The sequence below is a fragment of the Oncorhynchus mykiss genome, chromosome Y (genome assembly GCF_013265735.2).
Source record: "Oncorhynchus mykiss isolate Arlee chromosome Y, USDA_OmykA_1.1, whole genome shotgun sequence".
NCBI classification, from domain to species: Eukaryota; Metazoa; Chordata; class Actinopteri; order Salmoniformes; family Salmonidae; genus Oncorhynchus; species Oncorhynchus mykiss.
The window spans coordinates 1,717,868-1,782,410 of record NC_048593.1 but is presented as its reverse complement, the minus strand read 5'-3'; the positions used below and the strand labels follow the sequence as shown (position 1 = coordinate 1,782,410).

Sequence of the window (64,543 nt, the reverse complement as noted above, 5' to 3'; positions counted from 1 at the left end):
TCCTAAATGTATGATGCAGAGGAGGCTGGTGAGAGGAGCTATAGGAGGACGGGCTCATTGTAATGGCTTGAATTGAATTAATGGAACGGAGTCAAACGTGGTTTCCCTTCTTTTCTTTCAAATGTTTTATTTGAGAAAAGTGTCTCTTTTTAAAGGGAGCCTTGCTTATAGAATTTCATAGAACAAAAACATTAAATAGAACATAAAACAAGTCAAATACAGCACCACACAAATTGCACAGACAAACATAAATACACACAAAACAGGATCAGCTAAACACATTCTTCATTATAGAATTCCTCTGTCCACTCTCTAATCTCCACTAGGGACACTAAGGCTGTACTGTGTACTGTTTTTTGGAAATTATTCCAAATATATGGAGCAGAACAACTAAAGGCTGGTTTACGCCAAAAGGAGTCTCCAGAGTTAACTACCTGTGAACGGATTTGATAACTTGTCATTTTAAATCTTTATAGTGAAAAATCCCACTTTAAATCTTAATTTGTATAATTTTTAAACAATAAATCATTGTCAATCCAAATACCAATGTATTTGTATGCAGAGACTCGCTGGATTCAAGTCAGTTAAGAATAAATTCTTATTTACAATGACGGCCTAGGAACAGTGGGTTAACTGCCTTGTCCAGGGGCAGAACGCCGGATTTTTATCTTGTCAGCTCGGGGATTCGATCCAGCAACCTTTCGGTCACTGGCCCAATGCTCTAACCACGAAAGGGGACATTTGGAGGGGGCATGATTATCTCCAATAGTATTGAATACATTTGAAAAAAAGCTTAAAGCTAAATCAGGTTCAGGGATAGCTGAGATACAATCAAGGTCAATAAAATAAAGATAATGTAAAAAAAGCTTAAAGCTAAATCAGGTTCAGGGATAGCTGAGATACAATCAAGGTCAATAAAATAAAGATAATGTAAAAAAGCTTGTTCACTAAAGTTTTTAAAGTTCCTCTTAGTGACGACACGAGGCTTAGGTTAATGCATTTTCACAGCTCTGACACAGACAATTGGGCAATGGTCACTAAAATCCAGGGGAAAACCCAACTAGCAACCTATTTATCTAAGATCAATCAAAGTAGATTTCCATATAGTATCCAGTTATCAGCTGAGACAGGTTTTAGCTCAGTGCAAATACCTTTCAGTGTATTTCACACTGACATCCTCCAATCAATATTGAAATTGCCCATAATTAATAGTTCAGATTTACCATAGAAATTCAGATAAATTGTTAAGAGCGAACGAGGGAGCCGAGGGAGTACGATTACACTCCTCCTATTAGTGTCAGCTGGTTATTATGACCAAGGCCCACATTAAGAATGAGACAATCAAACTGCATAGGGACAGAGGTAGCAAACATTGAAATTGTAAATATGGCAATACCCCCACCTCTGCCAATTCTGTCTGATCTGTAAACATTAGAACCAGACAGAGACACATCACAGGCCAGCACAGAATTATTCAACCAAGTTTCAGAAATGACCAGAATGTCCACGTTGGACTGAGGAGTCTGAATCTTAATCAAAACCATAATGGGATCTAAACAAATCTAAAACCGCAGCAGCAGTTCTCAGGTCAGGTGGAGTCTCTAATACAAGCATGCTATGATCAGTAGGTAAGCCCTTATTAGAATATACCCTAGGATTGATTTGAATTTCTATAGGATTGTCTAGAACTGAACCACCTATGCCTCAAGCAAGGACGTGTGTTAAAACAAGAGTCAATGAAGTTTACCTGTTGCGGGCCTGCAGTATGATGACAATGCTGATTTATGGATGTGATTACCTGAGCTGGACTTTGGCAACATTTTCACACTGAAGAATCTTGGGTTCGTGGGTAACACCTGAGCGGGGCTAGGTCTGTCTCTGTGTCAATATCTTAAAGCGGCCTTGAAATGTGAAGAGAGGCTCCAGGCTCCGAGATGGTTTCGATGGAGTCCATCATCTCTGTAGAGCATTTTTTCTTTCCAAAAAGTGTTCGAAATTGTCAATAAAAGTTATGCCAACAGAGTGGCAGTAGTCTTTAAGCCGGATGTGAAGTGCTTAAGAGCCTGCTGAACCTTGGGGCCAGAGATAATCAGCTGCGTTTCAGAGCCTTTCAGGGTGTTGATCAGCTCAATAAAATCCTGTTTCATTAGCTCTGATTTACCCTTTTGATATAATTTGATCCTACATTCACTACGACAGCAGCAGCCCTTGGCTGTTGATGTAGGATAGATGGAAAATATCCTGTGATATCCTTCAAATAGCACAGGGTTTTTGCTCCAACAACCGAGATGTGACTCACCATGGAGCTACCAATGATAAAGGCTGGAGGAAGGTGAGTGACCTTCATTGTTCTGTTCATTCTATTCCAGCCGTTACAATGAGCCTGTCCTCCTAGAGCTCCTCCCACCAGCCTCCTCTGGTGGGATGCAAAGGGAAGGAAGCCCCTTGAGAAACCAGAGGCTCTTGATAAAAAAGGGCTGAATCAACGTATTGTTTGTTAATTGTTATTTCAGTTTAGGCTTACTTAATTAGTCAACATAAATGCCTCAACGTGACTATTTGGTTGAATTTATAAAAGGTCATCAATGTCAATGTGGGAAACACAGTTTTGGTCTCAGTTCAATATGTTTCAACAATACAGTAGCTAAAAGTTATTTTCAGATTCAAGCAAACCCGAGGGCAGATCTGGATAATGCTGTGACGTCTGTGCCAAGTGGGGGTGCAGATGGATAGTCAGTCGATGGTCATTCGTGTCACTGAGACAGCTGCGGTCGCTGTCAGTGATGTAACCAATGACTTATATATACACTAAATGACTGACAGGGGGCGCTGTTTTGAAGCCACCGGCGCCTCCATCTTGGTACGCCCCCACCATTGTAAAAACCATTTAGGGAACTATAGAAAGGCATTTATTAATGTCGACATTTGTTTTTGCCACATTTATTATATTACAGACACTTTAATGCATACTTAAAAATTATATTATGTGAGCTAAACCTAATATACCTAATATATGTATCTACACACACACACATATATATATATAATATATAATATGACTCAGCCTCGTTATTGTTTTTCTTATTGTGTTACTTTTTAGTACTTTTTATTTTAGCCTACTTGGTAAATATTTTCTTCTTGAACTGCACTGTTGGTTAAGGGCTTGTAAGAAAGCATTTCACAGTAAAGTCTACACTTGTTGTATTCGGCGCATGTGGCAAATCAAGTTTAATTTGATTTATATGTATAATATATATATATTTATATATAAATAAATGTCTAAAGTTTAATTATTATTTTTTGCTCTTACTGTCCCCACTACAACAAACACATTCTTAAATAAATGTAATTTAGTCCTTGAAGTTTTTTATTGAAATACTGTAGAATTCCCCTCATTCCTATGGAAGACTGCTCCTTTTGGGGGAGTGGCAATGTGTCCGACCGCGCAATAAGGGATTATGCTGTATTCAAAACGACTGGGAACTCGGAACTTGGAAATCTCCAACTTCATTGCGTTCAAAACAACTGGGAACTGGGGAAAAATAGTTTTGAACGGTCATCCAACTCAAAATTCCAACTCGGGAACTCGGGCCGCTTTCCAGAGCTCCGACTTTCCGACCTTAAAGATCTCTGAGGTCATGATTTGACCTCGTGTTTTTCTGAGTTTGCAGTTGTTTGAACGTGGCATTATATCTCAAAGCCTCGAGGTCACTGGAAGTTACTTTTGGTGCTTTCAAGAAAACTGGGAACTCGGAAAAACACTAGGTCAAACCATGACGTCAGTAATCTTCAGTTCTAAAAGTCGAGTTCTAGAAAGATGCCGGAGTTTCCGACTTGGAATTCTGTGTTGGGTGACTGTTCAAAGCCATTTTTCCAGTCTGAGATATTTTTTCCCTGAGTTGCAAATTGTCTTGAGTGCACGGAATTTGGATATTTCTGAGCTCGGAATTCCCAGGTGTTTTGTACATGGCATTTGAGCTGAGGGATCCAACAGAGGGTGGACAACAACAAACTTGTTTCAGTCTTCGCTCCATATGTATTTGAAACAGTCTTTAATATATCCTAAAATGTCGAAATGTAGGCTAATCGACTAGTGTAGTGATTGAAATAATCAAATCTCTTATTAAATGCTTTAGGTCATTCAATTTGTGTGCATACGTTTTAAATATGTCACCGTTGAATATTGAGGGAGGCCTAGATGTGATTTAATTATCTTTAGATCTGTGATTTTTTTTTAAATCCTCTTTGCCGTGACCTAGAGTTACGTAATAATAGCGCTTCATCTCGTCATACTGCAGAAATCCAATCCATGACTGTGGTTTTTATCTCACATTGCCATCTAGTGAACAAAAACGGAATATCCCTGATTGTGCAGCGTTCCTGGAATTGTTGGGTGGATTCGAGGATGAGCTTCATTGTAGAGACTCGAATGCCTTTTCAAATTATGATTTATTCTTTAAAAAATAGCATGATACAAGAACATTTAAAAGTCGAGATAATACAAATTTAGTATATGTACAAAATTCAGATGTCGAACCATCTGAAATTTCAGATTTTCAGGACTCAACTCGCATTTTGAGAATAAATACTTTACTATTATGACATGTAGCTATATTAAAACTCTTCAATTTGTTTTTATCCATTGACAATAAGTGCATCTTAACATTGGATAAGAATAATCTTTATTTATGCTTAAACAACCTATAAAGATATCTAGCCTGTCCATCAGCTGCCATGAATGAAAATGTTAAACAGCTAATGAGAGATATCATCAGTGAAAACACAAAACGATAGCGGGGATATTTATCTCCCACTTTATAATCATTCCTTTATTATATCCCTATTTGCACAATGTGTATATTTACATTGGTCTAATGAAGCCTAAAATACACAGAAGTCACTACAGACACGGGAAAGTACTTTTCTGTGAAAATAAATTATATTACATTCACACAATAGGCTCCAATAAGACAAAGCCATATAGTCCTAACTCAAATTAATTCTGACTCTTGTATGAAATGCTTATGCAAATTATTATTTACAGTGCCTTGCGAAAGTATTCGGCCCCCTTGAACTTTGCGACCTTTTGCCACATTTCAGGCTTCAAACATAAAGATATAAAACTGTATTTTTTTGTGAAGAATCAACAACAAGTGGGACACAATCATGAAGTGGAACGACATTTATTGGATATTTCAAACTTTTTTAACAAATCAAAAACTGAAAAATTGGGCGTGCAAAATTATTCAGCCCCCTTAAGTTAATACTTTGTAGCGCCACCTTTTGCTGCGATTACAGCTGTAAGTCGCTTGGGGTATGTCTATCAGTTTTGCACATCGAGAGACTGACATTTTTTTCCCATTCCTCCTTGCAAAACAGCTCGAGCTCAGTGAGGTTGGATGGAGAGCATTTGTGAACAGCAGTTTTCAGTTCTTTCCACAGATTCTCGATTGGATTCAGGTCTGGACTTTGACTTGGCCATTCTAACACCTGGATATGTTTATTTTTGAACCATTCCATTGTAGATTTTGCTTTATGTTTTGGATCATTGTCTTGTTGGAAGACAAATCTCCGTCCCAGTCTCAGGTCTTTTGCAGACTCCATTAGGGTTTCTTCCAGAATGGTCCTGTATTTGGCTCCATCCATCTTCCCATCAATTGTAACCATCTTCCCTGTCCCTGCTGAAGAAAAGCAGGCCCAAACCATGATGCTGCCACCACCATGTTTGACAGTGGGGATGGTGTGTTCAGGGTGATGAGCTGTGTTGCTTTTACGCCAAACATAACGTTTTGCATTGTTGCCAAAAAGTTCAATTTTGGTTTCATCTGACCAGAGCACCTTCTTCCACATGTTTGGTGTGTCTCCCAGGTGGCTTGTGGCAAACTTTAAACAACACTTTTTATGGATATCTTTAAGAAATGGCTTTCTTCTTGCCACTCTTCCATAAAGGCCAGATTTGTGCAATATACGACTGATTGTTGTCCTATGGACAGAGTCTCCCACCTCAGCTGTAGATCTCTGCAGTTCATCCAGAGTGATCATGGGCCTCTTGGCTGCATCTCTGATCAGTCTTCTCCTTGTATGAGCTGAAAGTTTAGAGGGACGGCCAGGTCTTGGTAGATTTGCAGTGGTCTGATACTCCTTCCATTTCAATATTATCGCTTGCACAGTGCTCCTTGGGATGTTTAAAGCTTGGGAAATCTTTTTGTATCCAAATCCGGCTTTAAACTTCTTCACAACAGTATCTCGGACCTGCCTGGTGTGTTCCTTGTTCTTCATGATGCTCTCTGCGCTTTTGACGGACCTCTGAGACTATCACAGTGCAGGTGCATTTATACGGAGACTTGATTACACACAGGTCGATTGTATTTATCATCATTAGTCATTTAGGTCAACATTGGATCATTCAGAGATCCTCACTGAACTTCTGGAGAGAGTTTGCTGCACTGAAAGTAAAGGGTCTGAATAATTTTGCATGCCCAATTTTTCAGTTTTTGATTTGTTAAAAAAGTTTGAAATATCCAATAAATGTCGTTCCAGTTCACGATTGTGTCCCACTTGTTGTCGATTCTTCACAAAAAAAATACAGTTTTATATCTTTATGTTTGAAGCCTGAAATGTGGCAAAAGGTCGCAAAGTTCAAGGGGGCCGAATACTTTCGCAAGGCACTGTATGTCAACAGAAAATAGGAAAAGTTATAACTGTGGGTTACTAGTCATATCAATGCCCATAACTGAGAACAGTGGTGTTTAAACAGCACTGTATACTGTACATTGCTATCTTCACTATCCAGATCTCATATTTGTGTGTGTGTGTGTGTGTGTGTGTGTTACTCCAGCCATCCATCCCCTCTGTTACTCCTAGGACTCTTGACATGTCCGTCTGGCAGTACAACATCCACAGTATAGCTGATGTTTTTCAACTGGAGTAAGCTGTAGGTGTTGTCAAAATGCAGCACGTCTACACACAGGACACAATACAGAATTAGTCCTGTATATCTGTTCAGCGGTATCTTTGTATGTATGAGAGTATGTGTTATTTGTATGTGCTGGTGTGTATGTGTGTTTGTATGTACGTGTGTATCTGTGAATCATGTGTGTGTGTGTGTGTGTGTGTATCTTTGTGTGTATGTATCTTAACGTGTATCTGTGTGAATGTATGTGTGTGTATGTGTGTGTGCGTGTACTCAACAGGTTCCAGGCTCGGGGCAGGTGAGGAAGCGGTCTTCTGGGACCATGTGTGCATTGTAGCGTTCACTAGGCAACACCTGCAGCATATCCCCCACCTTCTGATGCCCGCCCCCCTCCTGGGTCCGCATGAACACCCCAAAGCAAATGACTGCCCCATCACTGGCAAACCTATAGAGGAGAGGGAGGAGGAAAGGGAGGGAGAGGGGAGAAATTGGGAAGAAGCTGGGGAGATAAAGGGAGGGAGGAAGATGGAGAAGAACAGAGGGGGGAGTTTGTAAAGTGGCTTCTTCTCCTCTCCTTCATCTGCACTGATCTGAAATCATCACTTGGTAGGCGAAATCAATATGGAAAACACCCAATCCAGGGTTAGGAGTCAGGGGTAGCTCTAGAGTGTTGGGTCAGACTTAAAGTTACAATATGTAATTCTTTAGTCGGGATCCGTACTTGGTGAAACTGCCAAATATTACAAAAACAAAGAAGTTACTTCAAACAACCAACCCCGTTGTTTTCCCTTGGACATCATTGCACGTACGATAGGACACCAGAAAATGTACCGCAGATTTCTTTTAACATGCTCCTCCGTTTCATCAACAAAACAAAAGCAATAACAAAGGCGCTGTGGGGGTATCGTCGGACAGGGCCACAGTGTCTCCTGACCCCTCCTGTCTTAGCCTCCAGTAATAATGCTGCAGTAGTTTATGTGTCGGGGGGCCTTATGACTCCTTGCTGTCCCCAGTTCACCTGGCTGTGCTGCTGCTCCAGTTTCAACTGTTCTGCCTGCGGCTGTGGAATCCTGACCTGTTCACCGGACGTGCTACCTGTCCCAGACCTGCTGTTTTCAACTCTCTAGAGACAGCAGGAGAGGTATAGATACTCTAAATGATCAGCTATGAAAAGCCAACTGACATTTACTCCTGAGGCGCTGACCTGTTGCACCCTCGACAACCACTGTGATCATTATTATTTGACCCTGCTGGTCATCTATGAACATTTTGGCCATGTTCTGTTATAATCTCCACCTGGCACAGCCAGAAGAGGACTGGCCAACCCTCATAGCCTGGTTCCTCTCTAGGTTTCTTCCTAGGTTCTGGCCTTTCTAGGGAGTTTTTCCTAGCCACCGTGCTTCTACACCTGCATTGCTTGCTGTTTGGGGATTTAGGCTGGGTTTCTGTACAGCACTTTGTGACATCAGCTGATGTAAGAAGGGCTATATAAATACTGATTGATGATTGATAGTAGAGGGAATTATTTATTTCAGTTTTTCTTTCATTACATTCCCAGTGGGTCAGAAGTTTACATACACTCAATAACTGTTTGGTAGCATTGCCTTTAAATTGTTTAACTTGGGTCAAACGTTTCAGGTAGCCTTCCACAAGCTTCCCACAATAAGGGGTGCATTTTGGCCCATTCCCCCTGACTGAGCTGGTGTAACTGAGTCAGGTATGTAGGCCTCTTTGCTTGCACACGGTTTTTCAGTTCTGCCCACAAATTTTCAATGGGATTGAGGTCAGAGCTTTGTGATGGCCACTCCGATACCTTGACTTTGTTGTCCTTAAGCCATTTTGCCTCAACTTTGGAAGTATGCTTGGGGTCATTTTCCATTTGGAAGACCCATTTGCGACCAAGCTTTAACTTCCTGACTAATGTCTGGAGATGTTGCTTCAATATAACCACATCATTTTACTCCCTCATGATGCCATCTATTTTGTGAAGTGCACCAGTCTCTCCTGCAGCAAAGCACCCCCCACAACATGATGCTACCACCCCCGCGCTTCACGGTTGGGATGGTGTTCTTCGGCTTGCACAGCCTCCCCCTTTTTCCTCCAAACATAACGATGGTCATTATGGCCAAACAGTTCTATTTTTGTTTCCTCAGACCAGAAGACATTTCTCCAAAAAGTATGATCTTTGTCCCCATGTGCAGTTGCAAACCATAGTCTGGCTTTTTTATGGCGGTTTTGAGCAGTGGCTTCTTCCTTGCTGAGCGGCCTTTCAGGTTATGTTGATATAGGACTCGTTTTACTGTGGATATAGATACTTTTGTACCTGTTTCTTCCAGCATCTTCACAAGGTCCTTTGCTGTTGTTCTGGGATTGATTTGCACTTTTCGCCCCAAAGTACGTTAATCTCTAGGAGACAGAAAGCTTCCTGAGCGGTATGACAGCTGCGTGGTCCCATGATGTTTATACTTGCGTACTATTGTTTGTACAGATGAACGTGGTACCTTCAGGCGTTTGAAAAAATTTTTTTGGGGGGGCTGATTTATTTTGATTTTCCCATGATGTCAAGCAAAGAGCACCGAGTTTGAAGGTAGGCCTTTAAGTACATCCACAGGTAGACCTCCAATTGACTCAAATGATGTCAATTAGCCTATCAGAAGCTTTTAAAGCCATGACATCATTTTCTGGACTTTTCCAAGCTGTTTAAAGGCACAGTCAACTTAGTGTATGTAAACTTCTGACCCACTGGAATTGTGATACCGTGAATTATAAGTGAAATAATCTGTCTGTAAACAATTGTTGGAAAAATTACCTGTGTCATGCACAAAGTAGATATCCTAACCGACTTGCCAAAACTATAGTTTGTTAACAAGAAGTAGAGTGGTTGAAAAACGAGTTTTAATGATTCCAACCTAAGTGTATGTAAACTTCCGACTTCAACTGTATGTACAAATCAAGGTCCCGTTTTAAAACGTTATCCTCTTCTCCTTCATGTTGGCAAACCTGCCAACCACTTTGTCAACGTCTATGTCCCGCTCAATACAAAGCAAAGTGAGTTTGGATAGTCATGCGTCATTCATGAATGCAAGCAAGTAGCTCTTGATGAGCTTCAGGAGGCTGGAATTTCACTGGCACTGCTGATGTAAATGGTTTTGTAGATTCTATGTAGAATGGTCAGATTTGGATATGCTCGGTGCCTATCGTTGGAAATTAGTAGAAATATGAGTAGAAATATGCGAGCTCAATCATATTATTTTCTGAACCAGGGCGCTTTCGGTTGAGCACAGAGAATACTCTACCATATCTCTAAAGTCGGTAAATCGATTCTCAAACTGTCCCATAAACACATGAAGTATGTAACCGTATACATCAACTTTAACCTAGGCACCAAGGTAATACTAGGCCTAACTACTAACACATTTCCAATACACATCCAAACCACACAGTATTGACAATCCCGGACATTGCAAGAGCTTTGGAGTGATCGTTGAATAATTGATAGGCTCAATTAGCGCATTACTCACAGTTAAAAGGATACAGACTGGTGTGTAGATGCACAGTGAAAAGTATTAGTACACCAGAAGAGGAATATCACCTCCCCAGATCTGTGCCTTGACACAATCCTGTCTCAGAGCTCTATAGACAATTCCTTCGACTAAACTGTGGGACCTTGTATAGACAGGTGTGTGCCTTTCCAAATCATGTCCAATCAATTGAATTTACCACAGCGGGGCTCCAATCAAGTTGTCGAAACAGCTAAAGGATGATCAATGGAAACAGCACACACCTGAGCTCAAATTCGAGTCTTATAGCAAAGGGTCTGAATGCTTATGTAAATAAGTTATTTCTATTTTTATTTTTTGTTGATGTTTGTAATTGTTGGTCTTGGGGCCTCCGGAGTGGCACAACAGTCTAGGGCACTGCATTGCGGTGCTTGAGGCGTCACTTCAGACCCGGGTTCGATCCCAGGCTGTGTCACAACCAGCCGTGACCAGGAGTCTCATAGGCCAGCGCACAATAGGCCCAGCGTCGTCCTAGTTTGTGGAGGGCTTGGCCAGGGGGCTTCACTTGGCTTATCGTGCTCTAGTGGCTGGCCAGGTAACTGCAGCGGCTGGCTTCTGGGTTAAGTGCCTTCTGCTTTCCTGAATTGGCTCGTCCTGTTCATGAAACCTTTCCCTCTTGCGCGCCCTCTCCTCTGCAAACTCAGTTGTTGCATTGTTTTGTTGGGCCATCGATTTTGCACTGTTCTCCATCTTGTCATGGGGGCATCCGTCAGATCTCAGCCAGATGTCAATTAAAATCAGTTAGATCCACGGCATCTCTCAAATTATTTTGAAGGTAGTTAGAAAGGGTGTTCGTCTTCTTTAAACTTCTTTAAATCATTTAAAACTCAAATGTGCTAATTTTTCAGAGCAGGCCATTGGTTTCAGATGCCGTTTTTGGTGTTGTATGGTGATGGTGCTTTATTCCGTGCAGGGCTTCAAGGATCGCGGACAGGCTCTGTATTACCGCTTCTGTGGCCTGTTTCCTGGAGGACCACCTTGTGGCTGATAGGCTTTTCAGCCTGAGAACGGTTCTCTCCGGCTGCATGTTTTCCTGTTCCTCCTCAAATATTTTAATCCTTGGGAGGCTAGAAGTCAAAAAGCAGTGTACCCCAAAAATCTTTTGCGCTATTCAAGGAACATGCAGCATCCATCAGAACGAATTTGATGTTGTGTGCACAGAAATGCACGTCGAACTCATCATCAAGATTTGATTATTTGAAACAGCTGTGTAGTACTAAGGAAAACAACGAAACGTGCACCACTTGTGTTTCCCAGGACCGGTTTGAAATGCTGTCATAACGGAAAGGAATGAGTGATTTTTCTTTTTGAAGGTTTTAAAATAACGATCTCCAATATATTGCTGTCAATAACGCTTTTATCAATTCATTGTCTCTGTTTCTAAATGGGTATAGTGTGATGACAGGAAAAAACAAATAATCTTGTGATATCTAGCTATATAATATACAGTGGGGCAAAAAAGTATTTAGTCAGCCACCAATTGTGCAGGTAAAACTGCATACAGGCTCCTCTATCAAACAAAGTGGGATATCACAAGCCCAGATTCAAAACAAAAGGCAGGGGTGAAGGCAGGGGTGAAGGCATGGGTGGGCCTGGGTAGACACAGGGTCAAACAGGATCAAAAAACAACAACAAAAATACATAATTATTTAAAAAATACTCCTCAGAAGGCCGACCCACTAACGAATTACTGTCTACACCCCTGCAAAAATGTTGATCATAGTGTAATGAAGGAAGGACCTGCATTGAATAGCAATGGAGAGTGGGCATTCATATCCTGATTCCGCTTTGTTCAAGTTTATTTGCTGCTAGTCTGTGAATCCGGTTATGCAGTAGACTGTTATGCAGTAGACTGAGTTTGAGAATGCGCAGATTGAGAATGGGCCAGCCGGAATACACAGGATACGCTAGTCAAAAGTGTCTAATGAGGGTTACAGTCATGAAAATCCTGGAAAAGTCATGGAATTTTAATATTGTGTTTTCCTTTTTAAATATATTATCAATCACTTAAAAAATGACATATCAGCCATGATCAGAATTAGGCCTTCAGCGCGTCTCTGTGTGTGTGCTGTGCATCATCTGCTTGTGTTCCAGTGCGAGTGGGCTGTTGCCCGAGGAGAGAGGGACATTTCTGCAGCTGGAAGCCTATAAAATAATAATAGACTAACTATATAGCCAATTCAAAACATAACTAGCCATGCTACAAGCTAACTATTTAGCCATAAGCATTAATGTCATTGACTGTTGAGAAATAAATCTGACACCATTATTTGAAAGCTGGGATTTCCCTCTATAAAACAGCAGGCTAGACATGTAATTCCGACAACAAAGCTATAAATGTTAGAGGAATAGCCTAATTGACAAATAACTTCCATGCTGTGCATAGATATCTTCTGAATCATGACTATTTTAGCCTCATAAGGTTATAGATAAACATGTCTACCTTGCTTTGAAGTGACCTACCTGATCCATTTTATCCGTGATTCATTGAATGAGTGAATAATTGTCTAAAGACATAAAAGTATTTGTTTGCATTGTTGATTTAATTTATAGGCAAGTCAGTTAAGAACAAATTCTTATTTTCAATGACGGCCTAGGAACAGTGGGTTAACTGCCTGTTCAGGGGCAGAATGACAGATTTGTATCTTGTCAGCTCGGGGATTTGAACTTGCAACCTTCCAGTTACTAGTCCAACGCTCTAACCACTAGGCTACCCTGCCGCACCAGGGTAGCAGACTCGGTGTGTTTCAGGGCCTGCACACCCAGTATCTCTCCAGATGGGGAGTTGACCACGTGTTTTATACAGTGTAGTTATTCTACTTTGTAGGGGGGAGATAGTAGGCCTACATGGAATCAGAGACTAGCAGCCTTCTAGTGTCAATACTACATTTACTGTATGTTGACTTTTTCATGTAGGCTACATAGAAACGCCACCAATTATAGGTAATGGACATTTGGTTAAAAGTAATGGAGAAGTCATGGAAAAGTCATGAAATTCCATCTGTCAAAATGTGTATGAACCCTTCACAGTGAATAACCAGAGGTCTCTATAGCATAATGTCATTTGGGAATTTCTGTGAACATGGACCAACTTGAAAAAAGACAGCTCCTGCACCTCTTTCATCCCAAGTCAAGCGCTGTTTTGATCCTTTCCTGTTGTTTATTATGTCACTGGACGTGGCTGGCCTCCACGCAGGGAGCCATTACGTCATCTTCTGCCGTCTCACACACTAACCTCACATGGTAACTGAGGTACTCACTACCATCTGCTGGATCACTAGAGGATTGCATCATATATTACGCTCTTCCACAATTTAAGGTGTTTCACCAAGGCTTCATACAGCAGAACTTTGTCGCCTTTAGAACGTGATCCATTAACATGCCCACATTTTTTTTAAATTACGTGCACTGCCCCGCATATGTCCCGCAAAATCGTTGCCTTGTCCCGTATTTAATTCTTATTTTTTAATTATGTGATCAACCTAACCCAGAAGTTGGTCGTGGAATTATTTTAATCAAAAGAAGAGACATTTACATTTCTTCAAAACAAGTCAACTTTATTATTTAATTACTGCAGTAATGGAGCTTGTCAACGAGCCTCCCGTAGATGATTAATTGAGAGCCCAACCAGCAGGATTAAACCACAGAATTGTATAGCAAAGTCCATCCTCCTGGATGTTCATGACAAATCACAGATGAGAGAATTTAAACTAAGGCACATTTTGCTCTCATGCAGCAGACATCAAGATTTATATGGCACCAAATATCTCTAGTTCATTAACTGCTTGCTTGTACAAACATACTAATGCAACCTAGAATTGTAAATCCTTTCTTTAAAGAAACTGGAGATTGGTTCTCCCTGTTACCAACAGACAGGCACACAGACACTAATCATGGAACGGAATGTTGTTTTATCACCAATCCATCGTAAATCTACTGTCAGTGTTAAATCTCTCAGAGGCCCACTTTCTGTCCACACACACAGATTAGTGTAGGTCCCCAAAAATTATTCTGTTGCATAAAACAACCATTTGATGCAATAACAGTATTCCCCCCAAAATTTGGCCAGCAACCCCATTTTTTTTATGACCACACCATGTAAAAAAAAAAAGTTATGTAATCAGCAGGCGATGTTTACTTTCTTAATTTGGTCTACGAAGGTCTATTACAAATCAGTCTGGCAATATATACTGTATATATATATATATATTTTACCCCCTTTTCTCCCCAATTTCATGATATCTAAATGATAGGTACAGTCTTGTCCCATCGCTGCAACTCCCGTATGGACTTGGGAGAGGCGGTGGTTGTGAATCATGCCTCCTCCGAAACACGTCTGGCTGTATTTATGACAGTATTTCATTTTGAAGACAGTTTGGTTTGATGTGACTGAAATCTATTAGAAAGGTATTGGGAGTTCAGAAGATCATCAGGCAATAATGTTGTAAGTTATCTTTCGCCCCCAGTCTAATTTAGTGCCTGGTCTTGTCCAGTTGTTTCTAAAGGCTTGTGGGCATAGTAAAGGGAAAGGAAAGGGGATCTACCCTTACGAAAAAAGATTACAGTCAGAGTGCAGTACAACTGCAGTACAACTGCAGTTAGGTTGCAGTATAACTGCAGTACAACTGCAGTTAGGTTGCAGTATAACTGCAGTACGCCACAAATCCTTCGTCAATAATAACACAATTTTTTTACTGCAGTACTTTTGCAGTGTAACTGCAGTTACAGTGCCATATAAATGCAGTTATTCTGCAATTACTGCCTCCAAAATACCATAGTCGACTGCAGTTACTGCACGGTTATTGCAGTATCAAAAGTGCAATCTTTTTTTGTAAGGGTAGTCCGCTGCACAACTGAATGCATTCAACCGAAATGTGTCTTCCACATTTAACCCAACCCCTCTGAATCAGAGAGGTGCGGAGGGCTGCCTTAAGGCGCCCGGGGAGCAGTTGCTGTTGGGGGTTAACTGTCTTGCTCAAGGGCAGAACGTAGAGGGAAACAGTAGGTAAGGTCCTCCTTGGTTGGGGACAGAAGCACCAGATCATTTGACTTCCAGTAGGGTGAGGCCGGGTGCTGCAGACTGTTCAAGTGCCCTCGCCAATTCAATGATGAACACCGCCATGCAATCTCCATAGACAAACATTGGCAGTAGAAGGGCCCGTATTGAAGAGCTCAGTGACATTCAACGTGGCACCATAATAGGATGCCACCTTTCCAGCAGGTCAGTTCGTCAAATTTCTGCCCTGCTAAAGCTGCCTCGGTCAACTGTAAGTGCTCTTATTGTGAAGTGGAAACGTCTAGGAGCAACAACGGCTCAGTATTGAAGTGGTAGGCCACACAAGCTCACAGAACGGGACTGCCGAGTGCTGAAGCGAAAAGCACATAAAAATCTTTCCTCGGCTGCAACACTTGCTTCCAAGTTCCAAAACGACCTCTGGAAGCAACGTCAGCACAAGAACTGTTCGTCGTGAGCTTCATGAAATGGGTTTCCATGTTGAGCAGCCGCACACAATCCTAAGATTACCATGCGCAATGCCAAAGGTTGGCTGGAGTCATGTAAAGCTCACTGCCATTGGACTCTGGAGCAGTGGAAATGCGTCTGGAGTGATGAATCATGCTTCACCATCTGGTAGTCCGACAGACAAATCTGGGTTTGGCAGATGCCAGGAAAATGCTTCCTGCCCCCAGTGACAACTGTAAAGTTTGGTGGAGGAGGCATAATGATCTGGGGTTGTTTTCCATTGTTCGGGCTAGGCCCCTTAGTTCCAGTGAAGGGAAATCTTAACGTTACAGCATTCTAGACGATTTTGTGCTTCCAGTTTTTTGGCAACAGTTTGGGGAAGGTCCTTTCCTGTTTCAGCAGGACAATGCCCCCGTGCACAAAGCGAGGTCCATACAGAAATGGTTTGTCAAGATCGGTGTGGAAGAACTTGACTGGCCTGCACAGAGCCGTGACCTCAACCCCATCGAACACCTTTGGGATGAATTGGAACGACTGGGAGCCAGGCCTAATCGCCCCAACACCAGTGCCCTAGCTCACAAATACCCATGGCTGAATGGAAGCAAGTCCCCGCAGCAATGTCCCAACATCTAGTGGAAAGCCTTCCCAGAAGAGTGGAGGCTGTTATAGCAGCAAAGGGGGGGACCAACCTCATATTAATGCCCATGATTTTGGAATGAGATGTTTGACGAGCAGGTGTCCACATATTTTTGGCCATTTAGTGTATCACTGTGCTGTGACAATGCACCTTGATATGGCCTATAACATATTGACTGTACTGTCAAGCAAAGCTGCCAGGTCTGATTACAGGGTGTTAAACTTCCTGTGGAATGGTTGAGGCTCCCAGGTACTAATGGTAGAGGTCTGCTGCTTCCAAAGATTCTGGCAGTAGCTCTTCAGAAATGATCTTCTTGCTCGCAACTTGGGCCAGCAGATTTGGAATTCCTTTGCCTTTTAAATAAGTGGTATGAATGAGTAATATGTACCAAAACAATTACAAATGAACCAATATAAGTTACATCCCAGATGATACAGATCCTCTGACGGTCTTGTGAAGTCATACTTAACTGCAACAATCCACATGGTTTTAATAGAGTTAACTAAGTGAATGAACAAAGCTTTCAGTCAGGTTTTAATCCAGAAAGTCTTTAATGATTCAAGTTTGGAGTTCAATACAGACGTTGACCCTAATTCTTTGCTGCTCAGGATGTGTGAGAATAATATTTGTAATTTATTTTTAGACCAAGGTTTAAATTCCGGAGGATTCTGAAAAGAAAACATTTGTCTGGATCAATAATGTAATTGGTCTCTAAGGTCTATAGTGTAGTTGGTCTACAATCTGGTTGGTCTAGAAAGGTTGGAGGGGTGGGTGGAAGTAGGAATCGTATGGTTGAAAAGCTTTTAGAGGATAGAATGTGTGATGTCATTGATCTAACAATGGGAGGTTTAGAATATTGAAGAAATAACCTGAGCTCTGACAGGTGGGCAGGTGTTGAATTTGAGAACTTTTAATGTCAAGCCTCATTTTCATGGGGAGTCAGTGTAAATCACAGAGTACAGGGATGATGGGGTAACAGGTGGGTGTTGATGAGAACCAGCTTTTTGTACATGTCAGTTGATGATGTGAGGGGAGACCACTGAGTAGGGCATTGCAGTAATATATGTGGGAGAACATGAATGTATGCATCTTTAGTTGATTCAAGTATTAAAACCAATGAAACAAATGTTAATAGACATTTTCTAATAGGGCATAGTGCTGATCAACACGCTTGTGAATATGTTTTCAGAAATAATCCAGGAGCCCACACTCTCCACCTGATGCCAGAGCCTCCTGGGGTGCCAGGCCTGTGTGAGTGGGCACAGAACTCATCACAGTGCCTAAAGCGCTGGGCAGAGGGTCCACCAGAAAACCTTTTTCTGCAGCTCTGGCCAGGCAGCTTCATCTTGGAGCAGTTTGAGGGTTTAATATACTTCCACTAGCTCGCATGAGTACAGCCAGTAACCAGGTAGTACTAGCTAGTCAGATAGTGCACGCCAACTTTATTCAGTTGAGTTGGTTCTATTTTTATCTTCCGGTCACACTCAGTCTAATCCCTTCTTTGAGCTGCCAATCTAGTCTGTTAACGTACCCCCTAAAGCAGGTGAATATGCTATGAGGGGGCGTGTACTTCCAAGTATGAACAAAACAAAAATGAGTTTTTATAAAATGTTTTAACAATTTTCTGTTATTTCCATGTCCAATTGACACAATAAATGAAAGTGCATTTCTGATTTTCAAATTCAGAAATGAAAACTAGCTGTTTTCCACTCTTCGTTTTGACATGGACCTACACATAAAATATTTAAGATATTGAAACGTAGTGTATAAAACATTAGGTAGATCTGCTATTCTCCTGACACAGACTGACCAGATGAAAGCTATGATCCCCTATTGATGTCACTTGTTAAATCCACTTCAATCTGAAGGTCAAGAGGAAGAGACAGGTTAAATAAGGATTTTTTTGTAGCAATTGAGACATGGATTGTGTATGTGGCCATTCAGAGGGTGAATGCGCAAGACTGATTGAAGTGCCTTTGAACAGAACTGCAACGCTGCTGGGTTTTTCACGCTCAACAGTTTCCCGTGTGTATCAAGAATGATTCACCACCCAAAGGACATCCAGTCAATTTGACACAACTGCGAGAAACATTGAAGTCAACATGTGCCAGCATATCCCTGTGGAATGCTTTCGAGACCTTGTAGAGTCCATGCCCTGACAAATTGGGGCTGTTATGAGGGCAAAAGGGGGTGCAACTCAATATTAGGAAGGTGTTCCTAATGTTTTGTACACTGTATAAATATTGAATATGCAATTACATTTCAATTGAATTTTAAAACAATGCAGTATTCATTAAATTCCGTTTCAAATCATGAAAGTTACATTTATGAATTCAATGATTCAATTTTGTGGAAGGAAAAAACATCTAATTCAATATCCTAAAACACATCAAAAAAATTACAGAATTCAAATTAAATGTATTTTGGCACGGAAATAACTCCATAACACTAGGTCTTTAAGTTGAGTGGACAAGCCTACCTTGTCCACTGACTGTAGAATGGAAAAAATCCAGTGTGGTCGCACACAGTTACACCACCAGAGAAATCATATCTCCATGAGGGACAGAAGAAACTTGACAGAACCTAAATCAAATACTGGGGGTAAACTCATTGCAACAAAAGCAAATAAAAAGTCCTACAAAATATGACAGGTCTGTTCGGTTTCAGCAGAATTCTCATGTGCACCCAACATGCAGCGAATACAATTACCGTGAAATGTTTACTTACTGCCTGTACTGCACCCTTGCACTGGAGAACACTTCACTTTCTATTTTTAATCACTAGTGCCACTAGAGAGGGTCTACACAAACTAACAATAGTCTTCATCTATGATCCAATCAGATTTGGCGAATACATATACATTTAAAAATAAATTATAAAAATGTTTCAACTACACTTACATTATGAACTCATAAGTCAGCGTTTTCTAAACTAAGGGTCGCCTGATTTGAAAATGGGCAATTTTAGTCACTTCAAACCATACTTCCTTCAAATTGAAATACTGTGAATGTACTGTCAGACTGACTTGTAACAGACTGTCAGGGACACAAATAAAAAATAAAAAAAATTGGCTGTTTGATTACATCGTTTTCTTATGATTATTTTTTTACATGGTGCTGTCGCAATTTTATTATATCAAAATGGGGTCATGGGTCAAACAAAGGTTGGGAACCCCTGTCATAAGTATTATCAGAACTTCATAGATGTATGAGGATGCTGTAGTTCTAACAACATTACTACCATCTCTGATGGCTGTAGCCTACTGCACGGCGAACTTGATTGGTGGGTGAATGAAGTAGAAAGAAACAGCCAAACAGGCAGCAGGGGAAAAGACAATCCAGCAGTCAATAAAACTAAATCAGAAAAACAAAAGCAATTTACATAAAGCTATGATTTTATTTAGTAAAGGTGAAATATTTATAAATGAATATTGTTTGAAGAGCTCAATGAGACCCAGATACCAGGTTTACCAAATAAAGCTGGTGTTAATGAATAAATACGGGTGAATTACATCAAACAATACATTTTAACCTTTTTTTTGAAAGCAAAAATATCATTTGAATTGGATTATTATTATTTGAATTGGAAAGTTTACTAATTGTAAAGTTCTCTTAAATCACTAATAGTGAGAAGAATACATTTTTTACCTCGAAAACAAATGTACTCCTGATACAAATGACAGAAAATCTATCATTTATGTACATTTCTAAAAAACTATTCTCACGCTCTCCATCTCTCATGTGGATGTTCACATCAATGGAGCATTTACTTTAGCTAACAGTTGGAACTCCTAACAAGAACTTAAAGATCTCATTTGATTAATACAAAATCAAAATATGTTGACTAGTCCCGATTCACAGTCAGCTTATAGCACATACATGAGTCACGGCAGCAGTTACCCGTAACCACATATCACCTAACCCAAACCTTAACCACAAGAAGACGAAACATGACCTTAACCTGGTGATTAATGGCAACGTCACTCTCTTAGACAAACTACCCATTTCTACCAGGTCTGGGGCCTAAATACTGTACATACGATTCTGTAAGTGACTGACATTTCAACAAGACAGGGCACAGTCCTCACAATAGAAAATGTAGAATCACTGAGGACAGAAACTATCAGGTAAGCTAAGCAATGTGCTAGTGAGGATACAGCAGCCACCTTTAAATCAGTCATTTATTTATGCAGCACATCCTGTTACTGCTGGACAGGACATGGGAACTAGAACGTATAACACTACCATATATGGAAGCATTGAGGTGACACAATGCGTGTGTGGGGGAGGTGTACAGATACTCTCAAGCTCTCAGGATGGATGGGGAGCGTTGCTGCACAGCTATTTTCAGGTCTCTCCAGAGATGTTAGATCGGGTTCAAGTCCGGGCTCTGGCTGGGCCACTCAAGGACATTCAGAGACTTGTCCCAAAGCCACTCCTGTGTTGTCTTGGCTATGTGCTTAGGGTCATTGTCCTGTTGGAAGGTGAACCTTTGTCCCAGTCTGAGGTCCTGAACACTCTGGAGCAGGTTTTCATCAAGAATCTTTCTGTACTTTGCTCCGTTCATCTTTCCCTCGATCCGGACTAGTCTCAGTCCCTGCCGCTAAAAAACATCCCCACAGCACGATGCTGCCACCACCATGCTTCAACGTAGGGATGGTGCCAGGTTTCCTCCAGACGTGACCCTTGGCATTCAGGCCAGTTTGGCGAGGCGGCCAGCTCTAGGAAGGAAAAGTCTTGGTGGTTCCAAACTTCTTCCATTTAAGAATGATGGAGGCCACTGTGTGTTCTTGGGGAACTTCAATGCTGCCTAAATGTTTTGGTACCCTTCCCCAGATCTGTGCCTCAACACAATCCTGTCCCGGAACTCTACGGATAATTCCTTCGACCTCATGGCTTGGTTTTTGCTCTGACATGCACTGTCAACTGTGGGACCTTATATAGACAGGTGTGTGCCTTTCCAAAATCATGTCCAATCAATTTAATTTAACACAGGTGGACTCCAATCAAGTTGTAGAAACATCTCAAGGATGATCAATAGAAACAGGATGCACCTGAGCTCAATTTCAAGCCTCATCGTAAAGGGTCTGAATACTGTCATTTCTAAAAACCTGTTTTCGTTTTGTCATTATGAGGTGTTGTGTAGATTGATGAGGAACAATTTTTATCGAATCAATTTCAGAATAAGGCTGTAACCTAACTAAATGTGAAAGAAGTCAAGGGGTCTGAATATGATTTTGTTGACTGGTACCAAGTACCTTCAGACAAGTCTTGTGAGGCCTGTGGGCGTACTAGTGGAAAACAACTGACATGTGCGTGGTCGTGAGTCTCACCTTTACACATAGGGGTCATTTTAGTGTGTAGCCCAAACTGTTCGGACGCTACAGACAGAAGTTGGCAATTCGTCTGTACCGACTTCAGGCAAGTCCCAAGACGCTTGTGGGGGACGTAGATCAAAATGGAGAACACCATCGTGTTCGTGAGAGTCTCGTCTTTCCAAATAGGAAAGTGAATCAATGCCTTTTTATTTATCTTTTTTTTTGTTGCAAATGTTCATGTTTTGCAGCAGTATTTGGTTCGACTTGGTGGACTAATCCCACTGGTATGTTACATTTCAGTTGACATCAAGGGGACTAAAGGGAACTCTTCACATATTTTTCTCTGTGCTCCTCTGAATTTATCGGTACTACACCTGCGAAAGTGACTCAGCTAGCCAACATCCTATCGAAAATATAAACTTTGATTCCATTTAAGGAACTGTTTCCAAAAATAGTACTTTAAAGCTTAAAAAAAATCTCAATACAATTTGTATATGCGACATATACTTTCTATACATTTGGACAAGACGGGACAGTGAGTTGTGTCAGGGAACTTCCCACATAACATCCAGATACCACTGGTCTGCCACATGGAAGACGCGGCTGCACACTCTGTTGAAGAGAGAGGAAGTTTGAAACGTCATTCTAGAATGGCAGGCTTACGAGAAGCTACTTCAGAATTACCACATAGGCTATTTCCTCATTCTAAAATAGCATTCACATCCTCAAATGACGATTAACCTTTCACGTCGACAGAGTCTCGTGCTGCTCTTCTCAAGTGTGGTGTACAGCTGTCAATCAAGTAACATCATTATAATTCATAATTTCTTACCATGTGGTCATTCTAAATATACAGTGAACACATCTTTGTTTGTTGGAAACATTCATCAAGGTGCTCCTTGACTGGCTGACAGACCGATACCAGCAAGGAGCCAAGAAGGCAGAACAGGAAGAGATGAGAATAGTCAGTGTCAGGATAGTTTGGGTTGTTTTTTTGGTTGTTGTTATGTGTTTAGTGTTTGGCCTTGTGTGTTAAAGCAGCGTTGGTGACTTTTCTTAGGCAGAAAGTCACGTCCGTGTTCCAGTTTCCCCACTGTCCATCCAGGGACAAAGGCCTACACCTCTGGCCTCCAGTGAGAGGTTATGTGGGAATGTCCTGCCATTGGCGGCGTGTCTTTAGTTCAGTCGTTAGCTACGCCTGATTGGCTGTGCATGTGTCCTCAGCCCGGTCACAAGCCATGTCATAATGGCTGTTTGTGTCCTCAGGTCCTGCCAGCTTGTCCTCTGAGCTCTAGCGTTTTTCTCTGTGCAAAGACATACAGGCTTGCGTGTGTCTAAAAGTTTGTGTGTGTGCAACTGAACTTGCGTGTTTATGTGCGTGTTCGTATTTGCACGTACTGTGTGTGTTTAAAAGTGTGTGTGTTTCCATGTGTGAGACTGTGTGCGTGTGTGTGTTAAATGGTGTGTGTGATGTAGAAGATAAACTCCATGTCCATGGCTGTCTGTGGTACGCTGGCCAAGCCTCCGTGGATGACGGGGATCAGAGCACTGTCCAGCTCATTCATATAGCGCTGGGGTAGGAGCCTGCCTCCCGAACCCGCCTGGTACTCCACCTGGGACGCACACAAACGCAGACAGAGTTATAGTATGACTGTACTGTTCAACGGGCATACAGTCACTATGTTTCAGAGATGGAACAGTAACACCGACTAGTACAATATTTTATTAATACAGCCATCAATAAAATCTAAATTATAGATATTTTCATACACACATTTGTCCGCAAGTGCCTGGTAAGAAGAGGGGCAATACCCAGTCCCTTTCATAGTGTATTGCTTGACACTTTATAGTATGTTATTTACCATGTCTGTTTGTGTGGAGACTCGGAGGGCGAGGGAGTTGATGCCGCTGGCTGACAGGACAGAGAGGTGAGGGGTCAGAGCACTACAGCTGGCCACAGCCATCTCCCTCTGGAACACACAGCAGGACGGCAGCACCGCAGACAGGATCACGTCTGGATTCTTCAACACGTAGAACACCTGGAGGGAGGGACAGGCAGAGTCAGATAGACAGACCAGTGTAAGTGAGACTGAATTGTTTCAGAGAGTTGTGATGTGAGAGAAGGTGAACAGAGCTCGGACTTCACATGTAGGTCAATTGTTATTGTAATACAAATGGGCAATAAAAGTAGTGTATCGTATGAACTGTGTGTTTCCTACCTCAGTACACCTGATGGTGCGTCCGTCCGACTCAAACTCTGTGTCCTGCTGAATCCTCACACTGTGGACCCCCTCCAGAGGCTTCCCGTCCACACCACTGGTCACACTGTAAGGACACAAACTAATTAACCAATCATGCACCTGGGAGAAAATCCCCAGTGTGTGTGTGTAAATGCATGTGCGCGCATGTGTGTATTACCCTTACCCAGCGTTGACAGGAGCACTCCAGTCGACCCAGCGCACGGTGATGTTGTCCCGGAGCTCCCCTCCGTCGGCCTTGCCACAGGGGATGTGGAAGTCCGTCTGCAACCTCAGGGCGGCGCGCAGGGCCTCCATGGTCTCTGGGGGGATCTGCACCATCAGACCGTCCTCCACGATGCTCGACTTGGCGATGAAGCCCGACGAAGCCTTCAGAGCACCGTTGAATACCACGAAGCTGGCCCCCGTAACTAGACAATAAGGTCACAGACTGAGTAACACAGCAGGTATATAAACAGTTCAGTTCTATTCAGGTTACATGGAGGCACTGGCTCGAGTCACTGGCCTGTGACCTATAGGATCTGCTTCTTATCAGAGTCATATTCATTATACACTAAAATGAAGAAAATGGACTAAAACAGGAAGGAACTACCTGAACTTGTCCACAACTAAAAATTTTGTGCCCTCTTGAATCGGGCTTGCGAGTGGCGCAGCGGTCTAAGGCACTGCATCTCAGTACAAGATGCGTCACCACAGTCCCTGGATTGAATCCAGGCTGTATCACATCCGGCCGTGATTGGGAGTCCCGTGGGGCAGTGCACAATTGGCCCAGCGTATTCCGGGTTTGGCCGGGGTAGGCCGTCATTGTAAATAATTGTAAATTTGTTCTTAACTGACTTGCCTAGTTAAATAAAGGCTAATACATTTTTTTTAAATACGACCCTGTTCTTTGAAAACAAAAAACAGTCCTCTGACCTCTAGTACTGACCTGTGCGTGTCTTTCCAGGCTGGCTGTTGGCCTGGCTCTGGTAGTTGCCCTCGTCATTCTGGAAACAGACCAGGTGGGAATCAGCCTCCGAGCTGAAGCCAGCGCCCACACTGATCACATGCTCGTTAGATGCGTTCACCACCTTCAGCATCTAGAAAACACACAAAAAGTTATACATGCATCGAAACACATATCTCCAGCTCTTTCGAACACCTGCAGAAGGCACTCTTCCCCTACTAATGGCAAGTTGGTGGGGTTTTATACACCCACCCCCAAATTCAGGTAGTTAATTTATAATCCAAAGCAAATTGCATATAGCAACCTGGCTTAGCATATTAGCATAGCCAAGCCTTAGCATAATCATGCTAGTTAGCTCTAATGCTACTGGTCCTGATGTTTGCAGACGATTAATAGTCAGTCTCCTGCATGCTGATGAAAGTGCCCTTGTTGTTAATGATTTTGCTAATATTGGTGTGACAGTGAATTCTTACAAATTAATATGACAAAGACCAAAGATATGTGGTGTATGGATTTCAGGCGTCAAACCCCTACCCCTAGAACACTATCGTCAAGGGCCAGGTGGTAGACACTGTAGACAACTACAAGTATCTTGGCACAATGACTGATAATAAACTGAACTTTTAGTAACACTGACATGTTGTGAAAGAAGGGCCAACAATGCCTTTTTGGTCTCAACTCCGTTTCCTGAGTTTCCTGACTTGTCCAGGTAGTCAAGTTGTACATAGTCGGTCTTAACGTTTTCTTTGATTTGCTGGTACTGCAACCTTGGTGTAAAAGCTAAAAAAAAAATGCACTAACTAGAGTAGTGAAAGTGGGCAGTAGGATCTCAGGAGTCCAGCAGACAAGTGGTGAGGAAGGCAGAATCCATCCTGTCTGACTGTGCCCACCCTCTACACCATGAGTTCCAGGTTTCCCGGTTTAGATTAACCAACTGTTAAGATTAACAGGTCTTAACACTCCTTCACCCCAATGGCCATTGCCCTTTTGAATACAGGGAAGAGGGGGTGGTAGGCCAGGGATGATGACGTTGAGGATGGCGATGGTAATATGTTGTTGATGATTAAGGGGATATGTTGATGTTGTTTTCGTCAGCACATTGTTGATATGTTGTTGACGAGATGAACTAAGAATGCACACACTTTGGCTTGCTATACTTGTGCTGCTGCTTCTGTCATCGATCATAGGCCTTCAGAAAGTATTCACACCCATCGACTTGTTCTACATTTTGTTGTTACAGCCTGAATTTAAAGTGGATTACATTGAGATTTTATGTCACTGGCCTACAGACAATAATGTCAAAGTGGAATTATGTTTCTACGATGTATATTTTTATATAATTAATTAGAAAAGTCAATAAATATTCAACCCTTTTGTTGTGGCAAGCCTAAATAAGTTCAGGAGTAACAATTTGAGTAACAAGTCACATAATAAATTGCATGGACTCACGCTGTGAGCAACCTCTTCTCTGTACCCACACATACAATTATCTGTAAAGGTCCCTCAGTCAAGCAGTACATTTTAAAAACAGATCCAACCACAAAGACCAGGCAGGGTTTTAAATGCCTGGTAAAGAATGGCACCTATTGCTAGATTGGTAAAAATAAAAACAATCGGACATTGAATATCCCTTTGAGCATGGTGAAGCTATTAAACTTTGGATGGTGTATCAATACACTCAGTCACTACAAAGATACAGGTATCCAGGCAACTCAGTTGCTGGAGAGGAAGGAAACCACTCAGGGATTTCAACACGAGGCCAACGGTGACTTTAAAACAGTTACAGAGTTGAATGGCTGTGATAGGAGAAAACTGAGGATGTATCAACAACATTGTAGTTACTCCACAATACTAACCTAAATGACAGAGTGAAAAGAAAGCCTGTACAGAATAAAAACATATTCCAAAACATGCATCCTGTTTGCAACAAGGTACTAAAGTAAAACTGTAAAAAATGTGTCCTGAGTACAAAGTGTTATGTGGGGGTAAATCCAATAAAACACATTACTGAGTACCACGCTCTATATCTTCACGCATAGTGGTGGCTGCATCATGTTATGGGTATGCTTGTACCTTTCAGCAGGACAATAACCTAAAATACAATGCCGCATCTACACTGGAGTTGCTTACCAAGCAAGTTCCTGAGTGGCCGAGTTACAGTTTTGACTTACATCTGCTTGAAAATCTATGGCAAGACCTGAAAATGGTTGTCTAGCAATGATCAACAACAAATTTGACAACGCTTGAAGAATTTTGAAAATAATAAATGGGCAAATGTTGCACAATCCAGGTGTGGAAAACTCTTAAGAGACTTGGCAGCTGTAATCGCTGCCAAAGGTGCTTCTACAAAGTATTGACTCAGGGGTGTAGATGCTTATGCAAATGGGATATTTCAGTATTTCATTTTCCAAAAATGTGCAAACATTTCTAAAAATAGGTTTGAATTTTGTCATTATGAGGAATTGTGTGTAGATGGGTGAGAAAAATACATGCATTTAACCCATTTTGAATTCAGGCAGTAACATCAACATGTGGAATAAATCAAGGGGTAGGAATACTTTCTGAAGGAACTGCATATTTGTATTGATGGCTGTCAGCCCTATGACTTGATGTACCCTCTGGGACAATAAAGTTGAAACTTTAACTTGTCCTTCAAACCAGATAGAAACAAAATAGACATACCAACAAACTCAAGTCCTGTAATGCTGTGTCTTACCTCAGTAAAGCTACTCTTGGGAATGTCTATGTAGCTGTGGCCCATCTCCATGTGGATCCTCAGGCCCTCCACGGCAGGCAGACTGTACTGGTAGTTCCTCAGGTCCTGGAAACAAAAACGCAACACAGAACTTACTTGAGGGCATTAATAGCATGTGACCTACTACATTCTCTCAGACATATGACATGCGTCATAGTCTTTTCAAAAATGATTGTCTAACACACACAGTATCTTAAGATGTTTCAGAGCTGTAACAGACAGGGTATGATAACCCAGTTAGACCTGCCCTCACAGGCTCCTCTCTCCCAGCAGTGAAAAGTTGGCAGGGAACCAAACTACTGCAGTGTCTCTCCCACAGGAGTCCTGATCTAGCTCTGTGTGTGTCATCCCGGTCCTCTGTCGGCTGGCCCTCACCTGAACTCAGGAGCACTGCACAGCATATGCTGGCTCAGTGATCATCACAGAGGATCAGGGAGATTTCTCTTAACTCGGCGTTAAATCAGGGCTGGAGACCTACTTTTACTGCGTAGCTTCGGTTTGATGTGAATTGTTATATTCAACGTTTGTATTGATCAAATTGCAAAAAGAAGAAAAGATACTCTGAAGTGTACACTAAAATAATGTGTGTGTGTGTACTTACAGCAAGCAGGTTCATGATGGTGTGTCCGGTCTCTCTGAACACAGTCTCTCTGAAGCGGACGCTGACCAGCGTACTGGGGTACACTGCAACACAACCCACATAGGGTCAAAGGTCACTAGAATCAGGCTCAACATCAGTCTAAACACTTGTTGCAATCATTTCATTATTATTTCATCAGGTCATTACTGTAAACTATGGCCACGTTTGTAAAGTAGAGTCAAAGTAAGAGGATCTCAATAGTCTACAGGCTAAAGCACATATCTAGGTCTTGGCCAAGTTCAAAAGTTTGAAACATCAGAAAAACTAATTTAAAAGAGTAGGAAGTGTACGTTTTTACTCAAAGTAACAATGTGGTCAAAGGCTTAGTAACTTAATTGTAGATTCCCCACACGTGGGGGCCGCATGATATCTGTGAAGTGGGCTACCAGAGTTTTTCAACCTGAGTTTAGTACTAGGGTGCTACAGTAGCTGACTGTCCTGTTGTGATCATTTCCATCTGCCTGGAGCCTTCCCCCGATCGCTATTTTATTGTTGACTCTTTCCCTCGTCTCCTGTGCCCAAACGCCCGCGTCTGGATTATTGACTCTGGAATTGATCTACTTTGGATTTACCTCACTGTATCACAATTGGATTAGCTGACTCTCCCTTGGCTAGTGAAACGGACTCTCCCTCTGAAGCGCCTCTCTCATTGGCAGCTAACTCAGCCGTCAATCAGTAAGTCTCCAACTCTCTCTACTTTAGATAACTGCAAATACCGGTAACATTATTTGATACCTGGTTAGATGGCACTATGTATTTCCAAAACTTTGGTTTACTTTAAAGTAGCTGTAAGTTTGGTGTTGATAGCAACTAGCTGACTCATGCAGTGCTAAAGTAACATTAGCCGGCTGGTAGGGTTAATGTTACCAGGCTAGTTGGCTAGCAAACATGCAAGCTTATTTGTAACAATAAATTCATAGAGAATTTGTTTGCAAATTGGCAAAAAATGACATTGAAACCTGTAGTCACGAGGGCAAATGATTTAATTTGAAGTTCTACATTTTAAATTATTTCTGTTAGAGTTTACATTATAGGGAATAGGCTGGCTTGACTTTGACACTAACTGGATTTATGTAATAACTCGAAAAATAGAAAAGTCTTGTAATTTTGCATTGGTACTTCTGATGCAGATATGTAATGTTTATGAAACTATTTACCATGCATTTATTACCACTGAACCTGGACAAGGCTAGTAACTGTTGGGGGCTCACCACTGTGTTCTGCTCCCAGCCGTAGAAGCAGTCTAAGGGGGAAGACCTTGGCCCAGGGCACCTCTAGCCTCTGGATGAGCAGGCCACAGAGGAAGGGCTGTGGAGGCAGACAGAGGCCCTCCAGGGCCTGAAAGGTAGGGGAGAAGAACAGCACCCCGCCGTGCTCCTTACTACCCAGGAAACTACCTGTGAACGCCACGTTTCCCAGCTCCTCCACAAACTTCCCTAAGGGAGGGGGAGAGACAGAGGTCAGTGTGTGCAGAGTACCACTTCAGCGCGGTGGCAGCACCCCCGGCCCCCACGACGACACGCTATGCAACACCCACACTGCTCAAATTATAGGCAAATGCACCTTTTTTTTGCCTAATGATGTTGGCAGAAGACTGCCTCAGTAGAAATGGTAGGCTATAGACTTATGGGTACTAAACTGGTTGCTATTCAGTAGATTACTAGAAATATGTTTAAATGTACAAATCAGGGCTCCCCCTAGGATTTTGATGTTTGAGTAGGCCTTAGGTTGGGTGGGGGGAGGACCTAAGGGGGTCAGTCAACTCCCACCATTAGGAAACTAGAGCATTTTGCATTTTTGAGGAACCGGTAACTGCGATTTCCTGAAACCTAGGGCTCTATTTTTGGCTGGCGTTAAGGCGGTGATCGTGTCAAACGCACGTTAGTTAGCAATTTCATCATGTAAAAACTAGCGCACTGGCATTTTCCAGCCCTAACGCCAGGTTCGACAATTCACCCGTCTTTTATCTACTCGCTTGCGCTCGCTCAGATGTGCGGGGTGGAAATATTTTAGGCATGTCCTCAAAAACGAGATCAAATTTCAGGCACCGCTGATAAGGATATTTAAGACCCACCAAAAGTTGGTTTTAGAGGTGGTTATGGCATGAACTTTGACAAACGGAACGCAGCCTATCCAGCCATGACGCACACTGCCCATATGCACATGGAACAAGAGTTGGGTAATGGTGCCTGTATACGTCGTATTTAGAAACAGACAAAAAACTTCCCATTGCGTTTGATTTTCTTAAAAACCAAGGATAGCCTCCTCTCAACGGAGGCTTTTTCTTTTGTCTGCCAATGCAATCCCGAAGTAGTCAAGACTGTCGATACATTGTTTTGGCTCCTGAATCCAATTCGAAATACATTTTAAAATCACCAAAGCTTTATTAAAATATCAAGTTTGAGAGGAGTTAAATAGCGAGCTGACATTCCCTTTTTATCTATGCAATTAGGCAGGCCCACATTATTTTAGCCAGGCAGGTCCCGTTCTGGACCTGCATAAAATAACGTCCATGATCTAGGCTGTGTCCATGCCCATCATGAAACGAGCGATGAGAACCTCGTATTTGGAAGTTCTCTTTAACCTGTATTTGTTGTCCGTTTCATCAAAACCCAAGCCCTCGCTTAGGCCAACTACAACGAAGGCTGGATCAACAGCAACGATTGTCTCTCTTATCCTGGTGATTTTACGACGTTACATTGGACATGTATTTATTGTTGTCGCAAAAAATAAAAATGATTGCTTGTTTTTCGTTTTCATTTTGTTACAACCACATGTATTAGAATGATTCAGCTTCCTGGTATTATTGGGACAACTTGCACTGCAACTTCTGGAGATGGAGATCCCCCTCTTTATATAGGATCTTTGTCCAGCTACTGTGAAAAGTGTGGATGTGTGTAAAACCCTCCATTGTCTGCTTGGTTTTAATATTGTATGCCCACGTGGAGAAATTATGGTGCCTGTTAGTGTGTCATAGCCTATTTAAAACAAGTTGTTTCCTTTAGTTTGAATCAAATGATTTGTTCTCTTTTAAGGCCTTATCAATATTGAATTTAATATTGCTTATTGACAATGTTTGGCATGTCCATGCTCAGCTATAATGTAATGTAATGGCCTAGACCCTATGTCAGTGTGAATGCTATTGAAGCCATGCCATTACTTAGAACAATGCGGACTGCAGATGGGTTCAAGTTAACATATTTAGCAAGGATAGTTCTACATTTTGTTATTTCATTTGTGTAAGCCCTTTATGCAAACTATAACATACTAACATTGGAATTGGAGTTGATTCCAAGGCACTACATACAATATTGTAAATACACAACTTGAAGCAACCATATTATTTGACCATGAAGCACGTTCTGATTGGCCAGTGAGGGGCTAAGCCTCGACACACACACAACTTGTTGATTCATCAAAACCCAGCCCTTTCACACCAAAGTCAGCAAGTGCAGCGCTAATTGTGATAGTGACAATATCCAAAATATTTCTGACACACCCCTGAACCTATAGCGCTACCGCCTGTGCTTGGATTGACCATTTCGTTAGGTTTGTTAAAATAGAGCCCCTAGAGTCTTAAGTGATTACAAACAATGTAGCCAACACAGAAGTCTTATGTTTGATCCTAAAGGATATTGCTAGTGGCCTCAATGACACTTTCAAATAAAATGTAGGGGTAATGTAACCCAATGATGGACTAATGGAGCCTAACGTTACTCCTTATAGTCCAAGGACCTTACATGTTCTGTTAGAAAGGTGCATTTGCTCTGGAAACCAAAACAGCCAAATACTCCATCTAAACGTGAATTGATTCTCAATTGCGGTACAGTTCTAGAAACATACAGCCCTCTACTTTCATATCACATCAAAATCAATTGGGGGCTGGTCGGAGCAGAGAATTCTTCTCCTCAGCCAAGTCCTCAGATTGGCTCAGCTCCAATTTCAGACGGCTGAGTCAGAAACCACAGTACCAGTGTACATGGACCTAAAATTGTGTGAATGGTATGCAAAATGCGTGCAGGTCTGTCTGTGTGTGTTTCCGTCTACCTCTGTGAGTCCTGGTAGATGGAGAGGAACAGGCTGTGTGTCTGTGTGTGTTTCCGTCTACCTCTGTGAGTCCTGGTAGATGGAGAGGAACAGGCTGTCTGTGTGTGTGTTTCCGTCTACCTCTGTGAGTCCTGGTAGATGGAGAGGAACAGGCTGTGTGTCTGTGTGTGTTTCCGTCTACCTCTGTGAGTCCTGGTAGATGGAGAGGAACAGGCTGTGTGTCTGTGTGTGTTTCCGTCTACCTCTGTGAGTCCTGGTAGATGGAGAGGAACAGGCTGTGTGTCTGTGTGTGTTTCTGTCTACCTCTGTGAGTCCTGGTAGATGGAGAGGAACAGGCTGTCTGTCTGTGTGTGTCTCCGTCTACCTCTGTGAGTCCTGGTAGATGGAGAGGAACAGGCTGTGTGTCTGTGTGTGTTTCCGTCTACCTCTGTGAGTCCTGGTAGATGGAGAGGAACAGGCTGTGTGTGTGTGTGTGTTTCCGTCTACCTCTGTGAGTCCTGGTAGATGGAGAGGAACAGGCTGTGTGTGTGTGTGTGTTTCCGTCTACCTCTGTGAGTCCTGGTAGATGGAGAGGAACAGGCTGTGTGTGTGTGTGTGTTTCCGTCTACCTCTGTGAGTCCTGGTAGATGGAGAGGAACAGGCTGTGTGTGTGTGTGTGCGCGTGCGCATCTACCCCTCTGTGCGTCCTGGTAGATGGAGAGGTACAGCGTGAACAGGTCTTTGGGCAGAGATCTCTCCTCAGACAGACACTCCAGGATGAACACTACCTCCCTCTGCCCTACTGTCTGTAGACCACTGGAGCCCAGACACCAGCACTTCCTACTGCAGTCTACAGGAGAGTAGAGAGACACAACGTGAGGAAACACATTAGTTTGGGACTGGGACTAGGAATAAGGAGGTTTGCGTTCGATCTCAAAACTCCAAGGTAACACCCTCTCTTTTTCACCTTCCCATCACCTGAACTGATTTGAAGAAAGTGGACAGGGAATGTACCCAGTAGGAATCCACCATATTGCTTTCAACAGTCCCATCTTTTCAGATCAGTGCAGACAAAGGAAGGGAGAGGTGAGGAAGCCACTTTACATGAGGGTAGAGATGGATGTTCTACTCACAGCTGACTAGTTTGACATTGACCAGCAGGTTGGCGTTGAGGACAAAAGTTAAAGGTCGTGGGCCTCCCTCCTCCAATAGGAGCAGGATCTGGCAGGGGGCAGGTCGCTCCTCTACCAATAGATCTCCTCCCTCCTCCTCTTCTCCGGTGGTGATGAGTAGAGGTGGCAGGCCCTCGTCATCCTCTGGCAGCAGACTGGGGCTCCTCTCTACGCAGCTCCCTAGCCCACACAGCAGGCTATAGTCCCAGGGCCCTGACACTGGGGGGCGCACCACCTCCAACTTTGCTGGGACCTCAGGGGCCAACATACCACCCTCAGACACCGCTGCAAAGCCCAGGGATACTCTGCTGCCAGCCTGGAAGAGACGGAGGGATGAGAAATGGATGGGATGAAAGAGAAAATAAATAAACGTGTGCATCTAGGGATTTACAATGTGTGTGTGTGTACAGTACCAATCAAAAGTTTAGACACACCTACTCATTCCAGGGTTTTTCATTATTTCTTTAACACTTTTTCTTGGTTTCTACATGATACCATATGTGGTATTTCATAGTGTTGATGTCTTCACTATTATTCTACAATGTAGGAAATAGTACAAATAAAGAAAAAGCCTTGAATGAGCAGGTGCCTCTTTTACGTGGGTGTGTGTCTATATAGAGCTCCTCCTCTTACCGTAGGGGGGTCTGGTGTGACAGGGCTGGACTCCTGGGAACTCCTCCTGCCAGTCACAGATAGCCTGGTGGTGTCGGCCACCTCTCCGTTGGGCAAGATGCCATCTGCAAACCACACACGCTTCTGCTCACGAGGACAACCTGACACATCCACCACACAGGGACAGGGACTTCTGTCATTTTCCCCATTTCCCTATTTAAAGTGTTGTTTAGAGCGCTAAATTTATACCAGTGTTTCCCTATATTAAATTAGCGGCCGCTGCTAAAACATTGCCTCCACTCACCAAAACAATTTTTTGGGGGAAATAATTTTAAGGGATGGTTAAACGTTGTCAGTGTTAAATTAAACCAAATATAAAGTATGTTGAAAAGATAATGGAGATATATATTTTTAAAATAAGATAATGTCGAACTAACAATCACCAAAATATAGACAGTCTGGGAGAATCTAAAATTCCAAAAATGTCATGGCATGGGGCCCCCATTGATTTTGTTATAATGTTTGAGTCACTCAGATAGCATATCACAGCATACGCCATGGCACAATGCTAGGGGAAACACTGAATACAAATGAGAAACAAGGGAAAATAAAACAGGAAATCTGGTAAAAATGGAAATGATAAAAATGGAAATGTTTCATTATAGCCAAACTGTGGCTGGCTATGCTATCCAATGGAGAGCAAGAAGATGTTGATCACTTTTGGGAACACCATTATACAACAGCAACCCTTGATACTAGTTCAAGGGGTGCATAAGTACCGTCGCTGCAGGGGGTTTTGAGCACGGAGACGGGCACCATGACGGTGGGCGGAGGGGAGTTGAGGGTGCCTGCAGCCCGGGCCTGTTGCAGGGGGGGGATTGTGCTGCAGTACTCTGACGGGACGTTGGGGTTTGGGCTCGGACCTGTCGGACTCATCATACGCTCCAGAGCCTGGGCTAGAGGGGGAGGCGAGATAGAGGGAGAGGTGAGGCAGGTAAAGAGTGAGTGAGGAGGAGAGTTGGCATGCAAACATGGGTATTTTACAAATGTTCCAGTCTTAGAATTAAAATCACTTTTTTCCCGGGTACAAAATGTGGAAAAAGTCAACGGGTAAGGAATACTTAAGGCACTGTACAATCTAGGCCTTCTTTGTTAACATAGGCTATTCATAGGGATGTTATGATAAATAAATAAATAAAATTAACAATACAAATGTGGCTTTTCACAAAATAAATTGCTGGTAAAAACACATAGGCTAGCCTACACGGTATCCAAATATAGCCACAGCATATTGTAAATGAAACGACAGCGTCGTTGAACCAGAAGCACATTCCTTTCCAATGGAGCGCTGCGTTGCGTTGGAGAGGCAGTTGCAGTGCGTTCTGTGTGGTGCATACGTTGGATTTATCGAACCTATACGTCAAACTGTATGTGTAGATGGCTTGACAGAAATGGTAGCAGAAGGTGAATTTTGAACATTTGCTGAAGCCCCCTCTCTGCACTTGGTGGCACACAATTAGCCCAGCGTTGTCCGGGTTAGGGGAGGGTTTGGTCGGCAGTGATGTCCTGGTCCCATCGCGCACTAGTGACTCCTGTGGCGGGCCGGGCGCAATGCACGCTGACACAGTCGCCAGGTGCACGGTGTGTCCTCCGACACATTGGCGCTTCCGGGTTAAGCGGGCATTGTGTCAAGAAGCAGTGTGGCTTGGCTGGGTTGTTTCGGAGGACGCATGGCTCTCGACCTTCGGCTCTTCCGAGTCCGTACGGGAGTTGCAGCGATGGGACAAGACTAACTACCAATTGGATACCACGAAATTGGGGAGAATTTTTAAAATATTTTTTTTTATATGTAAAAACAAAAAATAATGTAGGTATGCCTACCATACCAGTAGCTCAAAGGTTGGAGCCAATTTGGTTAGCGTAGGCCTAATAACTGCATTTTAAGGTCGCGTGTATAGTTTCAACACAATATGCATAAACAATAGGCTATAGTAAATATGATAGAATAATACAACAGCACACACACCCACAAAACACACACACAGAGACATTGCATATAACAGCTGTACACACATCTGGACAGGACATACGCATGTTCTGTGCTGTAGCGAATCAACATTATTTCACGGGATGTTTGCCATGTCCTAACAGCATTTATTGTATGTAGCCTAAGTAAACGTAATGGTGAAAAGTAATCAAAACAACTGTTCCACCACCTCTCTTGGCCAAGCCTCACGTTTAACAGACACTCCTATATCTATACAGCAATCTAACGTGGACAGATGGAAGCCCTGCATCACATTTAAGATGTGAGCTATCCTTCTCACAACACAGAAAAACCACGTTGTACTGCCCTGGTTCTGCATCCACCATAGTTACTGGAACTGTGCTGGAAAAGACCATGTGAAATTAAAAAACAGTCAGCACACTATGGTTAAGTTTGGCTCTGTTATTGTACATCAGAAAAGGGTGAATGAGGAAGTGATGGGAGAGAACAAGAGAGTGAGAGAATGAGAGAGTGGGATATGGATGGAGAGAGAGAGTGGGGGAGTTGATTCCAGGAAAGCGAGTGGTGGCCTAACTCAGATCAGGCCAGGCATGCTAGCAGATACACATATACTTCCAGTCATTGCCCTAGTTAGCATTGGCTTTGCGAAACCCTCTAACTTACTTCATATGGGACACAGTCTCATAAAAATGGTATCCGCGATTTCATCTGACTCTGGGGAAGGAGATAAAAGGGCCTCAATGCCAAAATCCCGAAGTATCCCGTTAAAGCTAAGCACTCAGGGAGTATCGAAAATTCCCAAAACAATGGATAGAGGACTCTCTTTTGTCAAATTTGACAGCATTGAAATATAACACATTTCCAATGCAGCCCTGCGGACATCACTGGAGACCAAATGTGGCCCAAGGGGCAAAATTAGTTTGACACCCCTAACCTAACTGGACACCCGATGCCGTGCTTCGTCCGCTAGCTGCTGTGTGTGTGTGTGTGTGAGAGTATGTGAGAAGTGCTGACTGGGCTCTGGCCTTCATTATATTGATTAAACATCATATCATCTTTAGTGGCCTGGTTGGACAGGCTCGAGCTAACACAGTCCGTCAGACTACCCGCACGACACATACGCACACACTGGCACATACTGGCACACACACACACTGGCGCACACACACACACTGGCGCACACACACAATGTGAATGAAGCCACACAAGCGCAGACACTAGTTAGGCTATTAGCATGGGTTAAGAGCACTACTCACAACAACAGATCAATAGCACAACAAAAGAGAGAGAGACTGAGGAGAGAGTTTAAGAGTTTCACCTTGATCTTTCTGAGAGGAGACAATGACATGGCATAAAAAGCACAGTAGTCTGTGTCCTCTAGGAGCACTCAACAAGCCCATATAGATCAGAGAAATAAACTGAAATGAATCCAGTGTGTGTGTGCACGTTGCGCACCACAACAACATGTACACAGAATCAGATCATAACAGATAAACCAGTGTGAGCTAGAAGCACCAGGCTTCTTGTTCTTCTCTTTTAAAAATTCATAGGGCGTCCCATCTTACCTTGCTTTCACTCCTCCAAACTCGGAGCTCTGTAGGTCCCCTTGGTCACGCTAACCTACTTAGCCTTACCGACGTTAGCCCTTGTTGGCTGAATGTAAATGGGCTGTATTAGCCTAACTGAAGCAAAGTATATTAGCCATATTACAGTAGGTGCTAGCCTATGCTAGCTTGACTGAAGCTAGCGCTGTTCTCCCAGCTGGGCTGTTAGCTGCAGACTCCAGGCAGGCAGGGGAGGTGTACTGTGAGCCTCACAGACTGACTGCTCCCAATACTGATGAGCGCAATGGGGAGAGTAATGGAGGGGGAGGGAAGGATGGAGCATCGCATCACCCTGCTCCTGCCCTCAGTCCCAATCAAAGTGGATGGCCCCTTTTCTTTCTTTGCCAAGGGGACGGAAATAGCCTGTCCCTGGACATGTGTGCCCGTGCCAGAGTCAATGTGCAGTGTGTGTGCGCATGCATCACATGCTCACTGCGTCAGGTGGCTCCCGTCCCACACACACAGTCAAGAACACACACTAACATCCTGACTCCTTCCAGCCATAACTACATACCTCCATCTCCGCCCCTTTCTCATATTGTCCTAACTCTAACCTCAGCTCTGTTTCTGGAGAGGAGAAAGTCATTCACCTGACCAGGGAAGCAGAACCATAGAAATTGAATAAATAGAACAGAAAAGCTTCTCTTTTCCACCTGATTTTTCACCACTCACCAATAACATAGAGTGGCACTACGCGAGACAGGATACCCTGGCCTCCTAGCAACACCACCATCGGTGGGTAAATAAGAAAGCATTATTTTCAAATGGGGATGGATGTTCTAGTCATTGTGTTTCTATGTGCAGCTCAGTGGAAGGCCAAAGTCGTTGTTCAGGAGAGCAGAAGGGCTTTGCACAGACCTTTCAGGTGGCAGGTGCTCCAAATGAAAAAAGGGCACCCCCATGACACACATATTTCACAATATGAGGAGGAAATAAGCTTTCCAATTTCACTGACTCACCCTGTGATGAGGAGCTCACTCGCTGGCGATGGCCGTTGCACCTTCCTTTCTCTTGTAAAACAACGTTCGCTCAATAGGCCTATTTGGAAGTTGATCAAATGTTTTAGTAGTCTACTGCAGACAGATTAGTCTTCTTTTCAGCGGGAGCCATTTGCTCTCCAACTGGTGCGTTACCGTGATTGTATTGCGAAAGGCCTGTTTTGTCTCCATGCTGTTCACTGACAGATTTGCTGCACGTTCCCCACTGTAGGCTATGCCTTGTTATTGGGCTGCACACAATACACAGCTAGGCATTTTTTTTAAAGAAGCTATTGATCCTCTGTGGCTAGATTATAGGCCTACTTATGTTGTAGTAGGCTATTCTGAATTATATAATTACTGCTGCCTGTTCAATAACTTCAGCAAAGTATTTCATTTTACCAGGGGTGCTGCAGCACCTCCAGCACCCTTTCCGCGGCTATGATTCTATAAGGAAATAAATGATGAAGTGCTGCTGTGCGTAGGCTATCAGCCAACCAGACTAAATATTGATGTCAATCAAGTGTTGTGCTGCTGTGGCAGTACTGTTGACATTTAAACTAGGTAGCTTGCTACAGACACTCAACCACTGACCGCATTTCAAGCCATGCATGTTTGAATCCCGGGCACCCTCAATCTCTGTACAGGAAAGGCACAACCGGGCCCACGAGAGGTGTGGGGGGTTGACAAACTTGACGACGTGACGATGACTTGGGGGCAGTGGGTGTAGAACAACAATGAACAATGACAAAAACTGGATACAACAAAAAATACAAATTATATATCACCATCCAAAAGTGCAGTTGGCAACTGGGAGGGCAAAGGTAGACCCCCATCTGTGTCCGTGCCTGGTGAAATATGACAGGAGCATGGGGAAAAGCCCCCGCATAGAGACCGGTGAAACACAGTTACACCAACTGGCCTTACGCTTTTACACAGTCCCACACACACACTGAAACAAAGGAGACACGTTCACACAGGCTGTGAAAGAAAGCACTCAACTCTAACATGAGATAGATCAAGGATAAATTGTGATCGAATCAATGCAATATTAGCCACTTTCAATGCAACGTACCCAAACAAAAACGAACTACGCAAGACTTGGTATCCAAAACTAACTACGCAAAGATTTTGTTGTAGGCAGAAGTGGGTATTTCTCCTTTGCTAAAGATAATCATTCCACCTGACAGGTGTGGCATATCAATAATCTGATTAAAAACATGATCATTACACAGATGCACCTTGAGCCAGGGACAACAAAAGGCCACGCTAAAACACAATGCCACATATGTCTCAAGTTGAGGCAGCGTGTAATTGGCATCCTGACTGCAGAAATGTCCACCAGAGGTGTTGACAGATAATTTCATGTCAATGTAGTTTTAGAGAATTTGCCAGTACGTCCAACCGGCCGCACAACCGCAGACCACGTGTATGGCACCGTGGAGGCGAGCAGTTTACTGAAGTCAACGTTATTTACACAGTGCCGCATGGTGGCGGCGGAGATATAGTATGGGAAGGCATAAGCTATGGACAACTAGAGAGATTCTGTGATGAGATCCTGAGGCTCATTGTCGTGCCATTCATCTGCCGCCATCACTATGAAATAATATATGGAATCATGTAGTAACCAAAAAAAAGTGTTAAATCAAAATAGATTTTTATTTGAGATTCTTCGAAGTAGCCACCCTTTGCCTTGATGACAGCTTTGCACACTCTTTGCATTCTCTGCAAAGCTGTCATCAAGGGGCGGCAGGTAGTCTAGTGGTTATAAGTGTTCGGCCAGTAACCGAAAGGTTGGTGTATCGAATCCCCGAGCTGACAAGGTAAAAATCAGTCGTTCTGCCCCTGAACAAGGCAGTTAACCCACTGTTCTCAGGCCTTCATTGTAAAATATGAATTTGTTCTTAACTGACCTGCCTAGTTAAATAAAGGCGTTAAATAAAATCAAGGCAAAGGGTGGCTACTTTGAAGAATCTAAAATATATTCTGATTTGTTTAACACTTTTTTGGTGTGTTTTGACATCTTTCCTATTATTCTACAATGTATAAATGAGTAAAAATAAAGAAAATCTCTTGAATGAGTAGGTGGCGCCAAAACTTTTGACTGGTACTGTATGCAAATAGACCATTGCCATATATGGATCTGTACCATTTACTTTGAACTGGACTGTTTACAGAATGAGCGGTCGTGAGTAGATTAGCTTGTTTTGAGATCGAAGCGAGAGCTGCATGCAGCCAAGTGTGCATTTTGTTCATATCCTTGGCTAGTTAGTGAGTTATTAGTCCAGTTATAGATTATTTGTAGTCAGCAAGAGGAGTGGTTGCTTTTACAAAAGCGCAAAATGTGTACATTTCTAGACATCTTTCAAAAGCAGTCAGGTAAAGAGCTTTGCCATAAAGTGGGAAGTGTTGTGTTCTGAGACGGGCTTAAATAAATTAAGTAGTTAATAGCCAGAGGGTAGCATCATTTGTCCGATTCTCTGTGGTCTGAGAATAATAATGCATTTTATTTGGTTTCTTGCATCAAACAACATTTTCAGTCACCTCATTGTCTGAAGGTGAAGTGGATAAACACGTTAATGTCAAGCCCGACATGTTTTTTCCAAAGGTCTCATGGAATGTAGGCCTACATTGAACACCACACATTGGCTGCTACTGTAGGCTGAATGATAGAACAGCTATTTCCATGTTAAAATGTTATGGGAGGCATTTTCTCCTTTGTTTTTGATGGTAGGCCACTCTGGCAGGACTACATTATGATCAAATTAGAGGTCGACCGTTTAATCGGAGTGGCCGATTAATTAGTGACGATTTTAAGTTTTCATAACAAATCTGTAATCAGCATTTTTGGACACCGATTGTGGCCAATTACATTGCACTCCACGAAGAGACTGCGTGGCAGGCTGACTACCTGTTATGTGAGTGCAGCAAGGAGCCAAGGTAAGGTGCTAGCTAGCGTTAAACTTATCTTATAAAAAACAATCAATCTTAACATAATCACTAGTTAACAACACAAGGTTGATAATATAACTAGTTTATCTAGCGTGTCCTGCGTTGCATATAATCAATGATTTCTCATCAAATCACAGCCTACTTCGCCAAACAGGTGATGATTTAACAAGCGCATTCGCGAAAAAAGCACTTTCGTTGCACCAATGTACCTAACCATAAAAATCAATGCCTTTCTTTAAAATCAATACACAAGTATATATTTTGAAACCTCAATTAATTTATTTTAACTAGGGAAATTGTGTCACTTGTCTTGCGTTCCGTGCAGGGTATATGCAGCAGTTTGGGCCACCTGGCTCGTTGCGAACTGTGTGAAGACCATTTATTCCTAACAAAGACCGTAATGAATAACAGAATTGTACATAATTATGACATAACATTGAAGGTTGTGCAATGTAACAGCAATATTTAGGATGCCACCCATTAGATAAAATACGGAACGGTTCCGTATTTCACTGAAAGAATAGTTTTGTTTTCGAAATGATAGATTCCGGATTTGACCATATTAATGACCTAAGTTTCGCATTTGTGTGTGTTATTATGTTATAATTAAGTCTATGGTTTGATATTTGATAGAGCAGTCTGACTGAGCGGTGGTAGGCAGCAGCAGGCTCGTAAGCATTCATTCAAACAGCACTTTTGTGCGTTTGCCAGCAGCTCTTCGCTCTGCTTCAAGCATTGAGCTGTTTATGACTTCAAGCCTATCAACTCCCGAGATTAGGCTGGTGTAACCGATGTGAAATGGCTAGCTAGTTAGCACGAATAGCGTTTCAAATGTCACTCGCTCTGAGACCTTGAAGTAGTTGTTCCCCTTGCTCTGCAAGGGCCGCGGCTTTTGTGGAGCGATGGGTAACGATGCTTCAAGGGTGGCTGTTGTCGATGTGTTCCTGGTTCGAGCCCAGGTATGGGCGAGGAGAGAAATGGAAGCTATATTGTTACACTGGCAATACTATAGTGCCTATAAGAACATCCAATAGTCAAAGGTATATGAAATACAAATCGTATAGAGAGAGAAATAGTTCCTATAATAACTACAACCTAAAACTTCTTACCTGGAAATATTGAAGACTCATGTTAAAAGGAACCACCAGCTTTCATATGTTCTCATGTTCTGAGCAAGGAACTTAAACGTTAGCTTTTTTACATGGCACACTTTCTTCTCCAACACTTTGTTTTTGCATTATTTAAACCAAATTGAACATGTTTCATTATTAATTTGAGGCTAAATTGATTGATGTATTATATTAAATTAAACTAAAAGTGTTCATTGTTCATTCAGTATTGTTGTAATTGTCATTATTACAAATAAATAAATGTTAAAAAAGAAAAGAAAATCGGTGTCAGACTTTTTGGGTCCTCCAATAATCGGTATCGGGGTTGAAATATCATAATCGGTCGACCTCTAGATCAAATAGCCACAGTAGCCTACTTGGCCACTTAAAACTAACTTAAAAAGCGGGTACAGCCTCAGTGTTCACAGTAAACGCGACCAGGAAGTTGCACAGAATTTTCACAACATTCAAATTTGCGCTCAGCAGACCTGAAATTTTATCAGTAGCGATTTTTTGGGGGAGGGCACATAAATAGCAACACTTGTAAAACACTGTCTGTTTTGCTTCTTCTTCAGAGTTGTTCTTGGAATGCATATTACTTCGGTTCAGTAAGCACTCCAAGTTGAAATAGTTGAGAGACCTTGTTTGACATTCCTTCTAAGTGACCATAAAGTTCAGAGTGAACATAAACTGGGATACTTTCCTTGAATCATTCACCATAGAGTTCCATATGCCCCAGGGCTGAGTTAGGCTGAGGCCTACCAACTACTCAACAGCGACAAACACCAGGCTGTGAATACTCTAGTGTGTTCTTCAGACATCAAAGGCTCCTTTCATGTTCTTCTGGGAGGAGTCAGACAATGGTGGTTCAGAGCCATACAGAGCAGTCAGCTGAGCTACACACATCTGATGGTGGTCTTGTAGAATAGCAGATAACGTACTCATACGTCTGTGACATGGGTGTATGATATCTTGGAAGAAAACACTCGTAGAAGTTAGAATCTTAATATCACAAACAGGTTTTTCTTTTTCTTGTGCCCCTCATTCACTGCTAGTCAGCCATCGCAGCTGATGGCCCATCAAAACCACACCTAAACTATATCGAAACTAGTTTCATACACAACACAACGCCACAGATGTCTCAAGTTGAGGGAGCGTGCAATTGGCATGCTGACTGCAGGAATTTCCACCAGAGCTGTTGCCAGAGAATTGAATGTTAATTTCTCTACCATAAGCCGGCTCCAACGTTTTAGAGAATTTGGCAGTACGTCCAAATGGCCTCACAATCGCAGACCACGTGTAACCACGCCAGCCCTGGACCTCCACATCCGCCTTCTTCCCCTGCGCGATTGTCTGATACCAGCCACTCGGACAGCTGATGAAACTGAGGAGTATTTGTCTGTAATAAAGCCCCTTTGTTGGGAAAAACTAAATTCTGATTGCCTGGGCCTTGCTCCCCAGTCTCCCAAGTGGTTGGGATTATGCCCTCCCAGGCCCACCCATTGCTGCGCCCTCGCCCAGTCATGTGAAATCCATAAATCAGTACCTAACAAATTTATTTCAATTACTGTAACTAAGTCAAATCTTTTGAATTATTGCATGTTGCATTTATATTTTTGTTCAGAATAGTTAGCCTAGAGACCAGATTAAATTGACAATAGTCTGATGGGTGACAATATTATAAATTGTACATGAAGAGATTGGTGCAGCTTGGAATTGACAGAGGCAGGGAAAGTACCATCACTTTTTCAAATCCTCCTATTCAGACATTTGATGTCAAGAGGTGAGCTTGATTTCAAAATGTTCTCCAAGAATAACCTTTAAGCTTAATAAGCTTTTCCATGCGCACAATGCCTGAGCACTCACAGCAGCATTGCTCAGGCCATTAAACAAAGACTAGTAACACAATACAACTTTAAAAAAATCATGGTTCCATAATGATTCTTAAGACCTGCCAAAATGAAATTATAATGTATATCTTTGAGATGGTTTTAACACAAACTATGGTGGTTTTAGTCTTCTTTTCCCCCCACATTTAGCTACAGTAACAAACTAATGAATAAGCTATCATGTTCTTCTAAATTGTTTTTCGGATTCTAATGTTACGTAAGACCTTCGTAAACACAACTAAAATATTCTTCTTCCGATAGCATATATAATATTGTATTTATTTGACTGTTAGAATTTTGATGACCAGAAGACGTGTCATTGGTATTTGGCTCGAAGGGGAGTACGTAGAGGCCAGGCTTTTCTAGTGTCAAGAAGGCGCGATCTTGAAGCGGTCCTTACTGTTTTAAAGAGAGAATCCCCCCTGGCGGGCACGCTGGACATGGGGTCAATCATTTATTTGACTGTTAGAATGTTGGTATTTGGCTCGAAGGGGAGTACGTAGAGGCCAGGCTTTTCTAGTGTCAAGAAGGCGCGATCTTGAAGCGGTCCTTACTGTTTTAAAGAGAGAATCCCCCCTGGCGGGCACGCTGGACATGGGGAAAATCATTTATTTGACTGTTAGAATGTTGGTATTTGGCTCGAAGGGGAGTACGTAGAGGCCAGGCTTTTCTAGTGTCAAGAAGGCGCGATCTTGAAGCGGTCCTTACTGTTTTAAAGAGAGAATCCCCTCTTGGCGGGCACGCTGGACATGGGGAAAATAATTTATTTGACTGTTAGAATGTTGGTATTTGGCTCGAAGGGGAGTACGTAGAGGCCAGGCTTTTCTAGTGTCAAGAAGGCGCGATCTTGAAGCGGTCCTTACTGTTTTAAAGAGAGAATCCCCCCTGGCGGGCACGCTGGACATGGGGAAAATCATTTATTTGACTGTTAGAATGTTGGTATTTGGCTCGAAGGGGAGTACGTAGAGGCCAGGCTTTTCTAGTGTCAAGAAGGCGCGATCTTGAAGCGGTCCTTACTGTTTTAAAGAGAGAATCCCCCCTGGCGGGCACGCTGGACATGGGGTCAATCATTTATTTGACTGTTAGAATGTTGGTATTTGGCTCGAAGGGGAGTACGTAGAGGCCAGGCTTTTCTAGTGTCAAGAAGGCGCGATCTTGAAGCGGTCCTTACTGTTTTAAAGAGAGAATCCCCCCTGGCGGGCACGCTGGACATGGGGAAAATCATTTATTTGACTGTTAGAATGTTGGTATTTGGCTCGAAGGGGAGTACGTAGAGGCCAGGCTTTTCTAGTGTCAAGAAGGCGCGATCTTGAAGCGGTCCTTACTGTTTTAAAGAGAGAATCCCCTCTTGGCGGGCACGCTGGACATGGGGAAAATCATTTATTTGACTGTTAGAATGTTGGTATTTGGCTCGAAGGGGAGTACGTAGAGGCCAGGCTTTTCTAGTGTCAAGAAGGCGCGATCTTGAAGCGGTCCTTACTGTTTTAAAGAGAGAATTCCCCCTGGCGGGCACGCTGGACATGGGGAAAATCATTTATTTGACTGTTAGAATGTTGGTATTTGGCTCGAAGGGGAGTACGTAGAGGCCAGGCTTTTCTAGTGTCAAGAAGGCGCGATCTTGAAGCAGTCCTTACTGTTTTAAAGAGAGAATCCCCCCTGGCGGGCACGCTGGACATGGGGAAAATCATTTATTTGGCTTTGAAAATGGAGCACATCGACTGGTACAGTATTTCCATCAATGAATAATAAGCCTTACTTTAGCAATGGGATTTTTTTTTCTCCAGGACAATTTGGATAGAAATTGTTTTTATCAGAAACTCTGACTGACACACACACACACACCCCCCCCGGGTCTTACTTCTGTGTATGGTCTCGAAGCAGATGACACACACCCGGGCCTCCTTGTCCAGGTACTTCAGCTTGCATTTCCTGTTGCAGCACATGGCACAGTACACCTGTGCCACAGGTGAGAGGACAACCGTCAGGCAAGAGATAAAACACTATACAACACAGCACTCTACACCATACGTTGTGCATTCGGGAAACTATTCAAGACCCCTTCCCTTTTTGCACATTTGGTTACGTTACAGCCTTATTCTAAAAAATATATATTTTTGTCCTCATCAATCTACACACATTACCACATAGCAAAAACAGGTCATTTTTTCGAAAGATATGAAAAATACAAAATAAACACCTTATTTACATAAGTATTCAGACCTTTTGCTATGAAGCTCGAAATTGAACTCAGGTGCATTCTGTTTCCATTGCCCCTCCTTGAAATGTTTCTACAACATGATTGGAGTCCACCTGTGGTAAATTCAATTGATTGGACATGATTTGGAAAGGCACATACCTGTCTATATAAAAGGTCCCATAGTTGACAGTACATTTTAGAGCAAAAACCAAGCCATGAGGTCGAAGGAATTGTCCATAGAGTTCGAGACAGGATTGTGTCGAGGAACAAATCTGGGGAAGGGTACCAAAACATTTCTGCAGCATTGAAGGTCCCCAAGAACACAGTGGTCTCCATCATTCTTAAATGGAAGAAATTTGGAACCACCAAGACTCTTCCTATACCTGACCGCCTGGCCAAACTGAGCAATCGGGAGAGAAGGGCCTTGGTCAGGGAGGTATCCAAGAACCCAATGGTCACTGACCAGAGTTCCTCTGTGGAGATGGGAGAACCTTCCAAAAGGACAACAATCTCTGCAGCACTCCACCAATCAGGTCTTTATGGTAGTGGCCAGAAGGAAGCCACTCCTCTAGAAAATTCACACAGCGGCAGGGACTAGGAGACTAGTCAGGATCAAGGGAAAGATGAAGAGAGCAAAGTACAGAGAGACTCTTGATGAAAATCTGCTCCAGAGCGCTCAGGTCCTCAGACTTGGAAGGTGAACCTTCACCCCACAGGACAGCGACCCTAAGCACACAGCCAAGACAACTCAGGAGTGGCCTTGGGACAAGTCTCTTAATGTCCTTGAGTGGCCCAGCCAGAGCCCGGAATTAAATCCGATCAGACATCTCTGGAAAGACCTGAAAAATAGCTGTTCAGGGACGCTTCTCATCCAACCTGAGAGCTTGAGAGGATCTGCAGAGAACAAATGTGAGAAACTCCCCAAATACAGGTGTGATAAGCTTGTAGCATCATACCCAAGAAGACTAGAGACTGTAATCGCTGCCAAAGGTACTTCAACAAAGTACTGAGTAAAGAGTCTGAATAGTTACGGAAATGTGATATTTCAGGTTGTTTTTTAAATTTATATTACTGTTTTTACTTTGTCATTATGGGGTATTGTGTGTAGATTGATGAGGGGAAAAACAATTAATTCCATTTTAGATTAAGTCTAACGTTACAACGTTACAAAATGTGGAAAAAGTGAAGGAGTTACTCATCCCTTGTTAAGTGTCTGACCCATAAAGAAAATAAGTAAATTACAGGGGAAATTGCGCTGCAATTACTTGTGTAGAAATAAAAGCAGGTTGTAATGTACGTTACACTACTCTTCTGTATCCCGTTGGGCTCCAGTAAGAAGCCTATAGAGTCAAAGCCCCTGGGACTCTTGTGTAATGCTGATTTAATCACTGGGCTGTTAAGGTCTTAGCTCTGGCTTTAGCCCCGGGCTCATACTTCAGAGAGTTGGAGATCTATAGAGGAGCTGGAACCTGAAACGCTGACTCATAGCTCTTGTTATATATATATATATATATAGCAGCGGGGGAGGGTATACCATATAGGCTATATCATGCCATACTACGTGATCAAGTATGACATACAGTACCAGTCAAAAGGTTGGACACGTACTCATTCAAGGGTTTTTCTTTATTATTACTATTTTCAACATTGTAGAACAATAGAAGACACTAAAACTATGAAATAACACATATGGAATCATGTGGTAACCAAAAATCTAAATATATTTTAGATTCTTCAAAGTAGCCACCCTTTGACAGCTTTGCATACTTTTGGCATTCTCTCAACCAGCTTCTCCTGGAATGCTTTTCCAACAATCTTGAAGGAGTTCCCACATATGCTCAGCACTTGATGGCTGCTTTTCTTTCACTCTGCAGTCCAACTCATCCCAAACCATCTCAATTGGATTGAGGTCAGGTGATTGTGGAGGCCAGGTCATCTGATGCAGCACTCCATCACTCTCCTTATTGGGCAAGTAGCCCTTACACAGCCTGGAGGTGTGTTGGGTCATTGTCCTGTTTAAAAACAAATTACAGTCCCACTAAGCGCAAACCAGATGGGATGGCGTATCGCTGCAGAATGCTGTGGTAGCCATGTTGGTTAAGTGTGCCTTGAATTCTAAATAAATCACTGACAGTGTCACCAACAAAGCACCACCACGCCTCCTCCTCCATGCTTCACGGTGGGAACTACACATGCGGAAATCATCCGTTCACCAAATCTGCGTTTCACAAAGACACGGCAGTTGGAAAATAGTTGAGAGAATGCCACAGTGTGCAAAGCTGTCATCAAGGCAAAGGGTGTTTTAACACTTTTTTGGATACAACATTATTCCATATGTGTTATTTAATAGTTTTGATGTCTTCACTATTATTCTACAATGTAGAAAATAGTAAAAAACGAAGAAAAACCCTTGAATGAGCAGGTGTGTCCAAAGTTTTGGCTGGTACTGTGTGTGAGCGGGGGCTCTCTGTTGCTTTGTAAACAGGAGATATGAACAGAAGGAGTGTTCTCTACAAGTAGACCAATAGGTCGAAGTCAAATGAGAGTCAGTGGATGAGCTGAAACACAGCTAGGTCACAGCTCCACATTTTAATCCACAATTACAATTGAATCCTCTGATTAAGTAAATACAGAAATGTGCTGCATTGGAAACCGCAGTAAGGCTGCTTTATTGAAGTTCACTGAGTAACAGTCAGTCCCCAGAATATGCAATTATGCAGGCAAGTTATTGCCACTTATGATTGCATTTCTTCAGTTTTCATTCATATTCAAGGTCTTTGTGACTGTCACTCATTTAAGTTCAGTTAGAGCTCTTTATTATGTGTTGCAAGGTAAAAGTTATTTATATTTACTTGCACCTAATATAAAAAGTATAGTCAAAACACCAAAAATGTTATCAATAGGGCAAACTATGACCCTAGGAATTAGGGTAAAAGAAAGTCCCTTCAAGGACAGATCTAGCTACGTACCTTCCCACAGGCCCGGCAGTGGTGCCTCCTCCTGGTGAAAGTGAACTTCTGGCAGCAGTTCATACAGTTGGGAGCCTCCGAATCTGGCACCCAGGGGGGTTGCTTGCACCCCAGCCCATTCTCATCCTCCACCTCCCTCCCCTCTGAGGACCCAGACCCCTCCTCAGCAGGCTCACCAGGGTAGGGTGGGGGCTCCGACAGCTCGTTGTACCCCACACTGCTCACGTAGGGCTCTGTTGGGGAGTACCCTGGGCAGGGCACACCCAGTTTAGAGGGGTCCTGAGCAAGATTGGGGCTGGGAGGAGAGGGGCTCTGGTCCACCTCCTCCCCAGCGTCGGTGCTATCTGTGGGGCTACTGGGCCCCTGGTCCTCCCCTACTGCTGGAGGTGCCCTGGTTGCTTGGCAGTGCAGCTGTTTGGGTCGGGCCCCTCCAAAGTAGGGTGGTGGGAGGTTACTGGGACTACTGGGGTCCTGGGAGGGCATGGAGGGGGCTAAGCTCACACTCCCCTCTGCAGACGCGGACGAGGTCCTGTCGCTATCCGGGTAGGCCAACCCCTCCCCTCGGCTCCGGCTGTAGCTCTGCAGCTCCTCCTCCACCAGCCGCTCCTCCATGTCCCCATTGAGCTCGGAGAAGCCCTCGTCCTGGAGGTTCTCCCCGGGCCTCTCGCAGTGAGGGACTCCCTGGTCCTCCTCACCTTGAGCCTCCCCACGGAGGAAAGCATCCAGCTCCTCATCCGTCACCAGCAGCCCAGCCTGGTCACTTTCCGGCAGGTACTCAAAGCCAAACTCAGGGGGGTCCACCGGGCTTAGGCTGGGCTCTGAGGGAGGGGACGCAGGTCGCTCTGGAGACATGGGGGCCGGCTGGACCTCCACTTGAGAGAAGCTGACCTGGGAGACGGGAGGAGCTGAGACAGCCAGGTGGAAAGGCATAGTTGTCATCTCTGGGCTCTCTGTATTAGGGGACTGGACAGAGAGGTCTTCAGGGGCAGAATCAGGGCTGGTACAGTCCTCCACAGTCCCAGGGTTCTCTGGGAGACTGACTTCCCCCTGCACCTCAGATGCAGACAGGGACTCTGCCTCTAAGTTCTCAGTTGGGACAGCCTCAACCACCTCTAACCTTCCTCCCATGGCCTCCTCAGGGTTCTTGGAGGCCACCAGGGCCCTGCACATGGACACGGCCATGGGCAGGCAGGACAGGCCTGAGGGGCTCTCAGACACAAAGCCACTGCAGTCCTCAGAGTTAGGTTCCTGTCCAGTGCAGCTCCCAGAACTCTCTGCTTCAGCCAGCTCAGAGTACCCTTCGCTCTCATCCCTGACATCTGTGGCGATATCACACGTGGGAGTGTCCTCTGTCTTGGTGTCCATGGCAACGGGCAGGACTACAGGCTGGTCCTGGTGGTCAGGTGAGTTCTCCAGTTGACAGTTGATAAGTGACACCTCTATGCCCGCCTCCTCTCCCTCCGTCTCTCCAGACTCAGAGTTTCTCAGCGAGGGGGGATTTGTGGGCTCACAGGCTCTCTCCACAGCAGCTGGCAAAATCACATCGAGCAGACTGAGAGAGGCAGCATAACCACCAGAGTCCAGCCCCAGCAGCACCTGCCCTCCCCCGCCAAGAGCCTCCCTCCCCTCAGTACTCCCTTGTCCGGGACCCAGACCCAGGCCTGCTGAGGCTTCCCTAGGCAAAGCCACCACGGGGCTGGTGAAGTCCACCAGAAGCTCCTCCTCCAGCCGGCTCTCTGCCACATCCAGCTGGCTGTTGGCCTGGAGGAGGTGGGCTGAGCCTGTATCACTGACCAGATCACACACAGGCTTCAGGGCCCGGTCTGGGCAGGGCGGTGCAGAACTCTTAGCTGACCCCCGGCCGTCTACAGAGGAGAGCAGGTCCACCCCAGTGAGGGGCCGGGCCTTGGTCTCACACTCCACAGAACTCGGGCTAGGATGGTCGGGGGAGCTGGAAGCAGAGCCGTAGTGCAGGGAGTTGAGGTCAGGGAGAGAGTGTGGAACTTTGGAGGGTTCCGGAAGGAAACCCTGGGCGCCCAGAGAGTGGCCGGGATATGAGGGAGGCGACAGGGAGACTGACCTGCACTCATGCTCATCTTGTGGGGGAAGGGAAAAGTATCCGTTAATCAGTTCTGTTGTTAGCAAAACAAGTGAGCGACAAGTTGTCAAATAAATTACACCACAAGTTTCACATTTAAAAAAATATATATGTATTTTCACGTAACACTACACCCCTCCGACCTTCCCTCAACATACAGAAATGAAAAACATGCTACCGAATACATTTTTTTCAGACAGTAGTAACCCGGGTCTAACCTGTATTGAGCTCAAAATCATCCAGCAGCTTGTCCAGGTCGCACACAGCAGCCTTAAAGAAGCTGTCCATGCTGGGCTGTCCGTGGGAGACCGGCTCCACTCACGCCTTCACCTCCTGGAGAAGAGAAACAGGAAGTATTATCATCTGTTATCTTTATCTATTGGTCTTATGTGGACAGGATGAATGCATTTTGATCTAAATTTCAGTTTCCACATCAGTGTTAAAATGCTGTAGTTCTTGGCTATGAAGCTAAGCTTTCATCCACAGTCCCCAGACAAGTTGAAAAATGAATAACATATCAATTGTTGACCAAACAGTCAGCAGAGCACCTCAAACGTTCTCCAGCTGATTGTGTACTTCAGACTCTGACCCCTGCTCTCAATGTCTGTGGGGTAATCTAATCAAAATATCTACAAGAGAGAATTTCTCCCGTTTCAGTGTAATGACTTTATTATGACATGTCAACTGGCATCACAATTTATATTGTGAGACTCCACCTGTCTGACCTGAACTCACCTTGCATTGGTTAAAGACTACACAACAGGCCCAGCTAGGTAGCTAGCTTGCCAGGAGCCAGTATTAGCAGCTGGGCTAATAAAACAATAAAATAAATCTGGTCATCTAGCTATGGACCTAACTTATGCCGGTCGTGACAAATTTGACTAGTTGGGCTAGCAGGTAGGGTTAGGAGTTAGGCTAAAGGGTTAAGGTTAGGGGAAGGGTTAGCCAACATGCTAAGTAGTTGCTAATTAGCTAAAATGCTAAAGTTGTCGGTGAAGAGATTCGAACTTGCAAGACGTTCCTGTTGTACTCACACGGACCAACCACTACCTTTAACCAGCTGTCTTATGTAACCATTAAATCCAGTGTCCTGGATTTAACTTTAATATGTTACATCTTGTCTATGAGACCAGGTTGATGTATGATCAGCTATTAGCTAGCATCCATGCTGACTAATATTTCCTAATCAAGGCAATGTTAAGTCTAATACTTGTTAGCTAGCACTAGGCTATAACTAGAAGTGGAATGGATAACATTAGCTATGTATTTGTTCAATTAGGATGAAAGGGTAAATCTCAAACCCAATTTCCTTCAAATTAACAAAATAAATACATTCAGGTGAGAAGTTGTGGGTGGGGAGAATTGCTCATGCATATTCATTTGGTGTGGGAAAACGTAGTTGTACCTGATCCCAACACTTTCTCACTAAAGCATACTTACCAGAAATCAACTGGCACACTCTGAAAATACAATTATGTGCATCGCAAACATATACACTTCTGAACAGTTAGTTCACAGGGGTAAGGCGCCGAGTTCCTGACATCTATCTACTGCCACTTGAGGTGTAAATTCAAATCCCCCAAGTAGCACCAAAATACATATTTGAAATGTGGACTCACATTGAGGTATTGCGTTGGGAAGAAAAGTGTAATCGTCCCTCTGAAATGAAGATTTAGGGGCTCATTTCAATTCAACCCGCATTGCAGTATTTACGCAGTAGCTCTTCTTCCAATGGTGAAATTACTTTTCTTTATCACTTTGGTACTATTTTCCCAAGTAGGTGGTACAATTTCACAACTTAGTACAAAACTCAAAACAGATCATCAAAAAGGCAGTTTTCACAACAAAGTACAACACCCAAAATCACACAGTAGCTTTTTCACCAAACCTGATCCGTGTTTCATCTAGAATTAACTTTCATATAAAGTCATTTCCTTTCACAGTACAAGGCTTGCAATACTTATTTGATTCTCTTCTCAATTGTTTAAAATATATTTGACCATCACTTAATTCAACTGCGCTTAATGGTTAATCACTTAACCGTTTGGTAAACCATATCTTTTAAACTGGTTTGTCCACTATATATGGATTTAGAGAACTACATGAGTAGTGTATTTGTAACATATAAACATCTAAATGACATGTGTGATACATAATGACCACTGGTTATTGCTAATTGATTTCAGAAAATGGTTACCACAATTGGTCACCATATAAAAATTGTGAACACTTTCGGAACCTCATCGGCCAATGGGCGACCGTCCAAATGCCTGGACAAGGTGGGGGGAAACATCGCCATGTGCGCAGCTATTTCAGAAGATGATGTGGGAGGACATCGTCCATTACTTGGATCCTACAATGGCGCACACATTGTGTTTCTCAATTAAATTGAGCAGGCCTGTCAAGGTGAAGGGGGTCACCAATTCATTAAAAATCCTACAATGTGATTTTCTGGATATTTTTTTCTCATTTTGTCTGTCATAGTTGAAGTGTACCTATGATGAAAATTACAGTCCTCTAATCTTTTTAAGTGGGAGAACTTGCACAATTGGTGGCTGACTAAATACTTTTTTGCCCCACTCTATTCTAAATAAAAGGATTTGGGAAAATAATATAGAGTTACCAGTCAAATTTTTGGCAAACCTACTCATTCAAGGGTTTCTTTATTTTTACTAAGACATCAGAACTATGAAATAACATGTAATAATTTTGTAACCAAAAACAGTGTTAAATAAAAATATATTTGATATTCTTCAAAATAGCCACCCTTTGCCTTGATGACAGCTTTCCACACTCTTGGCATTCCCTCAACCAGCTTCACCTGTAATGCTTTTCCAACTGTCTTGAAGGACTTCCCACATACGCTGAGCACTTGTTGGCTGCTTTTCCTTCATTCTGTGTTCCAACTCATCCCAAACCATCTCAATTCCATCACTCTCCTTCTTGGTCAAATAGCCCTTACACAGCCTGGAGGTGTGTTTTGGGTCATTGACCTGTTGAAAAACAAAATGATAGTCCCACCACCATGAAGGCCTGATTCACGCAGTCCCCTCTGAACAGTTAACTGACTTACCTAGTTAAATAAAGGTTTAACAATTATTTTCGTTTAATTGATGTTGAGATGTGTCTGTTACTTGAACTCTGAAGCATTTATTTTGGCTGCAATTTCTGAGGCTGGTAACTCTAATGTAACTCTGGGTCGTCCTTTCCTGTGGCGGTCCTTCTGAGAGCCAGTTTCGTCATAGTGCTTTTTGTGACTGCACTTGAAGAAACGTTCAAAGTTCTTGATATTTTCCAGATTGACTGACCTTCATGTCTTAAAGTAATTATGTTGTTTCTTTTTGCTTGTTTGAGCTGTTCTTGCCATAACAGGGAATATGAAAGAAATTCCACAAATTAACTTTAAACAAAGTACACCTGTTATATGAAATGCATTCCAGGTGACTCATGATTCTGGTTGAGAGAATGCCAAGAGTGTGCAAAGCCATCATCAAGGCAAAGGTGGCTACTATGAAGAATCTCATATATTTTGATTTGTTTACAACATTTTACATATGTTATTTCATAGTTTTGATGTCTTCACTATTATTCTACAAAAACAATTAAAAACCCTGGAATGAGTAGGTGTGTCTAAACTTTTGAATGGTGCTGTAGATCTGCCCCATGTGGCAGCCCCAACTCACAACCATTGAGCTACAAGCCAACTGTTTTCGCAGACTTCGCAACCAATCATAGCAGCTAGAAAAATAATACAACAAGTTGACATGACCACCAAAGTCATCTATTTCTCGTTACGATGATATAGCTAGCTATAATTCTCAAAGCCGACATGTTTATTTTCTTTAGGTAAAAGCACAGCACTTTGAATGTGCCCAATTCCATGTTAAAAACACCTGGAACCTGGAAACACCTGGAAACTAGGAAATCTCCGACTTCAAGACAACTGTGCCCTCTTGACAAAAGAAAACTAGCTCCGACTGGAATTATTTTTTTTAAAAATATCTTCCAACTCAGGATTCCAAGTTGGGAACTCGGGCCTCTTTCTAAAGCTCCGACAGTCTATTTGTCAATAACAGCTGGTGCACAATGTCTAATATTAAAGAAGTCTTGAGGTATTGCTCGCCTGAGGTAGAGTACCTCATGATAAGCTGTAGATAACACGATCTACCAAGAGAGTTCTCATCTAGATTATTCGTAGCCATCTATTTACCACCACAAACCGATGCTGGCACTAAGACCCCGATGCTGGCACTAAGATCAACGAGCTGCAAGCAAACAAGAATATGCTCACCCAGAAGCGGCGCTGCTTGTGGCCGGGGACTTTAATGCAGGCAAACAAAACCCGTTTTACTTCATTTCTATAAGCATGCCACGTGCAACCAGGGGAGATTTTAAAAAAAACATCTAGACCACCTTTACTCCACATACTGAGACGCATACAAAGCTCTCCCTCGCACCCCATTTGGGAAATAATTCCTGCTGACAAGTAAAAATGAAAGCAGGAAGTACCAGTGACTCGCTCAATACGAAAGTGGTCAGTTGATGCGGATGCTACAGGACTTTTGCTAGCACAGACTGGAATATGTTCAGGGATTCATCCAATGGCATTGAGGAGTATACCACCTCAATCGCCAGCTTCATCAATAAGTGCATCGACGACATCGTCCCCACAGTGACCGTACGTACATTCCCCAACCAGAAGCCATGGATTACAGGCAACATCTACTTCAAGCTAAAGGCTAGAACTGCCGGTTTCAAGGAGCAGGACACTAATCCGGACGCATATAAGAAATCCCGCTATGCCCTCAGACAAACCATCAAACAGGCAAAGCACCCATACAGGATTAAGATTGAATCCTACTACACCGGCTCTGACACTCGCCGGATGTGGCAGGGCTTGCAAACTATCACGGACGACAAAGGGAAACCCAGCCGCGAGCTGCCCAGTGACGCGAGCCTAGCAGCTGTTCATTGACTACAGCTCAGCGTTCAACACCATACTGCCCACAAAGCTCATCACTAAGCTAAGGACCCCGGGTCTAAACACCTCCCTCTGCAACTGGATCCTGGACTTCCTGAAGGGTTGCCCCCAGGTGGTAAGGGTAGGCAACAACACATCTTCCACGCTGAACCTCAACACAGGGGCTCCTCAGGGTTGCGTGCTCCTGTATACCTGTCCTGTCCTGTCCTGTATACCCTGTTTACCCACGACTGCGTGGCCAAACACAACTCCAACACCATCATTAAGTTTGCTTACAACACAACAATTGTAGGCCTGATCACTGAAAATGACGAGACAGCCTATAGGGAGATCAGAGACCTGGCAGTGTGGTGCCAGAACAACAACAACCTCTCCCTCGATGTGAGCAAGACAAAGGAGCTGATTGTGGACTACAGGAAAAGACAGGCCGAACAGTCCCCCATTAACAGCAAACCAGGGCTGTAGTAGAGCGAGTTGAGAGCTTCAAGTTCCTATGTGTCCACATCACTAATGAACTATCATGGTCCAAACACAATAAGAAAGTTGTGAAGAGGGCACAACAGAACCTTTTCCCCCTCAGGAGACTGAAAAGATTTGGCATGGGTCCCCAGATCCTCAAAAAGTTCTACAGCTGCACCATCGAGAGCATCCTGACCGTTTGCATCACCGCCTGGTATGGTAACTGCTCTGCATCTTATCCGTAAGGCACTACAGAGGGTAGTGCGAACGACACAGTACATCACTTGGGCCAAGCTTCCTGCCAAGCTTCCTGCCTTATATACTAGGCGGTGTCAGAGGAAGGCCCAATAATATATCAAAGACTCCAGTCACCCAAGTCATAGACTGTGCTCTCTGCTACCGCACGGCAGCTTCTACCCCCAAGTCATAATACTGCTGAATAAATAATTAAATGGCCAACCAGACTATTTACATTGACACCACCACCCCCCATTTGTTTTCTCACTGCAGCCATGCGCTGTCTATGATCTATGCAGTCACTTCACACATACCTACATGCACAAATGACCTTGACTAACCTGTACCCCCAAACATTGACTCGGTACTGGTACCCCGTGTATATAGCCTCGTTATCGTTATTTATTGTGTTTATTTTTTATAATGTTTTAGTTTATTTTCTAAATATTTCCTTAACTCTATTTCTTGAACTGCATTGTTGGTTAAGGGTTTGTAAGTAAGCGTTTCACGGTAAGGTCTACTACACCTGTTGTATTCAGCGCATGTGACAAATAAAATATGATTTGAAGAATAGGTATCGTTAGTCGCTGTGACATGAAATACGAGTTAAAGTGTAACCAATGTGTAATAACTACATAATAAAATTATTGTCATTGGTCAACAAGCTTATTTAACGCGTCAGAGTGTTATTTTCAGGTGGTCATTGGCCAACTATGGAACGCCGTTTGGGTCTTTGCATGTCAAAAAATATACACATCAAATAAGCTTGCTGACCAATCAGGACCTGAATATGACTGTAGTTCACATAATAATTTAACGCGTATATAACATTTTTACGTAGTTATTACACAATGATTAGACTATCGCTCATATTCCATGTCATAACGATTCATCCATACGTATGCTATGATGCTGGTAAAGTTGTCTCGCGCATCTACAGTGCTGGTCATAAAAAAAGCTAGCTAGCTGATGGATGCAAACAATGTTCTTCCCCAAAAACATAGCAAAACGACAATCTGTTTCAGTAGCTATAGTTACCTAGCTATATAGCTAGGTGTCATCATCTAAAATAACCCTAATTTATAAGACAATTCGTATTTGATTAATGTCGGGGGTCGAACCCATCTATGTGAAGCAGGCCACAATAAGGATTAGCATAAGGGTGGACTTTGTGGTTAGCCTTCAAAATAAAAAACTGTAATTGACAGTGATGCAAATGAATACAAATAGTAGAAGTACGCCATAATTGAATAGATCATGCTAAACGAGGTTGGAATGTTATATAAAAATCAACAAAATACAATAATTTGTAAATGACAAAAATCTGTTATTAATCACACTGGATGTATTATACTTTAGAATTGCATTGGGGGCATACTTATTTCACTGTACAGCCTTACCTATGGATTGTGGATCAATGACATATCAGTCTATTCAATGACACCAAGAGAACATTAGCATCGTAGCTCTTATTGCGGGACTCTGAAACAACTGAATTGAGCCACATTTGCCAACTTATGTGTATTGAACACTATTCACGAGGAAAAACAATACTGCGTGGATGTTTTGGAGTCTGATAACTCTGAGGAGGACGTTGGGCAAAAATATATTGGGTATTGATCCCCAATCTTGAGGTAAAGATGTGCAGTGCAATATGAATGTCAATACACACAATAGGCTGACTGGGGAGGTGATTTCACAGTCCCGCGGTAAGAACTACAACGCTAATATTGGCGTAAACTCTTCACAGTTGTGTTCTGTGGGTGTCACCGAGTGGACTGATACCCCATTTCATTGCTTCACATTCCAACCTTGTTTAACATTATCTAGTCTAAGGGCCTCCCGGGTGGCGCAGTGGTTAAGGGCGCTGTACTGCAGCGCCACCAGAGACTCCGCACAATCGGCCTAGTGTCGTCCGGGTTAGGGAGGGCTTGGCCGGAAGGGATAGCCTTGTCTCATCACGCACCAGTGACTCCTGTGGCGGGCCGGGCGCAGTGCACGCTAACCAAGGTTCCGGGTTGGATGTGCGCTGTGTTAAGAAGCAGTGCGGCTTAGTTGGGTTGTGTATCGGAGGACGCATGACTTTCAACCTTCCTCTCTCCCGAGCCCGTACGGGAGTTGTAGCGATGAGACAAGATAGTAGCTACTAACAATTGGATACCACGAAATTGGGGAGAAAAGGGGGTAAAAAAACAACAAAAACCAAACATGATCTAGTCTAAATATGGCATGATTCCACCATTTGTAACCTTCAGCATCACTTTCAAATGGGTACTTTTATTTTGAAGGCAAACCGCAAATGCCACTATTGTGCCTAATCCTTATTCTGGCTAGCTTCACATAACGAACGTTAGCTTTGGGCAAAAGGGTTGACGAATTCCTGGCTGCTGACATTACCATTATTAGCTGACACATCACCAGATACACCAACAGCTTGTCTGTTATTTGACGTATCAATTTTACACGTAAAGAACCACATCGGCGTTCGTCAACAAGCTTATTTAACGCCTCAGATAGTGTTATGTGAAGTATCTTTCTGACACTCAAAGACCGAAACGAGATTCCAGATGCTGCGTTCAAGACCACTGGGAACTCGGAAAAAAACGATCACGAATTGAGAATAATCCTTTTTTCACGGTCACCTGACTCGGAATTCCAAGTCGGAAACTGGGACTCTTTCTAAAACATCAGACTTTCCGACCTGAAGATCTGGTTTTACATGTGTTTTTTTCTTCCGAGTTCCCAGTTTTCTTGAAAGCACCAACAATCGAACCCCTCCCTTGTTAGAGTCAATGTTAAGAGTTGAACCGCTAGGGCCAAAAAGAGTTCGATTTACTACTACTAAAATACCAAAATATATCACTTTTGCAACGAACCGTCAAAATAAAGACCAGAATTTACGTGTTTCTCTTTAACTAAGCCTAAAACATGTTTTTTCTTCATGAAAATTACTCAAATAATTCAACTTCCAGTTGTTTACTAGCTAGCTAGCAGTCTAGCTAGTAGCTAATTAACGTTGGCTAACGTTAGCTAACTAACAGTAACTAACGTTAGCTAGCTAGTGCTAACGTTAGCTAGCTAGTCCTAACCACTAGTTACAGGAGGCTAATCGTCACAAATGAGCTAGTAAGCATAGACAGTTCGACGAATTCCTGGCTGCTGACATTACCATTATTAGCTGACACATATCACCAGATACACCAACGGCTTGTCTGTTATCAAGTTAGCCCATTCAATACTAAGCGGTAATGGGACCGGCTGTACGATGGATATATCGCCTTGGGTTCTCGAGAAGTACTAACAAGTCATCACATTCTGCATCATCCGTGAATATCATAAAACGTGGAGAGCAGCCAGGTGACATTATTTTAGCTAATAGCTAGCTAAGTTAGCTTGCTACATTTAGCTAGCTAGCCAATGATTATTCACAGGTCAACAAACAATTTTCTTTGTCATTACCGGAAGATTCATAATTCTGTCTTCGCCCTTCCAACTGTTTAATGATTCTTCTGGTTATAAAGAAGGTTTGTCTAGAATCTAGATCGTATCCTCTTTGTCCTTTCGTTATTCCACTGAAGTTGTTAAAGCCAGAGAGGAAGAGGCGAGAGGTTTTACTCCGCCCAAAATCTGCCCACGAAGTGAAGAGTTTCTGCATGGAGGTCAATGAGAGAGTGTTGCATTTGGTCAACAAAAAATTTAATAACTTATTTGATCAATATACACCCAGCAAAAATATAAAGTGATTTCATGAGCTGAAATAAAATATCCCAGAAATGTCCCATAAACACAAAAAGCTTATTTGTCTCAAATGTTGTGCACATATTTGTTTACATCCCTGTTAGTGTACATTTGTCCTTTGCCAAGATAATCCATCAACCTGGCAGGTGTGGCATATCAAGAAGCTGATTAAACAGCATGATCATAAATAAACAATCAACAGCCTGATCAACCCAAAGCGTAGGAGATGTGTCTCACTGCATGAGGCAAATCACATTTATTTATATAGCCCTTCATACATCAGCTGATATCTCAAAGTGCTGTACAGAAACCCAGCCTAAAACCACAAACAGCAAGCAATGCAGTTGTAGAAGCACGGTGGCTAGGTAAAACTCCCTAGAAAGGCCAAAACCTAGGAAGAAACCTAGAGAGGAACCAGGCTATGAGGGGTGGCCAGTCCTCTTCTGGCTGTGCCGGGTGGAAATTATAACAGAACATGGCCAAGATGTTCAGATGTTCATAAATGACCAGCATGGTCAAATAATATTAATCACAGTAGTTGTCGAGGGTGCAGCAAGTCAGCACCTCAGGAGTAAATGTCAGTTGGCTTTTCATAGCTGATCATTAAGAGTATCTCTACCACTCCTGCTGTCTCTAGAGAGTTGAAAACAGCAGGTCTGGGACAGGTAGTACGTCCGGTGAACAGGTCAGGATTCCATAGGCGCAGGCAGAACAGTTGAAACTGGAACAGCAGCACGGCCAGGTGGACTGGGGACAGCAAGGAGTCATCATGCCAGGTAGTCCTGAGGCATGGTCCTAGGGCTCAGGTCCTCCGAGAGATAGAGAGAAAGAGAGAATTAGAGAGAGCATACTTAAATTCACACTGGACACTAGATAAGACAGGAGAAGTACTCCAGATATAACAAACTGACCCTAGCCCCCCGACACATAAACTACTGCAGCGTAAATACTGGAGGCTGAGACAGAAGGGGTCAGGAGACACTGTGGCCCCGTCCGATGACACCCCCAGACAGGGCCAAACAGGAAGGATATAACCCCACCCACTTTGCCAAAGCACAGCCCCCACACCACTAGAGGGATATCTTCAACCGCCAACCTACTATCCTGAGACAAGGCCGAGTATAGACCACAAAGATCTCCGCCACAGCACAACCCAAGTGGGGGAGCCAACCCAGACAGGAAGATCACGTCAGTGACTCAACCCACTCAAGTGACGCACCCCTCCAAGGAACGGCATGAAAGAGCACCAGTAAGCCAGTGACTCAGCCCCTGTACTAGGGTTAGAGGCAGAGAATCGCCGTGGAGAGAGGGGAACCGGTCAGGCAGAGGCAGCAAGGGTGGTTCGTTGCTCCAGAGCCTTTCCGTTCACCTTCACACTCCTGGGCCAGACTACACTCAATCATATGACCCACTGAAGAGATGAGTCTTCAGTAAAGACTTAAAGGTTGAGACGGAGTCTGCATCTCTCACATGGGTAGGCAGACCATTCCATAAAAATGGAGCTCTATATGAGAAAGCCCTGCCTCCAGCTGTTTGCCTAGAAATTCTAGAGACAATTAGGAGGCCTGCATCTTCTGACCGTAGCGTACGTGTAGGTATGTACAGCAGGACCAAATCAGAAAGATAGGTAGGAGCAAGCCCATGTAATGCTTTGTAGGTTAGCAGTTAAACCTTGAAAATCAGCCCTTGCCTTGACAGGAAGCCAGTGTAGGGAGGCTAGCACTGGAGTAATATGATCAGTTCTAGTCAGGATTCTAGCAGCCGTATTTCGCACTTTTTGCAATGTTACGTAGATGGATAAAAGCTGTCCTTGAAACAGTCTTGATATGTTCGTCAAAAGAGAGATCAGGGTCCAGAGTAACACCGAGGTCCTTCACAGTTTTATTTGAGACGACTGTACAACCATCACGATTAATTGTCAGATTCAACAGAAGATCTCTTTGTGTCTTGGGACCTAGAACAAGCATCTCTGATTTGTCCGAGTTTAAAAGTAGAACGTTTGCAGCCATCCACTTCCTTATGTCTGAAACACAGGCTTCTAGCAAGGGCAATTTTGGGGCTTCACCATGTTTCATTGAAATGTACAGCTGTGTGTCATCCGCATAGCAGAGAAAGTTAACATTATGTTTTCGAATGACATCCCCAAGAGGTAAAATATATAGTGAAAACAATAGTGGTCCTAAAACGAAACCTTGAGGAACACCGACATTTACAGTTGATTTGAGGACTAACCATTCACAGAGACAAACTGATATCTTTTCAACAGATAAGATCTAAACCAGGCCAGAACTTGTCCGTGTAGACCAATTTGGGTTTCCAATATCTCTAAAAGAATGTGGTGATCGATGGTATCAAAAGCAGCACTAAGGTCTAGAAGCACGAGGACAGATGCAGAGCCTCGGTCTGATGCCATTGAAAGGTAATTTACCATCTTCACAAGTGCAGTCTCAGTGCTATGATGGGGTCTAAAACCAGACTGAAGCATTTTGTAAACATTGTTTGTCTTCAAGAAGGCAGTGAGTTGCTTTTACTAACATTTTTGAGAGGAATGGAAGATTCAATATAGGCCGATAGTTTTTTATATTTTCTGGGTCAATGTTTGGCTTTTTCAAGAGAGGCTTTATTACTGCCACTTTTAGTGAGTTTGGTACACATCCGGTGGATAGAGAGACGTTTATTATGTTCAACATAGGAGAGCCAAGCACAGGAAGCAGCTCTTTCAGTAGTTTAGTTGGAATAGGGTCCAGTATGCAGCTTGAAGGTTTAGATGCCAGGATTATTTTCATCATTGTGTCAAGAGACATAGTACTAAAACACTGGAGTGTCTCTCTTGATCCTAGGTCCTGGCAGAGTTGTGCAGACTCAGGATAACTGAGCTTTGAAGGAATACGCAGATTTAAAGAGGAGTCCGTAATTAGCTTTCTAATGATCATGATCTTTTCCTCAAAGAAGTTCATGAATTTATTACTGCTGAAGTGAAAGCCATCCTCTCTTGGGGAATGCTGCTTTTTAGTTAGCTTTGCGACCG

At 43.1% G+C, this 64,543-nt stretch overlaps 1 protein-coding gene and 1 long non-coding RNA gene across 3 annotated transcripts; both read right to left on the bottom strand.

Annotated features, from left to right (window-relative positions):
- Positions 1 to 6,669: 6,669 nt before the first annotated feature.
- On the bottom strand, positions 6,670 to 21,148 carry LOC110509515. Its single transcript, XR_002471439.2, has 3 exons — positions 19,051 to 21,148; positions 7,192 to 7,412; positions 6,670 to 6,960 (listed from the first exon to the last, which is right to left on the bottom strand). It is a non-coding gene; the product is annotated as an uncharacterized LOC110509515 (long non-coding RNA).
- A 955-nt stretch (positions 21,149 to 22,103) lies between these two features.
- LOC110509514 (zinc finger FYVE domain-containing protein 16) lies at positions 22,104 to 61,420 on the bottom strand. Of its 2 annotated transcripts, none has more exons than XM_021590420.2 (16): positions 61,237 to 61,420; positions 52,319 to 52,433; positions 50,003 to 52,098; positions 46,695 to 46,791; positions 35,077 to 35,253; positions 34,319 to 34,458; positions 33,647 to 34,001; positions 33,208 to 33,363; positions 29,699 to 29,923; positions 28,449 to 28,531; positions 27,809 to 27,913; positions 25,075 to 25,225; positions 24,313 to 24,556; positions 24,108 to 24,213; positions 23,751 to 23,927; positions 22,104 to 23,501 (listed from the first exon to the last, which is right to left on the bottom strand). In XM_021590420.2, exons 2-16 carry the CDS (start codon positions 52,386 to 52,388, stop codon positions 23,343 to 23,345), a joined length of 4,341 nt encoding a protein of 1,446 aa, XP_021446095.2. In that variant the 5' UTR covers positions 52,389 to 52,433; positions 61,237 to 61,420; the 3' UTR covers positions 22,104 to 23,342. The 2 variants fall into 2 exon arrangements, with proteins under 2 accessions (XP_021446095.2, XP_021446096.2); XM_021590421.2 differs by having other exon boundaries at positions 34,319 to 34,422.
- Between the last annotated feature and the right edge of the window lie 3,123 nt (positions 61,421 to 64,543).

Coding starts and splice junctions, on each gene's coding strand:
- LOC110509514 (XM_021590420.2), bottom strand. CDS start 52,388: ATGGACAGCTTCTTTAAGGCTGCTGTGTGCGACCTGGACAAGCTGCTG. Junction 34,002..34,318: donor TCACACCAGACCCCCCTACG/GTAAGAGGAGGA, acceptor CGTCTCTTCCAG/GCTGGCAGCAGAGTATCCCT. Junction 28,532..29,698: donor GCTGGGAGCAGAACACAGTG/GTGAGCCCCCAA, acceptor GTTGTGTTGCAG/TGTACCCCAGTACGCTGGTC.